The sequence below is a fragment of the Rousettus aegyptiacus genome, unplaced genomic scaffold (genome assembly GCF_014176215.1).
Source record: "Rousettus aegyptiacus isolate mRouAeg1 unplaced genomic scaffold, mRouAeg1.p scaffold_m13_p_15, whole genome shotgun sequence".
NCBI classification, from domain to species: domain Eukaryota; kingdom Metazoa; phylum Chordata; class Mammalia; order Chiroptera; family Pteropodidae; genus Rousettus; species Rousettus aegyptiacus.
In genome coordinates this window covers 47,502,684-47,563,631 of record NW_023416290.1, presented here as the reverse complement: position 1 = coordinate 47,563,631, position 60,948 = coordinate 47,502,684, and the positions used below count along the sequence as shown (strand labels likewise).

Here is a 60,948-nt window from a genome sequence, read left to right as displayed (position 1 = left end):
ACTGACTGGACTCAAATCCATTTACTAGCTATTGATCTTGGGCAAGTTACTTATTCTCTTTGAACCCCAGTTCTCTTTTTAGTAAAATGGGAAAAACAGTAGTTTCTAAATCATGGAGGTTAATAAATATAAGACACTTAGCACAGAAAAATGTTGTTATTGTTGTTGTTATTATTATCATCAATACTTTTAGAAACAATTAAACCTCAAGTATCTAGAAAAAATATGTAAAAACAAAAAAAATGTAAAAGTTCATGTACACTTAGCATAAATAGTGTTTTTTTTTTGGGGGGGGAGTATATTTTACCATTTATTTCTCTTGTATTCTTCTGACCTATTAAGGACTGACACCAAACTTAGAATCCAAGGAAATATCCCTTATTACATAGAACTTTAGGGCGAATGAACTCATCACATACATTATCTGATTCACCTAGTATGATGCATGTAAAGCTCCATTAGATAACTAGAATATTCCTTTTACAGACTATGAAACTCAGGAGGCTCAGAGAAATTAAGTGACTTAACCAAAGATGAAGCTGAGACTCATTCTTCTGCTTCTCAGGACCTAAAGGTATGACAATGATTGTCCTAGTGACAATGACCTTCCTGCTTGCTGTGATCTTCCTGTGTCTGCTGTAGCTACATCACCACCACCAAAAATGATCCTTTTGCATGAATGTCAAGCCACTTCATTCACATCTTAAGCCATGACAATGGCTTTCCATTGAACTTCACCTGAAGTGCCAAATCCTTACCCAGCCCTCTAGAACCTACATGGTCTGGCTTTGCCTACTTCTCTGACTATATATGGTTTAAATCTCCCCTTTGTTCCCTTAGCTCATGTCTCACTGACAGTTCTCACCTGGATTACCGCACTTACTCATCCCTCTAACTGGGAGGCTCTGACCGCACCTCGGGAATCAGCAATGTTCTCATTCTTCTATTATCTGATCAGAAGTCAGTTCTTCAGAGAGCCCTTCCCTAAGAAGCTCAGCTAACGTCGCCCCTTCTAAGACACATGCCATTACAGGTAACTTGTTTTATAGATTTCAACTTTCTTATCAGTCTCTGGAATTGGCTTATCACCATCCATAAAGTTTATTTCTAGGTTTACTTCATTACTCTCTCCCCAACCTGACTGTGAGCTTCAGAAGTATGGGGACTATTTTTTTCTCCTTTATGGATACCGTGTGTGTCACCTACTAGGTACCAAGTAAATATTCGTTGGAATAAATGAATGATAAATTACTTAGTTGTACTGAAACAGAGTTAAGCCTTTCCTGGTTTTGTTAATGGTGTCCCATCAGCTGAATATTAACTACCTTCACTCCCCTTTTTAGCTTAATATTCACCTAAAGATGCTCTCTTAAGCTAAGCCCTTTATAGGCAAAACTCTTGTTCCAGGAAGCACTTCTCTCTTGCCCCTAGTTCCTCTGAAAACTGTCTCATCAAAACCTTTGTTTCTAAGGGTTTGTTTTAGTTAAAGGAGGGGAGTTTCCCAGATAGAAGTACCTAATTAGCTATTAAGAGAATAGTTCTAAGGTTCTTATCTATCATATTTTCATTAACCAAGTGCAGACAAACTGCTTGGGGGTTGGGCGAAAAGAAGAACCTTTGAATTGACATTAGAGATACCAAATTACCTGAAGGATTTGTGACAAGTGACCAGGAGGGCAGGCAGCATTCCCTAAAGCTCTTCTGATGCAAACTTTTATTTGTTCAGGAGACTCCGGAGGAGTTGTTGTTTGGGAAATGCATCCCTGTTTAATTAGGGAGCCAATTTCTTGGGACTGAGTAGACACTAGATGGGTATCTGAGTTTCAGGAAATCCTGACTGAAGTGATTGGCACCAAGGTCAAAGTGTTTATAAGCAAGGAGTTGTGTCTCTTTCTCTGGCTTCAGAGAACAACAGAAAATCTGTTGGGATCTGTGGAAATTGTTGTTTCCTATTCTCAACTTTCCCACCCAGAGGTATCACAAATTTGGCACTGTCCTTGACAGGAATTTCTAAGAGAAAATCGTCGTGTGTGTTACATGTACAGAAAGGCTTGACCTACGTGTTCCTCTGCTCAGGTAGGCAGGGTGTACTGTGCTATTTAACATAACTGAACTCTTTTATTAAAAGACTTTATAAAAGAAGGAACAAGAATTCCTCCTTGCTAGTAGTGTGCCAACCTCACACAGAGAAGTTAGAATCTGTAAGTGGGTGAGACAATTTAGAAGGTGTCGTAGGTATAAATTGTAACTGAACTATGGAGACTACTATTTTATTAGATCAAAGAGAGGAAAGGGAGTCCAGAAAAGGATCAATGAGAAAATTTGGGGGAAATAGTGACATTACAATTATGTATACATGTTTATCGAGTATTATGTAGCAAGGATTTCAAAAGCCGTCATCCGTTTGAAAATAAAGCATAAGATTATGAGTCGTAAGGGAGGAGGGTAGAACCATGCTACTATGAATCGAGCTGTGCCCCACCCATGAATTCATATGTGGAAATCCTAACCCCCTAATACGACTGTATTTGAACGTAAGGCTTTTAGGATGGAATTAAGATTAAATGGGATCATAAGGGTAACGTCCATGTTCGGTAGGATTGGTCGCCTTATACAAAGAGGTAGAGAGAGATCTCCATACATACACAAGGAAGAGGTCATGGGAACGCTTGGCAAGATGGTGTCTTCCCACAAGCCAGAAAGAGAGGACTCACCAGAAGCTGGCGCCCCAATCTCAGACTTCCAGTCTCTAAAACTGTGAGAAAATAAATGTCTGTTGTTTAAGCCATCTAGCCAACAGTATTTTGATATGGCAGCCCTGAATCATGAATGAGGCAGCTGTCTTTATAGATCTCAGTTTGAAAGACCAGACCTCCCACCTAAAGAAAGCAGTGCTCTCTCTAATGTCATGTGACGTGGATTACAGGGAGTAGTGTTAACCTAGTTTCCCAAAAGTGGTAAGATTAATATTAGGACTATAAGGTATTTAGGCGACAATTTGACAATACCCATCAAGATGTAAAATACATGTACCTTTGTCCCAATTACATTTCAAAGAATTTATCCTTAAAAAGTCTGCTCACATAACTGTGCAGCTATATGCATGAAGCTGTTCGTCACCACATTGTTTGTAATAGAAAAAATACTGGAAGCAGTCAGATTATCCATCAGTAAAGCAGTAGTTAAATAAATTATGATACATTCATACATTAGAATATTGTGCTACAATGAAAAATATAAGAGACATTTCTATATATGTTTGTACCCACCCTTGGCCTGTCTGTCCCTACAAATCACCCCTTATTCTGCCTGTTCTCTGTATCACAGGAGAGTCCACCGCCAGATGCTGCATGACCAGGCCCCCATGCCTACTGGCCTCCTGTCCATGTTTGGCCAAAAGAAGGCTCCGGCAGGAGAGTCGAGGGGCAGTGTTTCTAACAGCAACTCTGTCTCCTCAAAGCTCAGATCCCACTGGACAGAACCTCTGCAGTTCCGGCTCCCTCCAGGTGAGCCTGGTCCCTAACTCTTCCCTGAACCCTCCAAGTTAAGGGAGGTCGTAGCTTTATGCTGCTGCTCATCCCTTGGTTGCCTCTGGCTTCTCAGCGATTCCCTAAGCCATGTAACCAATTCCATGTATTAAGTTCTCTGTTTCGAAAACCTTAGACACAATGCTGGTACGAGACAAACACTGTTAAGTGGCAAAATGACATTCGGAACACATGTATGCTCCTTTTCGCGTGAAACAACAGGATATCTATCCACAAACGCGTGTTCGTATAATATCTGAAAGATCTCACAACAGTCATTAGCAGTAGCAGCTTTTGTGAAGTGGCAGTGGAGGTATGGCAAGAAAGAGAGACTGACCCTCCATAATTATGTTAATACTATTTGTGTGTGTGTGTTTGTGTGCGTGTGTGTGTTTTTACCACATACAAGCATTAAAAAAAAATTTAAACCCAGTTAAGCTAATGAAAATACTTTTCAATTTTTGTTGTGATTCTTAGTTTAAGGGATTTCTCTAGTGTGTCTATGTTCAGACCTATGACCCTGAGAGGTTGGCAGGGTGAAGGTCAGAGAACTTCTACCCCACTGAAGCTAAAATGATCATGTCAATGTCATGCTTAAAACCTGCCAGTGCTTCCTACGCTATCTGCTCATCGCTAGTTTGATAGAGTTCTGGTTTAAAGTCACACTGGGTCAGGTAATCCTACTGTACCTTATTTCTTTCCATGTAGCATACGGTCCTGATCATAATTATACATTTGTGTGATTGTGTAATTAATGCCAGTAGTCAATGAAAGGCTTATTTTAATGGATAAGTGGCCGTGCTAGAGTCACACTCCCCACTGTGTGGTGAGCCATAGCTATCATCTACTGAGCCCCGGTCCCAAACTTTCAAGCAGAGCCTTAAGCTACTGGCGACTTAATCAGAAAGTGCCTTGCCTTTCTGTACATTATTATTTTTTTTAAAGCAAGTATACATTCATTCTGAACACAGTCCATAACACCCTAAAAGTCAAATAGCTTTTGTCTAGAATATTAATACACTCGAAATCATGTTTTTTAATAAAGAAATTGGCCAACATTAACACAACAAATGAAAATCAATAGGCTAGTTGCATGATATTTCTCCTCTTGTTCTGTTTCTTCCTTTATGAAATCAGTAAGAGCTTCATTTTAATAACAGTGTAGTAACTAGGAATATGTTCTTCTTCAAGTTAATAACCTTTCACATACATAACCTCAGAAGTTGTATTTCCAGTTTTCAGGCAAAGGAGCTTAGATGTGAGATGTTCTAGACATTTGATCAGTCACTTCAGAGTCCACTGCATCTTTGTCTCCCAAATGACCTAAATCAATTTCTGTCCTGAGTTTAAGGCATTTCTATGATGATGATGATTATAAGTGCCCTTATGTCATAGGTGCGTTGCCACGTGCTGAAGAGATGAAGTGTTTCCCTGTGGGAGTTCCCAATATTCAGGCATCATTTCTTCAAGCCTTAGGAGTGGCTGAAATGGGGGCTGGCATAGTCGGAAATACGAGCAGTGAATGTGTGTTCAACATGAGGTCGAACTCAAAAGAATTCGAAGAAGAGAAGATAAGGATTATCTGATGAGAAAGTCAGCATCACACATAGCTGGTGCCCAGAAACATAAGGTTACATTTACAAGACACTCTGTTTAATGTCTCTGATGGCCTCTGCCAATGAGAGATCTGCCACAGGAAGATGAATGTAGTCTGCCATATTAGTGTTCAAATGTTCCCTATGGGTTCAGCCCAAAGTCCCCGGGTCCATTTCAATTCAAGCTTAAGATGAACTCGAGCTTCAGAGTGCTCAGGGCCAGCTGCCCACAGCTGTGTGTCACATGGGAAGACCCAGGGGGATGGACCAGATTGCTCCAGGAATATAACAAATGAAATGACCGATAACTCATAGTATCTGTTTCCTGTCAGTGGGTGATTAATAACCCGCCCACAGTCAGGCCCTGAAATCAGAGTCGATACAGTCTGTTTTGCAACTCCAAATGAATGGTGGCTCAACTTTTCTCAAGGTTACACTAATTACCCTTACACACACGCACCAACCATCACTACTACAAGTAGTAGTATTTATGGAGTAGTTACAGGGAGCCAGATGCTGAACTAAAAGCTTCAGGGAATGCCAAAGAAAGATACCGATTCCTGCCCTCAGGAGCTCATATAGTCTAGACTCAGCTTGTGCTCATATAAATATCCCGAAGAAACTTCAGATAAGAACAATAATAACGGCTGGCAGGTAATGAGCACTTAGGATATAGTAGATACTCTTGCGAATGCTTTGCATATTTTCTCCAATTTAATCCTCATAATAACCTTCATAATCCTCTGAGGTAGGTATGATTTTTATTTTTATTACACAGATGAAGAAACCAAATGGAAACACAAATAGTTTTGATAAAACTTGCCTGAGGTCACGGAGCTAGACATAGTGTACCTGGGGTTCAAATTTATGTGTCTGGCTCCAAAGATCAGCAGTATTTTAGGTACTCCCCTACAACAATCAGCTGTAATTTAGTAAATATGTCCTATGGGTCGGCACTGTGCTCACTATCTTACACATTTTACTTTATTTAATGCTCACAATTAGTGAATCGCCTTATTTATAAATGTTTTCATTTGCTGTCTCCCTCATTTCTGTAATATCAGTATTATTTTTTACCTAACAGATGAGGAAACTGAGGCTCAATGTTTCCAAGTTTAGATGATTCAATCCTTGATCCGTTTTCTCCAAGCTTGATTCCTGCGCATTGGTATTATGATGTAGATGAAAAAGGGGTTCTTTACTAAACCTGACAAGCTCAGAGGAGGCCCGCATGGCAGCTCCAACAAATGTGGAGGCTGGAAGTAACCACGTGGGATGGTCTGAACAGGAAAAATCCTAAATAAAAGCGAGTCATGGGGATGGTCTGGTCATAGACCTTCAGCTTTCTTGACAAAGGTTAGTCTTTATCTTCAGCGAGTCTATGTCTTTTTGCATCTAAGATAATATACCTTTGAAATGTCAGCATGATCTTTTTCCTTCCAGATCCTTCAGGGCACAACCGCTGCACCAGAGCATGAGATCACAGAAGTTTTCTTTGGTATCTTGTTCCCAGCATGCCTCACATCACCTCTCTATCTGTAAATGTTTTTTTTTTATGTTAATTATTAACTATCCTGTACCCGCCACTATAAAAGAAGTAGTAGTCTCTCAGTTTAACTTTTTATCCGATCCCAGAGATTTTCCTGCTTTGCTCTCTTACGCTCCGCCAACAAATTTCATGTAACCCTATTTAAGTCTCCTTTTTTTTTTTATCCTAATGTATAAAATAAGCTGCAAAACTGTCACTCTCTAGAGAATTTCCTGGAACTGTGGAGATTTTTTCTTCCTGGTGACTGTCTCGGCTTGGCTCATAAAAATTCTCTACAAGTTTGGACGTTTCTTATGCCAACAATATTATATTTCAAGAAAAATGCCTTCAGATAAAATTCTAGACACACGTTACCCTCATTAAAACAATAATACTGCCGTTTATATGTTTCATTGCTAACATTTGAATTTACTCAAGTCTCGTGGTGAGTCTAAGTGTTAGTGGGACAGATTGCAGACATAGAAGTTGAAGGTCAAGATTAAGGGGCAGGTCTGGAGTCATACGACCTCGTTCTTCGTCACTGACCTTCATTTACTCACTAGCTCGCTTAAGCAACCAGCCGTGCTTATGTTCTGGTACTGGAGAGATAACAGTGACTAAGACCCTCTGTTTTTTTTCGTAATTCATGATCACGGCAGAGGAACCGAGATTCTTTTCCTCTTCATATTTTCTCCTTGGCCTATGGATCCACTTTGAACTCCTAGTGGACCCAGGTTGGCCACACCTGTGCCCTTTCTTGATTCTTCACCTTCTACCCTTACACTCACTGAGAAGTAGAACTTGCCCTTTTTAAGAGACGTGTAGCGACACTTGGCCCTGATGCGGCAGCCAGCTCTGCAGTGACATTTTCAGCATCTGTAAGTAGAGTTCTGGTGACAGTCTGAGAACTAACTGATGAACTGCACAGCTCTGGAATGGGGCTACAGTTTAGAAGTCACCGAGTCCAACTTTCAGGCAAGCAGCTTTGGGGAGTGGATGGGGAATGCAAGAACCCTTTATGAATGCACCAAGCTTCTCTAGACAGCTTGGGAGCAGTGGAACAACCTTGAAGAGGAAATTCCAGAAGTTCAGTCTGTAGGACACTAAGGTACCAATAGCCCTTTGATGATTATTCTGTTGGTGAATAAAATAGTGGCCAAGTTATGCCACAGCCTGTACGGGGTTTTACCTGCCCTAGATCGGAAGCTTTTCCTCTGCTGATTCTCTGCCTCTGACCACCCCAGACAACAAGAAGCGAACGGGAAAAGCACGGGCTTAAGAAGCAAACAGACAGAAGTTAGAGAAATTCCTTCTACACCGTCTATGAACCTTGGAGATTAATGATTGCGAAGTCCCCAAAAGTGCTCTGAGACAATGCACGGCTTAGATGAGGAGCCTTGTCATTCGAGCTCTCGGAACCCACAGAGAAGGGAGAAAGAGAGGGATAAAGTGTCCGGGACGCACCGCAGGCTGCGCCGGGTTCTTGGCTGTGTAGGACGCTCAGCTCAGCGTGGAGCAGCCGGCTCGCGGCGTGCGCCCGGCCCTCCCACCGCCGGTCCGGTCCGCTGCCAGGTGGCCGCCCGCTGGCGGGAAGGGGCCAGGAAACCTCAGAGCCTCTCCGAGACAGGAGTGCCTTGTTCCACAGCCCGAAGGGTTTTTTTTCCCTCCCAGGGGCCAGACATCCCCGCCCCACCCCCCACCGACCCGTCTCTCCAGGCGATTTTTTTCTGTCCTGGCTCTGAAAGTGTTAACCCCGGAGCATCCCCCACCGCTCCCGCCAAAGGATTCTAAAAAAAAAAAAAAAAAAAAAAAAAAAAAAAAAAAAAAAAAAAAAAAAAAGGTGCAAAGTTTGATCCAGATAGGGAATGAATGATCAAAGCCAAGCCGATACTTCCTGTCGCCCGGAGGCTATATATAACGTGATGACTGCGCCCGCAGCGGAGACGCACCGGAGCGCTCGCCCTGCCGCCGCCTCCGTGCGCCTGAGGTTTGCCGGGGACCACAATGAACAAGTTGCTGTGCTGCGCGCTCGTGGTAAGTCCCTGGCCCAGGGGACGGGGTGCGACCCGGGCGACCGGGAGGCCCCGGCCTCGGGCCTTCCTGCGGATTGACGGAGACGAAGCTCGAATGGCTCGCTCCCTGTCCCAGGAGAGATTTGGGGTCAAGTTGGAGACCTCTTTCAAGCTAACTGTGTTTCTCCAGGGGTGTCAGTTGGAAGCTCCTGCTGGTTATGCAGAAGAGAGAGGAGCCCTAGCTAGATCTTTAGTGTTCGAATGATTTTTATCCATTGTATGGACTTTCTCATTTCAGTCTATTAATGGCCTCATGTACTTCTTTGCTTAGTTAACTTGGACATTATTATTATTAACGATAAAGTAGTCCTTTAGGATCAGAGTAAGTTGGGAGGAGATGTCAAGTCTTTTTAAAACTGTTATAATTACAATGAACTTTGGATGCATTAAGATGATAGGATGCAGCTTTAAGCTCATTCCTCGCTTAAGCAAATATTATGAGAAATAATGAATAACTGGGACAAGAGAAAAGATCACACACGCCACACACACTTCTCAACTGCGCGAGTTAACATTTTAATAATATTTTATTATTAAAATGGCTTCACCTTCAATATAATGTGGAGAATATTGGTGGGCTAATGTAAATATATGTTCTAAAATATATTTAAATAACTGAAATTCAGCACTAAATTCAGGGCTAAAAGTTATTTTAACATATTATTTGAAAAGAGAAATCTCTGTGACTTGGTTTAACTTCCTTTTCTTCTTTAATTTAGATTTTTGACCAATCGACTCAATGAGATTTAAAGATTATTCTATGACCGTTCACTTATTTCCTTTATGTATGTCACTAAAGTGAGGAACAGATTGAGACTGAGAATAAGATTGAGAATCAGACATTCGCAAAGGATGTACAAACCCATATTTAAACTATATATTGTTTTGAACATGTTGTAGTAAATGCTTGAATTTCCATGTTCAAACCCCAGTGAATGGAAGGTTAGGAGGAAGTCTTCCAATTTATTTCTGGAATATACCAACATATGTAAGTAAGTAAATAAATAAATAAACAGACAGCAAAGTCCCTGAAGAAAAGGTAGATTGGACAGGAGTCCACGTGTAAGTAAGCTAATCTTTATCTAGTGATATATATATATATATGTACATATGTATATATATGTGTATATGTGTGTGTGTGCATGTGTGTATTCTACCAATATGGAAATTATGAAGAATTTTTAAAAACTAAACCTTTATTAAAATATAACACATAAAGAATCACACAATCATACTAATAGAGTTTTTCAAAGTGAATACTTGTGAGCTAGCACCCAGATTAAGCAGTACTACATTACCAGCACCCTAGAAGCTTCTTGGCTTTTTCTCTGTCACTACTGTGTTCAGAGTAATCAATATTCTTACTTATAATACCATAGATAAGTTTTGTTTCTATTTAAACATCATATAAATGGATTTTATGCACTTTTTTGTGTCTGGATAATTTCACTTTAAGTTTTTTGTAAGATCATTTCCATTGTTGGATGTAAAATAGTTCATCCATTTTCCTTGCTGTATAGTATTCCATTGTATAGGCACATCACAATTGGCTTAATCTAATTTCTGGCTAATATAAATAATCCTGCTATTAATATGGGGACATTTTCATTTTTCCTAGTCTTTAGTATTTTGTCAAAGATTTATTTAATATACATATTGTCAGTGACTTTTAAATTTCAGAATTTCCACTAAATAATATATGTACCTAAGAACAAGTGTTCTGAAATAACAAGTAGACAAATGTTTTGATACTTGTTCTATATAGGAAGATAGATATGTATGCAGATCTAGATCATACTAATTATAGATGGTATGACATTATCAAAAGAGAAAACTTTATGTCTTGAACATAGTAAATACTTTAGGAAAGATTTCCCTTGCTGTAGTTTCTGAGATTGACTTTATGTTATAAATGATTATGAACTGACACTTCGTACTTACACATAAAGAGCCTAAATGCCCTTTTGTAAATACTGAGGTTCAGTTCCAGGAACTGGAAGCATTACAGGTATTTAATACTTTGTACAGGGCATGCCCGCTGGGCATTAGGGATAGGGTGGAAAACAGGGTGGGAACCACACTTACCCTCCATGAATCTCACAGCCTAATGGAGAAGGCAGATATTGGAGATGTAATTGTATAGATGAGAGTAACAAAGGGGAAGTACTGGGCAACTCAGGGATATAAAAGACCTTGCCTTCTAAGACCTTATAAGGGAAGTTTCAGTGCAGTGGTTATTAGTTGGACCAAAATTCAAATATCAGTACCACCACATACTTGATAAATGATGGCAAGCAAGTTACATCCCTTTTGAGTTTTAGTTTTTTCTTCTATAGAGGTAATGATATGTATACACGCTAGATGATCACGTAAATTTCCTGCTTCATATTAACACCAGCAGATTCTAGCATTGTGCTCACAAATAACTGTAGGACCATCTAGAACCAAGTGGGTGATGTAAACAAAGTGTCGACGCTCTGAGGGGGAGAGAGAGGACCACAAACTATTACTTCATTGTTGGAGATAAAACCGAGGTGTCCTGAACCCAAGAAGTGGGGGGAAATGCAATTCTGTGGCAAAGCAAAATTCTAGAATCTTTAATGAGAGCAGAGGGTAGACAAGCATTGAGGGGGTGTGGTCATTAAGACTAATGCCATGGTCTTTGTCTTTCTGGAATGATCACGAATGGAATTAATCAGAGACCCGCTCTGCAAGGTGAGGTAGTGACATCACCAAGTCATTTTGTTCATGGTTGTCCAGAGGCCACCTGATACCCTGGGAACACCCTGGCCTAGGTCTTTAACTGTTGGCTGAAACTTCCCATCATAGAGTGCAAGAACCATCCACTGAGTTTCTCAATAGCAAACTCTGAATTGATGTTATGATGATAGGACTTTGGCGGGGAGAAGCGGGAAGAAGGGGTAGGGTGTAGTAGATGTTTACTGTCAGGACAACTGCCTGATTGATCTGTCCGTCCACCTTTAAGATAACGCTCTTTCAGATTTTTGGTTATTCTGTTGTTGTTTACTTTGGCTCCCTGCCCCACCCATAGTGGTTGCATGTGTGTATTTCTCTAGCCTATTTAATTTTTTATTCATTTATTTATTTAAAGAGAACGATCACCGTGAAGTTTCTAGGAGAATCTGACATATACTCTGTCCAAAACAGTCCTGCTCCCTGTCCCTAGCAACCTTCCTGGCCTCTGTCACCTAGCAACCTTCAATACACAATTCTTAATTTCAATCTGGTCTTTAATTTTACTTCTTACATTTCAACCACAGTTGTCAAATTCCATCGGCTGGGAAGAAGGCATTCTGTGCCAGATGTTTATCCACTTAGGTCTAGAAGGAGAGCTATGGCAGCATCCATCAAAGGAGCACTAAACACACACTCGAACATTCTAGCTCTCTTATCCATCCACTAACTTGCCTGTTGGGTTTTAATCTAAACAATGCTCACCTCCTCTGCCTGCACGGTCTGAAAGCTTTCTGTGAAAAGTATCATTCCCATTAGCACCTTTAGCACCAGTAGCATTTCCTTTAGCTCGAGTTTCTCCTTTGTAGCTTCCCCTCCCCTCCCCTCCAAAAAAAAAGAGAACTGAGAAGTAGACTGAAGAGAAACAGTAATCTTATAAAAATTTATGTTTGCATTATTCAAGGCCTTAACTAATGATGCTTGGCTGCCCCTTATGTTGCTCCTATAGAGCAGAGATTATCAGCGCATCTGTGTGTTTTACCCTGTAGGGCAGGAGTTCTCAATCATATCAAACTTCTTCCATGCACTTTTAAAGTAAATCCTTTGTAACAACTCCCTTGCTTTCCTGTGCATATATTTTACCTATATATGTACTTTTAAAAAGTCAACACATCAGCATAACTATACTATGAAAGAGAAATAAAAGGAAAGTAATTTATAGTGAAATAAGCTTCACTAGAAGACATAATGAAGTCGTGATACAGCTGCTTTACGTACAATAGCCATAAACAGACATTAGGAATAAAGCACCATTGGGGCTCAAAACCATGATCAGTGTTGGCTTTGGTGCTGAGCTTTTCTGAAATGGTGAGAGAATCTTATTAAAGTTTTAAACAAAACAAAGTACAACCTTCTATCGCATTTTATGTTGTCGAACTTTGAAAAATTAAGTATGTATAAAAAGCACGCGAAAAACGCTTGGCATCTACATAAAATGGAGTTAGAATCTAGGCTCAGATAATGAAAATTTTTTTACTTAGATCACTTATGTCAGTTGTCAATAGGACATATGAAACGTGTAAGAACCATGGGCTTATTCTTGATCATTCAGGACACCTGGCAGCTCACCGTCATCATGCCAGCAAAAATCCCCCACAAATTTCCAGAATTTCTAGAGGATAGCACCACCCCTATGGTAAACAATAAATGAGCTCTTTGTGAATATAGATTTCCATCATCTTCACATTTGTACCCCCCAGGCCTCCACAGTGCCTGACAGTAAATGTATGTTTGCCGAGTCAAAGGAGTTGTGGCGAGATTTGCTGGCATGTTGTGGAGTCTACCAGCAATTTCCATGGATGTTCTAACAGAACTTAACTTACTGCCAGAGATTTAACATTCTAATGTTGGCTTTGATCTCTTTCAAGAAGAAAGAGAAACATCCCCACCTGACGAATCTTTACACATTCTTTTGTATATTTTTGTTCCGAGGTTCATGATTCCATTCTTAAGCAAGCCACAACAATGAACTAGAGCCACGTACTGACCCTTAGAGGTGCTACCTAAGCCCAGCTGAGTGCACATCTGACCTTCCCATCTGGTTGGTTAGGGCATCAAGTGTTCGTTTTCGGTTCGATGCATTCTATGTGTAATATGTGTCAATGGAGATGTCCAGTTGGCATTGGATTCAAAAAAGTTTGGAGCTCAGGAGCCTGGGCTGGGTCATCAGCATAGAGCAGGTTTCTGAAGCCACAGGGAAGGATGATTTCACATGGCAAAGCACATTTCTGATACCGATAGTCTGGTAAACAAAATGCAAATATGAACAATAATAGCAGCCATGTTTAGAAAAGAAAACAAAAATCAAAATAAAACTTAGCAACCCACAATAGCAGGAACTAGTGAATCGGAAATCCTAGCAACATCTGTAAACTATCTATGCAAGAAGAAAGAGTGAGGTATGGCCAACTTGAAATAGATTCAAGGACAGTATTTTTGTGTGACATGTAATTAGTTTTTGGAGCTCACTACCACAGAATATTTTGGGGTAACTAACATAGAATGTCTAAAAAAAGAATTCTTTTAGACAGTCGTAAGGGATAAGAATAGTGTGACAACACATTAGGTAAGAAGCTGTGTGGTACCCGCTCCCTCTCACATCTACTTGGCTTCTCTAAATGAATGTTCCAGAGGCCAGAAGAGTCTACAGACACACTAAAATGGTTTCTACCAACTACAAGGTGATATAACTCCCCAGGTGCTTGGGTAGATTTTTTTTTTTCACCCCAATGTCACAGAAGCACCTGACTCAGTTTGTCCCTAAACAGACAGAGGATATAGGAGGAAATGCAACGTCATTCCTGAAGCAATTCTAGAAAAGTCACGTGCTTCTAATGGGCTTGATTTATTACTTTCTTACTGTGATTTAAAAAAATATCTGCCTAAAATTATGGTTTTAATACTGTGAAAACATTGTTTAATTTCCTTGAAGCATTCTCTATGGAAATAAACACGACAGCCTCAGGATTTTCACTTCAATTTAGTCTGTACTTAGGAAGAATTTTCTATAAGTGCCTCTTAAATAATCAACTCTAAAATAGGAGAATAGGTGTCAAGATGAATTTAGATTTAAAACAAGACAGTAATTCATCTAAGCTTCGTGACTGCCTTTGGTAAATTCGATTTTCTTCTCAGGTCTTTGATTCCCAAACCTCAATTCCCTTGCCACGTGGTGATGTTACTTTCTTGTTCTTAAGTGGGCAGGCCATGGCGGGTAGTCACGTCCCAGGTCTACGGCTTCCTTGGCAAAGGTCGGTCTTTACCTTAAGGGAGTCCTGTCCACTGTTCTTATGCATCTTGTAAAACTTTCTTTTATTCTGAGAAAATATAGATATCAGGACCCTGTTCTTTAGAAAGTTCACCCTACTATCAATTGGTGCTAATACCGCCAACAGAAGAAAATGTGATTCAGGAATTCAGTTGTGGAACGTAGGTTGTAACAATAAGACCCCTGCAACAGCAGATATGAGGCAAGAGATCTAGTTTGTCAGTTTTGCCATAGACTCTAACGCCTAGTCAGTGCCTCCAGCCATCTGGGTCTTAATTTACTCATCTCTAAAAGGTGGGCATTGGGCCAGGTGTCGTGTAGAAGGTCTGCTTCAGTTTTAAGCTTTTGTCATTACAAAATACAAAAAAAAAAAAAAAGACTTATCATACTGTATACTATTTAATATTCCAAACATGCAAAAAAAAAAAAAAAACTTAGACCTTTTAAATAAATATTTAAATGCTTAAATATTTATTTAAATTTAACATTAATATTAAATAATAGAATAAATATTTAAATCAAATCTACTTATGCCTAGAGAAATGCTTTTTTGTTTCAATCTATTTTGTGGGAGTTGTCAAAGTTTCTTCTGCCCAACTGGTTTCATGCAAAAGAAATTCAATTTAAACAAAAATCTGTTTAAGTCAATGACATCACAAGAGGAAGCAGCTTTCGAAATGTCACCTACTTTTAAGTAGTAAGAACTGTTTTAGGATCAGAGATTTTTTTCTAAACCCAAAACTATCTTCCCATTCTGAAACAAATTCTCGGCTTTAGTTAATATGCATAGATGCCATTACTGTGCCTATGTTTTATATTCCATTTCGTTAAAGGCCAGGTCTAAGACATTCCCTCAGGACTTCCTAAAGAGGTATAATCACAGTCACTTGCAATCTCCTTATTCTCGTTGAGCAGAATTTTCTTTGAATTTGTATTCACAAGGAAGCACTTGACAATTGGATACCTCTCTGTCAAATAAATGTCAAAGCTTCAGGCAGAATAAGCATGGTAATGAGTAGGTCGGCATGACCATTAAACACCTCACTTGAATGCTCTACTAGTGATAGACAGAACCCTCTGCTCCACACAGTGTTTCCTTTCTCTCTTTTTAATACCAAGTAAAAAGAGAAAAATCAACTAGACAGTGCTAAAAGAAATGTCAAACAAAAAGTATGGTGTTTATTGAGTGATGACGTAGTTGTGAAAGCTACTTGTAAACTGTTTTAAGTTCTCTTCTCTTTCAGAAACTTGGTAAGATTGGACTTCTTAGCCTGAGGAAGAGGCTTGAGGTGGTGAGAATAGTTCTGAACAATAAGTCACTTCCAAATGAGAGCACTTAATTGCCAATATATGACCCCCAACATAATATATGACCGCCAACATTTTTTTTTCTCTTTCCCTCCTGCATAACAAGCCATCTATGGTCCAGGTCATGGAGAGAGGACAATGCTAACAGCCTTCAGTGGACCCACTAGGAATGTAGCATGGGTAAAAATTAAACCTTTGTTATTTTTAAGCCACTGAGATTTTAAAGTCGTGGGTTAGTACAGCATAAAACCCAGCCAGTCCTGACTGATGCAGCAGCCAAACCCCATTTATCTCTGATCACTGAGAGAAAATAACTGCAAAGAACATGTAAAAATCACAAGTGACTAAAATCTTTGGCTTTAGAATACCGATCTAGACTCTTTTTTCATCAAAGGTATTGTTAGAAGGATTCATGAGCAAGGACCTCATCTGATGCTGAAAATTCAAAATTTAGGGAACTGAGATTACCTAAGAGATTAGCTGGGCTACAGATGAGGAGGTGAGCAGGGGCTGAACAGGAAACTCTAAATCAAACACCCTGTTCCCTGAGAGTGAGCAGACAGGAGCCATGCTTTTTCTTTCTGTCTCTTCCAACTGAACCTGTTGTGGAAGTTCACTCACCTTCACCTTTCATTGGAACAACTTCTAACTATTTAAGCTAAGCTAAAGGGAGGAAACCATAAAAGAGAGAGACACTATTCTTAGAATATGTGTCATATATGAAAGCCACACACAACATGTCACTTAATTTTCACAAAAATCTTAGCATGCAGAGATTAGTGTCTGTTTTACAGATGAGAATACGGAGATTCAGAGAAATTAAGTAATTTTCCCTAAGGTTACCTAGCTGAGAACTTTTTTCTGTCCTAGAGTTGCTTAGATCTAGTAACTGAGTCCTGTGAAAAATGCTCATAAATCAGAGCTAAGCCTGTGTGGGTGTCTTCAACCTAGAGTTCTCTGTGCTGCTAGGGTTAAAAATGCCCCAGTATGGAACTCAGGAATGCCAAATCCTTATACAAATCAAATGCTAATGTATTTTTAATCCTTTTTCAGTTCCAGGGGGTCACCATTTTTTGTTCCTTTGTTTTGTTTTGAAGTTAAATGCCTGAGCCCCATTATTGGTCATGAGTTCTAAGCCCAAATGCCTTAAGGAATGGATCAGCAGAGACAAACACTTATGTTTTAGTACCTTATTAGAAAGTGCAATCCTAGGGAAGCAAGAGTGAGGGAAAGAATAAGGCAGAAAAGAGAGGAAATCCAAGGGGGTGAGAAGCTGCTGCTTCATGTAAAGTGTGGCTGATTGTTCAATCTCACAGGATCTCTTCCAGAGAGGTTGTATGAACTAACTGCATTTTAGGACAGGAAAGGTAGGAGAATTTATTCATCAGGATAGATAGATAGATAGATAGATAGATAGATAGATAGATGATAGACAGACAGACAGACAATGAAAGAGTTTATTTGAGCCAAGATTTTGAGGACACAGTAGATGCAAAATCTCAAAAGACTGAGAAGATGCTCCAGAAAATGGCAATTTTGCATTTCCTTTTGTGCATTAAGAATCGAAGGAGAAAACATAAGAAAGATACATGAAATCCATTGGTGGGCGATTAAGGAGGGGGAGGCGGGAGAGAAAACGAAGTGGGGAAGGGTGATCTCTAGGACTGGATAAAAAGCAAAATGGAGAAACACATCTTTTACGTTGGTGGGTACAGGATAGCTAATTAACTTTTACGGCACATAGAGATTGTTTGTGGGGACCAAGATAACAATGAGGCGTTCTGTAGTCTTGTGCTATGGTATCTGTACTTATCTCTTTTCTAAACCCCTTGAAGGCACATTTCAAAAGTCTGTTATCCTAGATGCATAAGAACAGTGGACAGGGCTCACCTAAGGTAAAGACTGACTTTTGCTAAGGCCTGGGAGGTGACCACCTGCCATGGCCTGCCCACTTAGGAATTTATTATGATCAGACCACCCTGTGTGGTTACTTTTGGTCACTGGATTTGTCAGGCCTGCCATGTGACCCCTCCCCGAACTTATCAGGTTTATTGTTCAAGATAGATCAATGGATGGGTAGACAGACGAAAAAATAGATCCTATTGAATTTTACATGTACTGTGGTTGATCATTTATGTGTCTACCTCCTTCGAGAGACTGCAAGTCTCCAGAGGGAAGAGTCACATGTTAAAGGCTTAGATTCAAACAGGAGTGGACTTTAATCCCAGCTTGAATGTGTACTAGCCCTATAGCCTTTGACAAGCCGCTCAGCTCCCCTGAGAATCAGTACATTCTTCTATAAAATGGGGATTATCCTATCTCCTCAAAGGTGGTTGAAGGGGATGGACGATAATAGCATGTGAAGAAAGGGTTTGGTATACAGCCTACTGTATAATAATAATATAATCTACCAAGCTATCATTATTTACCATACCACCAGGGCTTCTAATATGGTGCTTCACATGTTGGAGGCCCACAGTAAATACCTACATGTTTAATTCAGATGCTGTTTTATTCCATTTCTACTCCTAGTTTCTATTCTACTTCATAACCACCACAGCTTTCCTTTTTTAACTTTCTCTCACCAGTTTCCCTTAACCATATATTCATTGGGCTTCAATCCAGGTAATTAGCAACCAAAAGAGATTCATAAGATGATACGAGCCATGTACTATCTTCAAAGGAAAAGAACTGTAGAAATAAAATGGAATTTTAAAATTGATGTTCAAAACTGTCAACATACTAAATGTGCTGCCAGTTCTGAGCCTAAAATGCCAGGGACTATAGATGGAAAAATTTGAAGTAATGACATCACCTCTGTGCTTGTCAAGTGGGCCCGAATGGACATAATTATAAGGAAAATAGCAACTGGCCCTGCTGTTGAGTTGGAAATTTTCAGAACTGGTGTTATATCTCAAATCTGTTGAATAACAGAAGCCTGAGAGAAGAAATATTAAGATCCAGAAGCCAAAATATATGAGATTTCAACATACCTTCCTTGGAAGGTCTTAAGTGTTTACCTGTATTACAAGTTCTTTTTCTGAGAGGTTTTTTCTCCCTTTATTTATTAATCTGTGAAGTGTTAATTGTCTGTAACACTCCTCTGAAGAACCAAAAGCATCATAAACAAATCTGTCCTGACAATTCTAGTTGATTCCAAACATAAACAAGCTACTGCTAATTAATTTGTAAGCCTTCGAACAACTAAAGGAAAATTCTGAAGCGGGGGCGGGGGGGGGAATCACATTTAAAGTTAAGTTTTACTTGGAGACAGTTCTTTAGCCGCAAGGGAAGCAAAATAGTGTAGAATTTGGCCCGGTGATTCATCTAATAAATCATAATTGCTTGTATTTTCTTTCCCGTTTGCCTCGCAAAAGCTACTGGCAACGAATCCGTTCTGTATAGATGAACAGATTTAATTCGTTTGCTCTCACTTCCTACCGAAAGACATAGTCTTCAGCCAAACAACTGGCTATTGTGCAAATTATTAAGCAGCAGTCGACACAGGTGGGGAACTGGAGGTGTCAGATAAATCTCTCAAGTGAGCCACCTGCTTTTTTCACACATTCACCTTTAAAATGGAAGCTATATACAAATGGAACAGTACATGTGAAATGAAAGACACTTAAAAAACTTCCTTCAGGCAGATTCTGTCTTCACTACCATTTTGCACATGAGAGAACTGCAGATTTTGTGCTTGTTCTTGCAAATTTATTCTTTACATGGTGGATATTTATCTGCATTTATATAACCATCAATAATCCCAATTACACACAGTAGTTATTTGCTATATGTATCTGAACTGAATAAAATTAAATTAGATGTAATGAATACTTGCTATGTGTAAGACACCATGCTGTCCATTTAAGGAGTATGGAGACTAATACTTTTTTTTTTTAATCTGGGACCTCTGAGCAAACCCATGCGACTGCCTTGACCTAGACCAAGAGACCAATACTAGTTGAGGAGACACTGAAACTGATTTTTAAAACATGCCAGAGACGTGTTTTCTGGAGACAATAAAGAATGTGGTAGATAATCAACTTACGGCACATTTTAGGTATGTTACATCCTACTGGACAAGAAACTTCAAAATATCTCCAGGAATAAATTTGATTCAAAGTGTCTCTCATTTCCCACGTGCCGTGTAATTAGCATATGTAACAATGCCTCATACTTGTCTGGAACCTCATTCTTTACCAAGTTTATTTGTATCCCTTTACTCATTTGAAGTTAACAATTGCACAAGGAAAAGTAAAAGAAGAATTATTCTCATTTTAGGAGTAAGATAGAGGCCCAGGATAACTAACCAGGTGATCTGAGCTGGCAGCCCTGGTGTGCATATTCTAAATGTAGGCTCCCAGCTGAAAGTGCTGCTGTTAATTTACATTGATCTCATTAATTGCCATGCTGTACACTTCTTAGAACTGATTATTCATTATCCGTTCAGCATGCATCTTGAAAGTCTCTGTGATATCTCTACTCTAACCTCTTTTTCATTCCATCGTATGGGTGCTTGAGTCTCAAGGGTTAATATTTGTGTCTTTTTTTACGAGTATACAGTATCCTTGGGTAATGCCATCTGATCTCTCTGCTTCTAGTCCCATTTATGTGTTCATAACCCTGAAGACTGTGTCCTTATCCGTATTTCTGTCCTGAATCCCCACTACATATATCCAGTTGTCTACTAGATATCATCGTTTGGTTCTCATGGATAGAAGATGTTCCAAACGAAATTCATTGCCTTTCTCCATAACTCTTTCTTCTTCTGTCAGTAATTAATGACAACACCATGTAACTAATTGTTAGAATTCATGGGCATGTTCTTCAATTGTTCTTTCTAGTACCCGCTTCCCATGCGATCAGCCAGAGTATCATATCCATCGCTCCCTGTCCTCCATTACGAGTGTCTCACTTCAGCACCTTCTCACTTCTGATCTGTGTCTCTGTCGAGTCTTTTCTTAATTCTCTTTCCCCTCTCTTTCTGCGACCAGTTGTTTTGCAGTGATTTATGAATATTTTCATCAGGCTGGGCTTTTAGATGAATGTTCCTATGAGACTTATTCAATTCCATCGCTTAGCGGTGTTTCCAGGGCATAGTAACTGTTTCAGTAATTGTTTGCTGAATGAATGAATAGATGAATTACTCAAGAACTGGAGGAAAATGAAAAGGAGCTACTACACTATAAGACTAAGAAAAGCAAACAAACTAACCTCCATAGGAAAATAGATTTTTTTAATTAGCTTTATAATTCATACTACAAGAGATCTTTCAAAAACTCACCATGATATATGTCCTGAATGTTCCTTTCTTGGCTAAGATGAACTATAAAATGGCATGGTTTCCAAACTGACCAGAAGTTTACCTAACTCTGGATAGTCCTCAAATAGTTCTCTGTGGCAAAGATCATGACAAAGGATGACAAAAGGAGCTCCCAAACAAAGTAGTTATTTCAAGCGTTGTGTGGGCTCTTTTTAATGAATTTTCCATAAACGGAAACCCAGAGGGTCACTCATCATTCTGCATACCAAAGAGCAAGCTCAGTAGAATGGGACTGGCTGCACTGCCTAATGCAAGAATAAACTCGCTGGAGGAGGTGTATTCTTCCTTTGTGTTCTAAGAAGAAGTTTGTGCCAATACAATGCTATGGTCAGATCACTTGTCATCTGAGAAATGTCCATCTCAGTAGCTTTGGACAAGAGCTAGTCTTAGCAAAAGAAGGAAAAGTCAGTGTCCATTCATCTGGACTGTGGGAAGGCTTTGGCTGATCTTTTAACTCTATGCTCTTGAGTCTGAATGAAAAATTAGCACTTTAGGGCTTACTTTCGTACAATGCATGAAGGCTATGGCATAAGTGAGAGCATTTGGTAAATGTTAAAGGATTTGGGCGAAAAACAGTATTCTATGGCACAGGCTTTGGGTCTGGATTCTGCTCCACTAATTATTGTGACTTGGGATGGTTAATTACTCATTCCAAGACTCGTTTTTGTAGCTGGTAGAGACTTGATGATGATAATAAAAGATCCTAAAGTATGTACAAGCCAATATAGAAAGATTAATTTTAGTCCATTGCCTTGTACAGTATAGAGATTTAATGTGTGTGTGTGTGTTACAATGAACTAGACGAAACAAAATTCCATCTTCGTATTGCCCATTTTTGCTGCCTGCACATAGCATTATCATGTCCTTCTACTTTGTAAATATGGAGAATTTTCATTAGAAATTTTAAGTGTTTGAGATTAAGAATTGGGTGATCAACTGAAAAATAAGTTCAAGTCTTTAATAATAAAAAAAATTATACACATAAATCTTAAATATTTTCTTTTGACTGAAAACATTTAAATAAGCATTTATTCACCTGTGTGTTGAGAACTGGTCCAGGCTTTTCTTGGAATCTGTGTTTGCTAACTAGTGTCCTAGGCTGCCTTTCTTACACAAGCCTAACCTGTAATGTATGACCCATTCATTTAGGTTTTGGCGCTTAAAGACATTTCTGAAACAAATTGATTATGTAATCATTCTAGATATTTATTCCATTTTGTTTTTATAATTGACTCAATATCCCAAATTCACAGTAGATTTTTTTTTTTTGTAGCGCATCCTTGCCAAGTCATCCCCAGAGCATTCCATTTACTTTTTATACAAAAATAATTCTTTTTTCACACTCATGCTTATTGGTTTACATACTAGTCAATTGAATTACCTAACACTAGAACTAAAGCATATATAGGTACATATATACAATGAGCATAAGCAGATTCAGCACCAGACAACTCACTTTTGTTAAGCGTGCAACTCCATTGGTAAAAGCAGACAGGAGATGGCATTACAGAGGAGAGGGCAGAGCGGAGAATTTAGGGTGCTGGCACATCCTCAGTTTTGCTGAGGATGCGGAAGGCATGGGTGAATCTGACAAGTGGAGAATGGTTAAGAGAGTTCTGCAGCAAAAAGGGGTTTCATAAATTAAGCAGTAGAGCAAGAAGTAGGAAGGGGGTTAGAACAAGGTATGTTTCCAAGTTCATTGACTAATTAAGCTCTGTCAAACCACAGAATGTGACAATACCAGAGCTAGAAAATGCTTTAGAGAACAACTGAATTCAACCTACCTACCACCTTCACCCACTGCCATCATCTGCTAACCTTCGATAGATGAGGAAAGATAGTTGGGTTTGAAACAGAAACTTCTTTAACATTGTCCAACATTAAAAACAGAAGGCGAGGAGAAGAACACAGCTATTGGAGATGGAGCCTTTCAAGATAAGAGGCATGATGGGTTTGGGACTACTTCCTGGACTGGTGAGAAGCACTAGATTGGAGGTCGTTCGGATTCCCTTTGGCACAAGTGGTCTACATCAAAGATGAACAGATAGGAAATGGGAAGAGGAAGAAAGAAAAAACAGAGAAAATTCCATCAAATTTTTTTAAAAGTCAAGCATGAAACACCAAAAAACAGTGGCTTCTTCTTCAAAAAGCACTTCATGCTTCTGCAAACACGCCTATGCACACATCTTAGCTTTTGCAGATGCTCTTGTTAGTTTTTAACTTGTCCACTGGCAAACGAAATGGAGCCAACGTTAAGATGACCTGTTTTCCCCTGGCATCTTCCTCATTGCTTTTCCAGGAAATGCAAAGGAAGTAAGAGAGGGGACTGATGAGGAGTTCTATTAATCTCGTCCATCCTCTGTACAATGACTAGTTTCAGAAATTCTATGTGGGAATTGGGGCTAACCAGAGATGGAGACCTAAACATCCACTTTTGGCCACATAGAGTTCTGTCTTCTACCAAAGTGGAAAATTTTCAAATAAAACAGAGAGGCCCAATGGAACTTGCTGAAAACAAGTTTGCAGTTCCTCAAGGCTTTCTGATTTTTAAAACTACATATGATAATTCCATGCAGTGGCCTTGGAGAAATTACCTTCACTAACAGAATTGCTCTGTAATCTTTAAGTCAGCCTTATTTGTTTTCCTCCATGGATTTCTTTCACCTCAACTTCTCTGTATTTTTGAAGAAATGGCAATAAATTTCTAAAGCATGGCCATGTCCAATTGCCTAGAAAAATACAAATCGATTCAGCATTCTCGGTCTGATCTTATATTTGAGTGGCTCCTTCCAGTCAGGAACATGGACACCATCTGCGGGGTTTCCCACCCCATCAGCATCACTTCTTGGTCAGGGAGGAGAGAGTCAGCACTGACAAATGAGAGAGCATAACTGGACCACGCCGAATGGGAAAGGGGGAATGACGGGAAGTCGGGAAGTTGGGCGGGGCGGGGCTCACTCAGCAGTAGCATGCAAGACAAAGGCCTCCCTCTGGACCTTTGGGCCAGGCCTCTTGAAGGTAACCAAACCTTCAAAGTTGAACAGCAAGAGAAAAAAGCATTTCTTATCGATTTCCTTGTCTTTTCAAGTCGCACCAGGAAAACGTCATTCCTAGCATTGAGGATTTTAGAAATGTCTAAATATTTCTAAATATTTAGATCCACCACACGGGGGGCTTTGAATGATGTAGCATAATATATTCAAATGACCAAGAAGTGACTTCGTGTTGCTTTGTTTCCTTCAAAACACCAATTGTTATTTGTGATCATTTGTTTCTTTGCTTCTCTGCCGTCTGCTGCCTCACTAGACTGTAAGCCCCTTGCAGGAAAGAACCATCTTTGTTTTGTGCACCACTCTATGTTACACCCCTTCTGTGACGCCTGGCCTACAGCAGGTACTCGATAAATGCATGTTGAGTGAATAGATTCATTTCTGAAAACTCTAGAGCAAACCAGAACTTTCACCTTATTCTGGCCCACTTCCTTCCCTAATGTCATCCGACTTTGACTGAGCCAATAAGAAACCCCAGGAAGACACAAGAACATATTTCCCCCAGAAATCCTCAGGTATGGGGGTGTCTTGAAAAGACCGCCAAAGCAGTCCTGGGTTTGCACTGTATTAGGATTCCTTTACATCATGGCACTCTGAAAATCGTTCTTGGTTGAAAGGTCCAGGGCCCTATGTGAACTATTTGGTTCATTTTCTTCTGGTTTATCCGGTCATATAGCAAGCCTTGACACTTGTTTTCCAATAAGAAGTGAATAAAATTACTTAAATTAAAATGTCCAAGTACTTATGAAAAAAGCCATTCTTTATTTTTGTCACTCCTAATTTCCAAGGCTTTGCTGTTTCCTTAGCTTGGTATGCATTTCTCAGGTCAAGGGGTTTCTGTGAAATTTCCTGAATTCTACAGACTTTGGAAACATTTCTTGTGTTTGGCTTGACACCTCTCTGAAGCCTGAAAATAGCCAGTGTTGATCCCTTTACCAAAAACAAATAATAAAAACCAAACAAACCATCCCCTACACACACACACACACACATACACACAACCACTGTTTCTTCTGACTGTGTCTTTCCTGTGATTAGTGTGAAGAGCTACTTCAGTGCTCCCTAGAAGACCCTTTGAGATCTAGAATATGAGAATGAATGCCCAGGTGGAGTTGCTCACCCAAATAGGACCCTTGCCTGCAAAAGATTCATTTTGCTTCATAGAATTCTTCCTGCAATGTGTGTGGAAACGCCCCAAACCCTGCCTGCTCCCTAAAGTTTTTCCCAGTTAACCTGAAGAGAGGTGGTCATTTAATATTCTAGACATTGTTGACCTATGAGAGTCAAGACTAGGTCATGTGATGTTCGGGAGGAAACATCGGTCCTAAAATTCTAGGACTCTATCCAGCAGATCGCAAGCTCATGGGGACAGGGACTGTGTCCTACTCACCAGCACATCCCTGGTATAGTCCTGGTGAGCATTCAACACATATCTGTGAAATGAAGGAAGGATCAGACGACTGCTGATGTAATCATACGATCTTCGCACATCACCAACTCTTTGCTTCACTGTGTGTTTGGAACCATTACGTCTCAGAATGGTTGAACTAACAGAGAGATATCGTCTAGTCCTAAGCTTGGTTCCTGTGTCCTCCCCATTCACCTCCATGTTTCCAATTTCTTTCTCTGCCTCATTTTTTTAAACAACACTTCTAACCTAATTTATCTGTAGTTTGTTACTTATTTTCTTACCCTCCCCCACCCCCAATTGGATTTAAATTCCACAAGAGCAGAGTTTCTTGCCTGTTTCAGTCACTGCTTTATCCCAATGACTCAGAACAGAGCTCGGCACCTATAAAGGCTCAATAACTACTCGTCAAGTGAATAAAAAAATAACTATTGAATATGGACTCCATACATCAGAATCACTACAAGAGTTTTTCTTAAATCCCAGCCCCGATTCCATACCTGTGAAATCAGAATGTTTAGAGATGTGGATACGAGGCATCTACATTTTTATCAAGGAATCTGAGAGAGCTGTTCTGAAAACCACTTGTTCACACAATTCAATCATCTAGAGATCAATGAAGTCCAGGGAGATCACGTGGGTCATTTAGTGGTGCATCTGACTGTAATAAGTTTCATTCTAACGGGCTTTTTACTCCTATCACCTAGGAGCTGAATCGACTTGGTAGGTGTGCTGCCATTATCATCTTGGTCTTTGAGTTTAAGCTAACAGAGGCGAGAATTATGGCTCCTGAACTTACTTAGTGGTGCAGCTCAGTAGGCAGGAAGGTCATGAGGCTTCAGATCGTAAAAGACTCTAAGCCTAATGATGCCTTTGCACAGAAGAACCACCCTATTTCCATGCTAACATGCCACTATTTCCCTTTCTTCTAGTTCTTGGACATCTCTATGAAATGGACCACCCAGGAAACATTTCCTCCAAAGTACCTACATTATGACCCAGAAACCTCTCGCCAGCTAACGTGTGACAAATGTCCTCCTGGCACCTACCTAAAACAACACTGTACGGCAAGGCGGAAGACCATGTGTGCCCCTTGTCCCGACATGCACTACACGGACACCTGGCACACCAGTGACGAGTGTCTGTACTGCAACTTAGTGTGCAAGGAGCTGCAGTACGTCAAGCAGGAGTGCAACCGCACCCAGAACCTCAAGTGCGAATGTGAGGAAGGGCGCTACCTCGAGGTGGAGTTCTGCCTGAAGCACAGGAGCTGTCCCCCTGGGGCCGGAGTGCTGCAGGCCGGTACGTGTCAGCTTTCCACTCGCGGCGAAATTAATTAGCATTGTACGAAGTCACACGGGAGGGAAAGTTTCAGGGAACACTTTTGTCTGATGACATTATAGGATAGCAAATTGCAAAGGTAACGGGACCTGCCAGGTATGTACTACGATTCTGGATTGCCGCCAAAGGACCGTTTCTCAGAGGAATACTCCGCCACCACAGGGCAATTTAGTGACAAATCTCAAATGCAACAAATTGCTCTCTAACGAGATACATGATGGATTGCTTTTTCAAAGAGACACACTCTAAGTTACACTGTTTATGGTTGATATGTACCTCCATGTTTCTCTTCAGCATGGACGGCTTCAAACTGCGATGCTTTTTGATAAACCTCAGAAATCTTAATTGATACCAAGAGAGTAATTATGCTCATATTAACGAGACTCTGGAGTGCTGACAATGAGTAGTTATAATTAATTATGCAAAAAATGAGAATGGTTAGGGGAAATGCACTTCATTATAAAAAATGAAGCTAGTTTTTCCCTGGGCATGGGGGTTGAGTGTCTGGGAGGATAAAGACTATAGCAGTATCTCATCAGTGAGCTTATTCTTTATCTTAGGCGAAACAGATTGTCAGGCCGACAGTAAGCACTTGTCTACGAACCAAGCACTTTTTCTTTCTAGGGTAAGGCCGCCGTGCATTGAATCTTTTAAAGCTGCAACCCACTTTTTTTTCTACCACATTCATGAAGCTTCAGTGTAGTCTGTATCTTCACATAGTCTCATAGCTTGGGAAAATTAAGAGTAATTCACTTACTTTTGAGGAGAAAGTAGTAGTTGCTATAGATTCTGATCACGGTTTGTAGCAGTGCTATTCAACTTCTGCGCCATTGACATTTCGGGTTGGATTTTCTTTTTCTGAGGCAGCTGTCCTGTGCGTTGTGGAGCGTTCAGCAGCATCCCTGGTCTCTAGCCACTAGATGCTAATAGCATTCCTCCCCCAGTTGCGACAACCAAAAATGTCTCCAGACATTACCAGTTGTCCCCTGATGGCAAAATCAACCCTGCAGACAACACCGGTTTAGCAAGTGCAAATTATTTGTAACTATTTTAACTTTCAGAAGTTATGATATACAGAGTCTAAATTATTAGATGATAAATTATAAAAGGAAACATTAAAAATCGAAATATATTATTTCCTAAGTTATGAACCTTATTATAAAATTAATCACAGAAGATCCAAATTGTATGAGTTCCTTAAAATGCCTCTAGCATGAGTATTTGAGGGAGCAATTGGTGATACTTCCCAGTTTTTTTGGATATTTTGGGACTCAAAAGCACAGCCAACTTGTGTGTGTGTGAGAGAGGGAAGCCCATCCAATAAAAACAAATTAATTTAATTCAATTCAGTAAGTTGTATATGTAGGAAAATTAATTAAGGGACTATGCAGCTTGGGAACTAGAAAGCTTTGAAAAATAATGAAAATAGCAAGGATTTTTCTCACATAAGCATGGAAATCTCTTTGTAGAATGTAGTAACCGGCAGCCAGAGGACTTAGGACAAAGATAAACATTTTATTTTGTGGCACCACGGTAGGGTTTATTTACCTCTTTCTCCCTAAAAACCCAGACAAGTTCCTCATGGAAGAGGTTTCTAGCGCAAAGAGAAGGAAGGACTATGCAAGGTTGTTTTAAAAATTATTTAATAACCATTCCTTTCCTTTGCTGTTTTGAAGTCAGATTGTCTCTTCTCCATATTTTATTTACTTCACTCTATTTGTTAGTCCTGTAACTCCTATGTAATTACTTATGGCTAGCATGGTGAAATTTTCAACTATAAAACAGAACTCCTCTCGTGATTATGATATTTTACCTTTTGCCTGCAAGATTATACTTTTTATGTTTCCACTGATATTAATAAAGGCAAAATCATCTACTTAGATGAATAAGTCTTTCTTTATAAAAAGTTATTTCGATTATAAAAGAAGAAGGTCCTCTTCAGGAAGGTCACTATTTAAAACCTCCAAAGTATTAAGAAACTTTAGTTCTATCATTTTTGGATTTCTTGTTAAAAGACTGGAAAGGCTAAACTACCTGAAAGAACGTCTCAGACCAATGACCTCATCAGAAAGCATGCAAGGACCCAAGCCATCAACATGTATCTGAAGAACAACAAGATTCTTCTCCGTGTACTTGGCTTTTCAGAACCCATGGCGCTTGGCAAAGGGAGGCTTGGATCCAGATGTCCAAGTCCACTTATTCCCAGAACATTAGCAATGAAAGAGCACCATGGACTCGCTTTGCTTATGATATTGTAGGAACTGGAGTGGAGTTGGATCCCGTTGAAGGAGAGGAGTATAATACAAAGTTCTTTTTAAAATAATAGACCTCTTTGTAAGTTGGTTCCTAAAATGCCACTGCAACCCTGGGCATGGTATTTAATACAGAAAGGTTTCCTCCTGTGGTTTCCCACGTCCTTTTTTTCCTGCCAGCCCTTCACCATTCATTGGTCGATGTATCGTTAATCCCTTTAATAGGAGATCAAACTAGTACTAAACCATTTCACTCTTTTTTTTTTTTCCTTCTGGTTTTGATACAGTGAGGTGGGAGGTTTGAATTCTTAATAATTGAAGTTTATTAACTTCTTGTAGCTTTCATTATTTGTCCCTTTTGTACTTGTTATCTTTCATTAGCCAGAATTGTCCTGTAAAAGCTACATTTGAATATTGATGTCTAAATCTGTTCAACTAGCTTACACTAGATGGAGGTATTTTCATATGCAAATACACTGTAATGTATGATTTATCCGTGAATAATAGAGTCAAGGCTTTGAAGGTATTTATTTTTAATAACATCTTTCGTTGTTGACTGGTTCAAGTTTGCCTACCAACGATTTCTCCAGATTCGTCAAGTATCTTTCCACCATGAAATAAAATGCCCTTGCAGGCACCCTTCCCTGAGATTTTAACGACTATACTCTGATAAAACTCAACCGTTTAAGTTAGCGGTATATCATCTTCCATTTACTGTGCAGCTTAACTGCAGGGTTACGGCAGCCAACTTTACTGCCACCTTCAAAAGTTTATTATAATGTTGTAAATTTTTACTTCTCAAGGTTAGCATACCTATGAGTGCTTCAAAATTAGGATTCAGGAAAGAAAGAACTTCGGTAGGCACCGAGTGGAAATTAATGACGCGCGTTCAGCAGGTACTGATTTTGAAGAGAAATATTATAGCAGTTACATAACAGTCATCTTCATGACATTCCAGGATAATTGCGTGAAGAATATGGTGGACAACAAGACCTGCTGACACTCTGGCAGAGACAGGACTAATGAATAGCCCACCCTTCTATCCTTTCCTCTCACATTTCACAAGTGTCTCGTAGGTAACAGACTCGTGTTTGTATTACGAGGAAGGGAGATCGCCTAAGGGACTAATTCTGGAAGTTTTCTTCTCTCTACTGAAGTGAGAAATAAGAATGCCTAAAGTTTTGTACAACATTAATAGTAAAACACCGGTAGTAGAAACCAAGGGAAAAGTCTTTCCAAAACTGTTAAAAGGGTATCTGCTGTGAAAGTATTTGAGAAGAATGCGCTAAGTTGTTTGATGTTTTCTGTAGGAACCCCAGAGCGAAACACGGTTTGCAAAAGATGTCCAGATGGGTTCTTCTCGAATGAAACGTCATCTAAAGCACCCTGTAGAAAACACACAAACTGCAGTGCCTTAGGTCTCCTTCTGAGTCAGAAAGGAAATGCAACACATGACAACATATGTTCTGGAAACAGTGAGCCGACTCACAAATGCGGAATAGGTAATTATAAATCAGCCTCTGCACCACCTCTGCATTGATTACAAGACCTTCTGGCCACCTTCTTAGTCAAACTTACATTTCCCTTTTCTTGAATTTTAACCAGCTAAGGATATCCTCTGTGCATCACTGCTAAAGCCACAACTCAAAAAAGTCTTCATCATCTCATGGATCATGCTCCAAACCCTGACTTTCTTCCTTTCACACTTGACTCAAATCTTAACTGTGGGGAAAAGGGTGTCGTAAAGGTTACGTCTGAGGTCAAATGATCAGTGTCCAAATTGCAGAATTTTTTGTTATGCATGTTTATCACTTTTAAGAATACCTGTATTATGACCCAAAGTATAAATTGGCATCTAAGAAGCACGGTGACATAAAATGATGACACATTAGAAATGTAACATTGGCTTCGTTACCTATGGTATTGCTGCACCTGTTACATGGAAGTTCAAGTTCCTTGCGTTGTCTTAAACTCTTTATTCAGAAAATCTCCAGCTCCAAGCGCAAGTTATCTGAATGCATACCATGTCGCTGATGATACTTCTCTGGTCAGTGTTCTTACTCTGTCATCCCTACCTCTAGACTAATCTCACACTTTCTACCAAGGACTCATTACACCAAGGATAATCTGTCTTTTAGCATTTAGCCAAACAATGTCATGAACTAGCTTGATTCTCCCCAACATCCGTTTATTTGACATGGAAGTGTATGAAGCATAGGAAAGTGGGTTGGGAGATTTAAGTTTTGATTCAGTTCCAACATTTTTTCACTGTGTCACTGAAATTTTAGACAAGTCATTTAGCCTTTCTGCTTTCTTATCTAAAAAAAAAAATGGAATAAGGGAAAGAATAGTAAGAAGAATGACTTCTACCTTTAACATTCTCTTTAATCCATTGAGCACGTACCATATGTCAGGTACTTCGCTATACGGGCAGAGCCAGGATTCCAACCCAGGCCTGATGAATCCAAAGACAAATTCTTAATCCATGGAATTACCTGGAAACTTAGGCCATTGTACCATTTGTTTTGTGTGACTATCTTTTCATTTAATATATGCTTCTACATATGTATATATATAGTCTTATTCCTAAAGGCAAACTATATGTTTGTGTATGTATAGAAATTAATACACAATTTCAGATTACTTTCAAGCTCCTTTGAAAGCAATGATTATATTTGTTTTGATACTTATTTTGAAGTATCTTGTAGGCACTAGGTAAACCTCAACAGAACATTAATATTTACATTACATCACAGACTTTTTTGCTGCAATTTTATAGCAATATTAATTCTTATTAGACATCTATTAAACTTTCTCCCCTAAAATGCCCTAAAAGAACATTAAAAAGGACATCAACCCAGTTAGGTTGATAATTTGTCACGAAAACCAGCCAATAGGTTGATTTTATTCAAACTTTACATTTTGGCATATCATGTTTTGGAAAATCCAATTGTGTGGGTTTTTTTTTTTTTTTTTTAAGTTTGATTTTTGGCCAATAGATTTCCAAGAATCCAATCATTGAATAAATTTTCTTGGTTTTCTCACCTTCCTTTAGATGTCACCCTGTGTGAGGAGGCGTTGTTCAGATTTGCCATTCCTACCAAATTTACCCCCAACTGGCTCAGTGTCCTGGTAGAAAACCTGCCTGGCACCAAAGTCAATGCAGAGAGCGTGGAGAGGATAAAACGGCGGCACAACTCGCAAGAACAGACTTTCCAGCTGCTGAAGTTATGGAAACATCAAAACAAAGACCAAGATATGGTCAAGAAGATTATCCAAGGTATGGTAGGTAACCTGAGATAAACGAGTCGATCAGAAATCAAAGACGCCCATTTCTCATGAAACAGGAACAGACTACCTGTGTGGTTGTGTGGGTAATGTTTCCCTTCTGGGATTATTGTTGGACTGAAAGAGTTTCCACAATGTGACGGGACAGACAATGTTCCAGAGCAGCTATGCGGGGTTCTGTTCTCAGCTCCTCCACATCCTACCTCCTTTACTTTTTAAAGAGTATGAAGAAGACACAATCCATGTCAAGCACAGGGCTAGACCTCAGGAAATCTGCCTCTATATCCCTTATCAGTTTTATTAGCATCCTCACTGACTTCCCTAGAAGTTCTTTAACTACTTTAAATCTTTCTCTGCATTTCTACAGCTATGCTGTATTTATTTGGTAATGCTCTCCAGAGAGCCTCTAAGTGTCTTAGAGATACTTCTCATTAATCCTCAGAACATAACCTATTTTAAAATTACCATTTTAATAGCATATGTTGTAAGGATTAATGAGATAGGGTTTGTAAAGTGTTTGAGCTTCTTGGAGGAAAGGGCTAGATAAAACAAAGTACTCTCAGGTTTTAGAGTTTTATAAAGATTCTCCTTTAGAAACTGTGTGCATGTGTTATGATGGGAGAGAATCCAAAGGGGAAAGTGAGTTCCTTAGAGTGTAGACCGTAAGCTTTAGGTTATATAGGGGAAAGAGTTCTGACTTCAGTTAGCAATAGGAGGACGTGTCAGAAAAAAAATAAGGGAGTTGTTTTCATAATACAGACAATGTCAATGAGAAATCCAGTCTTCTTGTCACTGTAGTTAAATGACTGAATCCTACACTACCGTAAAAGTCTCACACGTCTGAAGCTGAGGCAACAGATGTTAGGAGACTAACACATTTGACGGCTGAATGCTTTCACTTGTGCAAAAGCGTAAACTTTCTTCTGTTTTTGGCAAACAAAATGTATTCTTTGAAAGTATAATTAGCCTTGAAGCAAAAAGAAAAAGAAATAGAGGTTCAGAGACTGTTAGAATCGGAAGGGACCAAATTCCTATTTTATAAATGAGGACATTTCAGCTCAGAAAGATGAATTGACTTGCCTTAGGGCTCACAGATATTAAATGACTCATGTCGTTAATAGAAACATTAGTTACTTTCTCTTATGTTTATGTCCTAGCTCATTACCGAAATATTCTCTAGGCTGTATATATCATCCTATTCCTTGGCCTCAATTTATTGGGTTTTTAGATTTTCTCTGTGGTAGTAATCCTCTGGTGCCATTTATTAAAGACTATTTGAAGCAACTAACTCTTTTTAAATAGTGCATTTATCAGATATCAACTAGCGAAAGTTTATATTACAAAATAACTAACTTGAATACTTTGTTTTTCTAAAATGTTATCGCGTTTATTTCTCAAACTTTTTTTTTTTTTTTGAAAACTGAGAATGATGCGCCCATAGTTTTATACTGGTAATTTCAAAATTAGGGCTTCTCACAATGCTTTGTTGGATGCCTAGTATAGCATATTATCTTATGATAACACGAAGTAATATTTATCTCAGTTCTTAGAAATAACTAGCATCACTTAAGCCCTCATTTAAAAAAGGGAAAAGGAAAAAGATATCCTCAAAGTTATGAAGCTTAGAAAACCTTGGCCTCAGGGTAGTTTTGTGCTGGCATTAGAAGAATGTACGTGATGTGAACATGTCTGTGTTTTTGCTCTATGCAGATATTGACCTCTGTGAAAACAGCGTGCAGAGACACATCGGGCATACAAACCTCACCTTCGAACAGCTCCGCAGCTTGATGGAAAGCTTGCCAGGGAAGAAAGTTACAACAGAAGACATTGAGAAAACAACAAAGACATGCAAATCGAGTGAGCAGGTCCTGAAGCTGCTCAGCCTGTGGAGAATGAAAAACGGCGACCAGGACACTCTGAAGGGCCTAATGCACGCGCTGAAGCACCTGAAAACATACCACTTTCCCAAAACTGTCACTCAGAGTCTGAAGAAGACCATCAGGTTCCTTCACAGCTTCACGATGTACAGATTGTATCAGAAGCTATTTTTAGAAATGATAGGGAACCAGGTCCAATCAGTAAAAGTAAGCTGCTTATAACCAAAAATGGTCATCAAGCTGTTTCCTCATAATGGACCAGACCCAATGGATGAGTAAACTGTTTCTCAGGCACTTGAGGGGGTAAAATGATTTCTTTCTCATCACCAAAGACTGTATTTGGCCCCAGGGCATTAAAAAAAAAAAAAAAGCAAAAGGCTATGGTGTGGAGAAAGAACTAACTTCTCCCCCAAAAGTTCATTAAACCCCAAATAGTTTATTCAACCAACAGATCTGGTCCAACATCTACTGACTATATTTTCTCTTATTACTGTTTGCAGTAATTCAACTGGAAATAAGAAACTAGACTCTAGACTCCATTGTGCCTTACTAAATATGGGAATGTCTAACTTAAATAGCTTTGAGATTTCAGCTGTCTAGAGGCTTTTATTAGAAAGCCATTATTTTTCTGTAAAAGTACTAATATATCTGTAACACTATTACAGTTTTTGCTATTTATATTCCTTCAGATATAAGGTTTGTACATATTATCATCCTAAAGGGAAATTGTGTAAGACTTAATGTTAGAAAGAATATATATATGTTCTGTTTTATTATTATGACAAATGAAAGAGATAAAATATATTTTTAATGGAAAGTTTGTAGCATTTCCTAATCGGTACTGCCATTCTTCCTGTGTTTTTGTAATATAATTTTACCTATATAAGCTATCATACCATTTTATAGAAAATGCATTATTTAGTCAATTGTTTAATGTTGGAAACTGTATGAAATATAAATTATCTGAATATTAGATGTGCTGAGAAACTGAATGTACCTTATTTAAAAGATTTTATGTTTTTACTATATAAACAACATCATTAAAGTTTTCTAATTATTTTTCATCGCTTTTCCTCTTGCTGTTATCTGAGTGAAACATTAATGGGTATGAGCTTTTACAATTTTCTCTGTTCTTTTATCACTGGGGCCATCTGGGAACTGTTAAAAGTGCAGATTTCTGGGCCCATTTATTGACAGAGTCTGGAGAAAAGGGCAGAGACCTACACTTTAAACAAGTTCCAAAGTAATTCTTATTACATGAAAACGAGAGAACTTCTGAAGTCAAGTTTAGCATGCAAATGGTGCAAACCACTTATAACTGCTGATACTAACATCGAGAGACCAAACTATGTAAGTTATTTTTGTTGCAAGCTATAGAAACTGGCACTACTTAGTTTAAGAAAATGTTAATGGAAACAGAGACTCATGGTCATGGACAATAGACTAGTGGTTATCAGAGGGTAGAGGGTATGGGGAGGGTAGATGGGGTAAAGGAGGTCAAATATGTGGTGACAGAAAGAAATCTAATTATGGAAGGTGAACACACAGCGTAAACATGCATATGTCTTGTTAAAGTGTACAGCTGAAACACTGGGCTTCGTTAACCAGCGCCACCATAATTAATTAATGAATTAATTAATGATTTTTAAAAAGAAAATGTTCACTGGAAGGGTGGTGTATTGGGTTGAATGGTGCCCCTTCTCAAAATAGGTTCACGTTATAATCCCCAGACACTGTGAATGGACCTAGAAAAAGGGTCTTTGCAGGTGTAACTAAGGATCTTGAGATGAGAAAATCATTCTGGATTATCCAGGTGGGCCCTAGATCCAATGACAAGTGCTTTTTTCAGACACTCAGTAGGGACAGACAGAGGAGAAGATGATGTGAAGACAGAGACAGAGATCAGAGTGATGTAGGCCAAGGAAGCCAGAGGAGGCAATGGAAAGATTCTCCCCTAGCGCCTCTGCGGAGAGTACATTCTTGCTGATATCTTGATCTTGGACTTATGGCCTCCAGAACTATAGGAGATTTCACTTTTGTTGTTTTAAGCTAGATTGTGGTAATTTGCCACAACAGCCACAGGAAGCTAACACAGGTTGTTGTATCCAAGCCTCAGAAATTGGCAGAATTAAGATAGTTCTGGGCCCATCAAGGACAGAAGTTCCTATACTTTCTCCCAGTCTTACAATTCTACATCTTTCAGTTAAAAATTTCAAATTCCCAGGAAAGAGACTCTGACATCAGTGTAAAGACATGGCCCGTGAGAGTCTGTCTTTATCAGTTGCAATTCCCGAGAAGGGGATGTCATCATGAACGGGATCCGCTGGATCCTGCCCTTTTCCAGTCTGTGTTCCTCTTTTTCTCACTTCACTGTGACTTACGACCCTGTAACGTCAGCCCAGATCAACCCTACCTTTGTGACATTGGACCAGTGATAGCCACTTTGACAGAAGGGGAGATCCAGATAAATATTACACAAACTCACAAATCTGGGGAAATAAAAAGCAGAAGGGAAGTCAAGAGGCTCAAACCCGGAGAATCAGAGTCCCAGAGTTGCAACATTGAAGCAGAAAAAATGGTGGAACTAAGTGTTGTGTTTCTACATAGGGGGACAGGGATTAATCACCTGAGGTTTCCCTTCAGAAGCTCGGGTTCTTCCACCGAAATTCCTATTTACAGATAAACAAATGGCCTACACGCCTTGGCTAGTTTTAAGAAAAGTTCTTAAGTTAATGGCATCAAGTATAAATCATTCAAATGCTAATCTGATTGGCTTCCCTGGCTGTGCTTTTGGGCCAAGTCTACCTCAAGCTTCTCCTCCAAAGGAGATATCCACAAGTTCAAGTCAGTTTCCTTTTGTTTTTTTTTTTTTAACTTTTAATTTTGAAAAAAATTTAGATATATAAAATCATTGAAAAGATACTGTAAAGTACCTACAGGGAGCTATTTTGTAAACTATACCCCAATTTCAGTTTGTCTCATGGTTTTGCATGAACAGACTTATGTTATGGATTTGAGGGAAGAATATCCCACAGGTGATGGCTCTTCTCACACCATCATATCATGGGCAAATGACATCGGTATGGCCCATTACCATTGATTTTAACCTTGATGACTGACCTCATTTTTATAGAATATGTGAGATATGTATTGAAGTCCATTGTTTTTTAAATATGGTCATCTACTGGTTCCAGTAGGATTTGCCAAAAAGATCAGAATTTCTCCATTTAACTGCCTTTGCATCTTTGTCAAAAATCAGTTGGTCATATTTATGTGGGTATATTTTGGGATCTCTATTCTGTTACATTTCTTTATAAATTTATTCTTTCACCTATACCACACTCTCTTAATTACTGTCACTTTATAAGAAACCTTAAAATTATCTCTGATAATTACTCTGTCACTTGGGAGCATGCTGGGTTTTTTCTTGCTTTTTTTCTTGTATGCTTCCTAAGTTTTTGTTAAAAGCCAAATATATTGTATAGGCTAGCAGAAATAGAGCTATATAGTTTTTATACCTTGATATGGATATGCCTGTCCTTCTGTTAGAATCGTAATGGAGGGGTTTGCATTAATCCGGTTAGTAACTGAACTAGTTTTTTTTTTGTTTTTGTTTTTGCTATTGTAATAGTGCATCAGAGGTTTCGAATTCCTGTAGACAGCTTGTTTCTATGGTGGTAGATGTATATTAGATCAATGCCTGTTTGATTCCAAGTTTTAGGTCTTCCCTTTGAGCTATGCCTCAACAAGTTCTCTTTGCACATTTTTGTTCTTCTCCCAGCCCTCCTCCAGCAGTATTTGCTGTTACTTTTCATTTGAAGCTTCTTAGCTTCACGAGAAGGAGGTGCAGTTTCTGTTGTTCCGATTCAGACTCTTGGACATGCCTGTGCCCCTGGGGTGTGTGGCCCTCTCAGTTCTGCCTTTTCCATGGCTGAACTTGTGGGTTCAGCACTTAATATACTGTCCCTTGTTCCAAGAATAGACTTTTCACCTTCCTGTTCCTTTTCCTCAGCTGTAACGAATGTTCACCAATATCCAGCAGTTTTACATCCCCACCCCCAGATTAATGCTTTTGTTCTTTTGGGTGAGCTATCTCACCCTTCCTACAGGGCTCTGCTCTCCCTTCGATGTCTTATGGTTCCTTTTGACCTATTCGGTGAGCGCTTAATAGGGTTCATGGAGAAAGAACCTACAACAGTGGTGGAGGAAGTCATCAAGAGGATGTGAGCATTGGTTGACGCTCAAGCTGGACCCAGGCAATCAGGACCCCTCCCCTCCCTTGTCCTTGGAATGTATGTTCTGCCCACTGTTCCCGCTGTGGGAACTGTTTCAAGGACGCAGCCTTGAGAGAGTAAGGTGTCGCTGAGATCATTTGGACTGTGTATGTGACTAAATCTCATTAAAGCTTCTACATAAAATGTTAAGATTCTGACAAGCAGGTGCAGGGAACTAGACTTAGCTGCTAAGGAAAGCCTTGTATGTAAGTTCCCTTCCTTATTAAAACTGCCATATACCAAATGGAGTGGTCTGGCTCTTTCTTTGGTCTCTCCTTGGTCTTCATGTTTGAGAGCCAGTTTCAGATTTCACCTGGGAAGTATGCGAGATTGCAAACCTCTCTGCACCCTCCAGCTTTATACATTCCTCCAGGAAGAAGACAGAACTCTGTCAATGTTGTTGTTTAATAACCTGTTGTTTAATAAGAATGGATAGGAGTTAAAACTATCCTTATACATCCAGATCCACTGTCTCTTCTTGTCCATCCAGAAACCTACACAAGTTGTAAAGGATTTTTTGATGAATTAGTATTATGGACTAAAGAATTCAGACTAAAAAATTTTTTTTGAATACTGTTCTAGAACTGTCATAAAAAATAGTCTATAAAGTTTTTTTTTATATACAATCATGCTTTTATATTCCACCTATTTTAGTAAGCATCTTATTGAGTAGGCTATCTTCAGTATTTTATGTAGATATTTAAAATCTAATTTGTTAATTCATTGAAAAAAAATTCTTCTGAGTGCCCAACGAGAGTACTCAATTCGAAGAAGCACTTTATACCCAGTTCTAAGCAAGAGATACAGTGGCAGACCATTACTACTCTTAGCAGCATTATCTTAGGTTGTTTTAATTTTAATATTGTGTGTGTGTGTGTGAGAGAGTAAAATCATCCCTGTCGAACACAAAAGTTTTTACGTTCAGGTATAGAGATTAGTGTGAGAGAAAGGGAGAGCTCCAAGAACAGAGAATCCTATACTCTTCTTACCAATGCAGAGATCAATAACCCTGGAAGTAACTTATTTCCTATTACTTAGCACCTTTGGAGATATCGAACTCAATTTGAGGGATAAACTTTTACTATTCTCTTCCCTTAATCAAAATTCATCACAGTGGCTATAATTAGTGTAATTATAATTGCTGATATTGAATACAGCTCTATTCTAATTCTTTGACTTTCTTGCTAATGTTTTCCATGTTTCTCTCCTCAAATCTAGGAAGCTATAAAACAGGAATTTAATGGTAATAATAAGCTGCAATAATTATCACTATAACTGAGTTTAAATACATCTATTTTGAAGATGGTTATAATCTATTTGGGGATATACACATGAAGGAGTAATTGCTAATACCAGACGGTTTATACTTAGTGCCAATTGAATTGTATAAACAAGATACAGTCATCGAATGTCATCTCTGAATCCCAGGGCAGGCCAAGAAACAGTAACTTTAACTGTGTCTTGTAAACACATCTAGGCAGAGAGAAGTATGTGAAATATTTCAGACATAAGGAATTGCATTGGAAAAATCATAGAGGCTAAAATACACATAACATGTTGAGGAAACACTGTCTAGACTCATACAGTTTATATAAAAATTTGAAGAGCAGTATAAAATAAGCTTGAAGAAGCTTATTACTAAAACATTTGGGGTTGCGATAGAAAATAGAATTGCCTTATCTACCCAGAACTCTTCGTTTTAGTCTGGAGAGCAACTCCTTCATTTAGAAAATTGCTCTCTCACCCTACTCCAACTGAACGACGTAATTCCAATGGGGAATTATTACTAGCCTCTTTTTTTGTTCACCCCAATCCTTCTCCTTCTCTTCCCCAAGGCATTCATTGAGAGGTCTGCCTTAGGATCAGTGCATTTAGAATTAGTTAAGATTTTTTTTTTCCTGTCCAATGGAAAGCTATAAAAGTGTGCACGTAAAGCTGCCAGAGACCACAGAAAAAGGGAGCTAGAAAGAGACAGGCAAAGGATCCTGATGATGTTCAAGCCCCTGATTCTAGCCACATCTTTGCTTCCTGTTATGCCATTCTGTGAACCATTGACTTTGCCTTCCCACCCCAGCCGCTTTCTGTCATCCATAGGCAAGTGCCCTGACTAACATGTGGAATAAATAAGAGGTCCTAATGCCAGACAAAGATGTTTGGATTTGAGGAGCTAACCATGATGGTTGTGAGGTCCCTACCACCTGAGAATCTTTAATTTTCGTATTTACCTATAAACACAATAAGAGCCGTTGAGGTTTTAGAAAGGTATTGATGTTTGCAAAGCAATATTTCAAGAGGATTATTCTGGCAGGAGCATGGAGAAAGGAATGGAGCAGAAAGAGGCTAGAGATAATTAAAGTGGAAGAGCTGACTATTAAGAAGAGTTGACAGTTCAGCCGTGAGGTAAACAGACAACTCGGACTGGGGGTGGTAGCCCAGAGTGGAAAGGAAAGGTCTCACTGAAGAACCATTAATCCTTCCAGAAGAGCCGTTGGCAAAAGGGCACCATCACTGGGCATGAGTTATGACTAATGAATCAAGATTCCTGTCTTTTTCCAAATATTTAATACAAAGCAAATCTCTCATTTCCTTGGGTTTTCTTGAGTCTTTTCCCAGGGAAATCCACCTCATCTTTTGAGACACACAAGCTTAAGTCATATTTCCACAAAAAATTCTACTAAAACAAAGACGTCTTCCAAATTGACATTTCTATAGCAATTTTGGTTTTTTGTGACTCACTGACTTCAGACAAGAGGAGGTAAACAGGGCAAATCTTGCATAAAACCTGTGTCATTCTCATGAAATCATAGGTTTCTGAGAGACAACATGAGGTCATCTCTTCGTCTCTCCTGCTTTGGTCCAGCCATTCCTAAATCATCCTGAAGAGTGATGACCTTGGATTTAACTATTCAAAAAGCAGTTTATAGTGATTTTCCAATCCCTCTCCCCTGACACACACTACTGGGGGTGGTAGCCCAGAACCCAACTCCAGGACTTAAAAGCTTTCACACTGAAACATAGACTGGGCAAAATAGTTTCTTTAATATGAACTCCTACTTGTTAGAATTTTAGAGCAGGTGGGCCTTTATACATTTGCTAACCCAGTGTTTTTCACACTTACATAATCATAAGCATAGCTTGGGATGTTTATACAAAATGCACATTCCTAAACCTGTTGAGTCCATGGGTCAGGAGTGGGGTGCTAAGGTGCTAAAATTCTTATTGGGCAGTTTTGGAAAATATCGTATCTAATCCTTGAGGATACAAATGAGGCTGCAAGAAACTAAATTGCACAACTGGTAGAGGAACTCAGCTCAGAGATATGTCAACTTTGAGCTTCTCTTAATGAAGATGAGGAACAACCTGCTCACCCTCTTTGGGTGATTTAATCTTACTGTGCACGTATCTATTATTGTACTTATCACCTGTTTACCTGTCTCCTTTAACACTGATGCTAAGGGTAATAACAATAGCAGTAATAATAATCACTATCATTTATTGAATGCTTTCCTGTTAGCCCCAGATTCTGGGTCCATTTAGGTTCTGAGTAATGAATGTTCCATGAAGCCAAAAGCCAGGAGGTCACTGCGTCATTTATGATTGCTTCTACAGTGATCCTGGCACTCACAGAAAATGCCTTTTACTGTGAACTTGCTGGGAGCACAGCCCTACACTTAAGACCATGATAGACATCACCTTATCAGATCCCCAAAACCCAATTAGCTGACTCTCCCTGACCAACTCATTATATCATCATCATTTTGCTGAGTCCTAACAGTCCCCGCAGCTGGCTTCTGACACCCACCGTTCTTTTGTGGGGATCTCTACTATTACGTCCTGCTTGGACTGGGTGCAATTTTTGCCTGATCGAGTCACAGATATCCCAAGTCTTATACATCTTACAGTGATCTATCCTGATTATTACACCTTTGGATTTAAGCTTCAGATGCCAAACGTCACTCCTGAAATAGAATGACAGCAAGAGTCGAGAGAGAGAAAGTCACAATTCTGAAAAACGGAAAGCCACTAGCCAGGAATGCAAGAGTAATGATTCTGTATGGAAAGTTCCATCTGCTTTTCGTTGGGTCTGGATCAGACTTTTCTCTCCAGCCAGGAGAATATGCCACTCTAAAGAGTCTGCCTTGGATGGTGACAAGATGTACTCTGCCATTAAGCACTCGTGGCAAAGAAAGCATCCAGGATCTGCTTACTAAGAGGAGACGGTAAAAGAAACAAGCTTTGCTAAAGCCTCCAGAATAAATTTCTCTTTAAACTCAAACCATGAAGTTGGGACTGGGTATTAAAAAAAAAAAAAAAAAAAAAAAAATTAAAGCCAGCAGACTTACACTTGGATATAACTGGCACTATAGATCTTTTCCTAATTATTTGAAAATTGGCTCTGTTGACTAAGCCACATTTAAAGAACAGGAAATGTCATAATAAAGTTTCTAAAAAATATAAAATTTGATGGGCTCTGGGAATAAAAAGAAAATAAGGGCAGATTCCACCTAGAAATAAGTAGCTGTCTTCTTCAGAAGCAGGCCACGTGGGTTAATAAACCTTTACGGTAAAGGATTAAGGGCTTTGGAGTGAGACACACCTGATTTTCAGTCCTGTCTTTACTCCCAAATAGCGTGATTGCCTTGGGGCTCAGCCTCCCTGTCTGCACAATTGATTGACTGAAACCTCAAGCTTATTTGGATACCCCTTGTTTTTACCACAGTACTTGGCATGGTAATGTGTTGTTTTTTTAACTTAACCCTTCACAAGAGAAAAATTTACACAAGGGATGGTTCCTGGCCATTTTGTTCGATCATTTTGAGGGAAATGATAACGGGGCATTCCTCCAGAAAACTATGCAGATTATTTGGTTCAGACCTGTAACCACTTGATCGTAGAATAAAACAGCAGAGAGTCAGGAGAAGGCAATTAGAGAAAGAAGGAGGTTCTTGCTGGCCCGGCTTTCATTCTGGGCTCCAGACTTGCTGGGCCTCCCTGGGCAAGTCACTGAAGTTTATGATGTGCATATGACAATGGTGCTATGTAGGTTCTGGACATGGGTCACCCGCAGCTCAAATAGTTTGTGACAAATGTGGCACCAAGCAGTTGTAGACATCGTAGAGATGCTCTCCCTTTGCAAGCACAGCAGAGATCATGAATTTTCAATTGCAGTAAGACCCTCTCTAAGGCAGAACTCTAATAGCCACTGCCACGTGTGATGCTGAGTCACCATATCCCCCAAGAGTTATGGAGTTCGTTGAGTGTTCAGTGAAGCCACATCAATCACTTTGACTTCCTTTTGATGAATCTGGATAAAAGAAAATCTCTCAGAAAGAATCATTCCAGTTGGAAATAACCTTAAAGGACAGCAGAAAATAACATTCACTGAGCAGTTGTCATGTGCCAAGATCTTACCTTCTGAATGTTCGTTCTCTTAACAGCTTTACAAATTGGGCCTAACATTCCCATTTTAAAGATAAAAGGCTGTAGCCCAAAGAGAATAAGTCACATGCCTACCATTTCATAGCAAGTAAGTAACAGAGATGGAAATTGAACTCCACTTTGTCTTTAAAACTGCCATTTCATTCTATCGCATTGGCTCACAGGCACTGGAGAAGTCAAAAAGAGGTCAATTGAGGATCAAGAAGTGAGCATTTAAAAGTTGTATTTCATGTCCTCCGCATTTTCTTTTTGCCTTAGTGTTGAAAGGAAACTGGTTTCGCACAATTCTGAGTTTTGCCCACAGATATTTATGTTCTTCCAGCGTCTACCTGTTCTGTTTCTGCCCTAAGCAGATGCACAGAAATTCAAGTTCGACACTAATTAGCCAGAGTTAGTGCGGACTTCTCAGGTGAAGGGCAAAGTCCTCCACAAGACTGTCCTTTTTAGAGATCAGCCACCAGTTACAGTCTTAGGGGTCCCTAGGCCACCCACACTTTGACAGACTTCCTACAAGAAAGGGGGGGGTTCTCATAATACCTTCAGGTTTGATAACTTGGTAGAATGACTCTCAGAACTTGGAAAAGTACTATGCTTAAGATTACTCTATCATACAGGATACTTCTAAGGGCTAAAATGTGGGAGGGTCCTGGATATGGAGCTTCCATGCCCTTTCCACGTGGGATCAGATGCCACCCGCCCGGCACATCAATTATGTGTTGTTTATCCACCAGGAGCCTACACTGTCTGGAGTTTTTATTGGGGTTTCATTATGTAAGCACGATAGACCGAACTCAATTTCTAGCTCTCTTCCACATCCCAGAAGTCAAGACAGCTCAAATTTCCAACACTTTAATCAACATGGTTGGGCTTTCTTGTGACCAGCCCCCATGTTAACATTGTCTAGGAGCCTACCATGAGTCATTCCGTGAACTTAAAAAAGACATTTTTTATCACTTGGGAGAGACCAAGGATTTAGACTTCCCCTCCCAAGAACACAGACCAATCAGATTCTTTATTACATGCCACTGCTCTGTCCCATCCCACTCCCAAAACTTGTTCCCCTCTTCCAGTCTCCTTGATTCTGTCAGAGGCACCGGCAACCACCCCTTAAGCCTGCCACACCTGAAAACCTGGAGTCTTTGACTCAGCCTTTTTTTGCCCTTCTCCAGTAGGATACTTCCCCCTGGGTTGATTTTCTTCTCCAGGTTTCCTAGATTCATCCTCTCCTCTCCATTCCCACTACCACCGTTACCACTGCCCTTCAGAATTCAAACCCTCAGGAGCCTCAGTTGTTGGTCCAACTTCTTGACTGATCTGCCTGCCCCCAATTCCATTTATGTCGATCCTTCTCACATGCACCTATCAGATCAATCTTCATTAAACGTCTAAGTAACTAGCAGTAATTGTTTTTCTCTATGCAGCTTGTATGGGGATCCTTTCTCTTTGTTTCATAAGATCCCCTGCGACATCACGCTTCCTTGCCTTTTGGTCAAGGGAGAACAGAAAAACCACCAGAATTCCATACAGTTTTGAAGAAAAGCATACAGTATCCCACTTGGAATGAGCACTAATTCTAGAGTCCCAAAGGCTTGGGTTTGACTCCTGCCTCAACTTCGAGCTACAGATGTCTACACTGTAAAGGCATTACAGAGGGGCAGAGAGGTAAAGTACTCAGTACACAGATAACTATACACGGAAAATCTAATTTGCTGTTTAAATAGATATTTTCACTTGTACCATACATTTCTCTAAGCCCTTGCATTTGAAGGCACAAAATTAATTTTCCTATTGTTGCTAAAACAATAAACAGTGGTCGAAACAACACATTATTTTCTTACAGTTCTGGAGGTCAGAGTCCAAAATGAGCCTCACTGGCCCAAAATCAAGGTGTTGGCAAGGGCTGTGTTCTTTCTGGATGCTCTGGGCCGCTTGGATTCCTAAGTCCATTCTCCATCTTCAAAGCCAGCAAAATCGGGCCGAGTCCTCATGCCGCCATCTTTCTGTTTCTCTTTCTTCTGCCTCCTCCTTCCAGAATTAAGATGATGACATTAGGTCCATCCGGACCATCCAAGCTAATTCCCCATTTTAATGCCAGCTGATTTAACAGTCTTAATTCTATGTGCGCATCTACTTCCCCCTTGTCATACAATGCCATATACTCAGAGGTCCCAAAGATTGAGACACGGGCATCTTTGGCAGGGAGGGGACATTATTCTGTCTCATGTCAAGTTTGGGTAACATATTACCTATAAAGCTTTCCCTGATAATTCTCATCTGTGTTTTCTCTTTCCTCTAATCTAGCAGTCTTCAATCTTATCTGTACATTGGCATCACCTAGGGGACTTTAAAAACTATTGATGTCTGGGTCCCATTCTTGAGAGATGTAGATTAAATTGGCCTAAGGTGTGATCTGAGCAAAGAACATTTTACAAAGATGCCCCAATAATTTTAGTAAGTAGCCAAGGTTGAGAATCACTGGTCCAGTCAATTTCCATATTTTTATCTTATCTGTCAATGCAGAGAGATGTCATCTGATGATTAAAAGGAAGACTGCAGTCCAACCACCTGTATTCGAATCTCTTGGCTACACCTGTAACTAGTGGTCAGTTCTTAAGCTATTTAAGCAATCACTCGGTGCCTCTGTCTCTTCATTTGTAATTTAAGAATAATAATAATGTCTTGTAGAGTTGTTGAGAAGACTACGTGACATAATGTACATAAAAGTGTTTAGTGTAGCACATGGCTCAGAATATGCTCCCAAACAATACTAGCTCTAATGGTGTTTAGTGGTCATTCATCTTATCTTTAAAACTTACCTTAGAAGCTTTGCCTGGGCGTCACCAACCCCTTTCTGTGGTTCTCAAAAAAATGTTTGTTATTTGATGGGTAGAAAACAAGCAAGTGTGGCCAAACCACATGATTGCAGCTTTTTGAGCCATAAATCTAATTTTATTTTATTTTTAGAAGAGTTTTGTCATATCTTCACTCTCCAAGTATCTTCAGCTAGTGTACACTGGATGCACATCAGAATCATTTTAGAAACTTTTAGAAAGCATCAGGCCCAAGGCCCACCCCTCTCAGATATCAATTCCATTGGGGCCCAAGCATCAGTATCCTTTAACTCTCAGGTAATTACAATAAACAGTAAGGAATGAAAATCTCAGATCTGGACTACATGTCTACAACTAATACTTCTAATGACGTTAATAGCGTATGCATGGGAATGCCATTGCAGGTCTATTTATTGGAAGAGAGTATAGTAAAGGGAAAGTAAGAGAAAAAAGGCGAAAAAAGAGGAGAAACCAGAAACAGAGATAGTCATGTACATCTAAAAAGTATCCCCTGACCACCTGTTGGCACTCACTGTATATATTAACTATGTTCTTTCATCCCAACTAGGTCTTTAAGGAGACACAAGTACCCTCGAAGAGAGTCGGATTAGAAGGGTGGAGATATTGTGCCCTTTCCAGAGTGTCTGCTCAAAATACATTTCAGCAAACCCGAATCCGCAGCAGCACAGATTTGTTCTGTGGCTACTCAGGTAGGTAGTATTGGAAGGGGTGTAAAAAAAGACTAAGCTGAATGTTTGGGGTTATTCCTTAAACAACCTCCGAGAGGAAATTCCTTGCTCACCCTGGGTAGTGCACAGGTCATTATGGGGACTGCAAGGCACATGAGTCAGAGGAGACAATTACTCAAGGAAGCTGCCCAACCTCCTGACATCCGGTGGTGGAAAGAGGCTCTCAGCAGCCTCAAGGTGACTCCCAGGCATCAAACACCAGCCAGTCAATAGCGTGAGGCAGGCGGTCATGGCACAAAGAACTTTCCTAACTACTGCTAAAGGATCTACAGCAAAAGTCATGTATATACCTTGCACGTACATATCTTTTATAATTTATACAATCCTTTCCCACTTATGATCTTACCTGATTTTTTTGGGGGGGGGGGCGGAATTATAAGGTACATCGGTCCAACGTTATCCCCATACTTGGGATGAAGAGTCAGTGACTGAGTGATGGGGAAAAAGGCTTCTGATCTTATCAATTTTCCAAATCACTCCTTCCTTTAGAAAAGTAGAATTAATCGCTGCATAGGTGATTACAAAAGAAACTATATGTGTTTAAAAACAACAAATTGTCTAGGTGATGAAAATCAGCATCTGTAGGGCACTGTTAAGGCCCCATTTAAGAAACCTTCCTAGGAAAGGTGAGCTTAGGGAGGTATTTTCATACCAAGTCATGGCAAGTTCCACTGGAAAATGGAAATTTAATATAAACAGTAGCTTTTACAAGCAAAAGGAAAATATATGACGTATATATGTATATAGGCATATACATATAAACATACCAGTATACACACACAACTTCTGGAGTGAAAACGAAATCTCATTTGCCAAATATTATGTAATAGAGCCAGACACTTAATTAATACTAGCTACTGATTATTAAATATCTGCATAGAAGAACGATGCAAGATTTGTGAAGTGAACTAACAATCTAACCCTAACAACTACCTTACACTAGAGGTAAATGTTACAGGGTAATTCTCGGTTCACAGAGGCCGCCGGGGCCGTGCCCCGCCGCTGGGGGTGGGGGCAGAGCCATGATTCAGACCCCGGTCTCTCTGACTCCGAGCTCAAGCTTTTTCCGCCGCTGTGTGCCATCCCCTCAGAGCCCATAATTAAGCAAAATAATACACCCTTCACGAACGAAAAGCTCTCATGCGTGAAAGTGACGAGACGACTTCTGGTTGATGGGCTTCCAAATATGCGACAGATCCTTTTTCTGGAAACCGCATTTGGCATACGGGGCTGAAAGTCCAGACAGTTTCGATGACGGAACTCAAGGTCTCCGTGGATGTTGGCCTTGAGTCTGAAATAGCTCTGAGCCCTCCCAACCTGGCATCTCCCGGCACACACCCCGCCTCCTGCCAAGCTCAGACCGCCCACGGGACTTGCAAGTGGGCGAGGCGACAACACTCGTGGGGTTTGAAACAAGGCACATCGTGATCTCCCATCTCCATCTCAGAACTCTTTCCGCGGCTCTCACCCTCTCCGGAGCTTATTCTCAGCTCTGTAAAACTTCATGGCGTGTTTGTTTTGCTTTCGGCTTCAACAAGGACTCTTAGCAGCTGTTCAAGACTTTTATGAAATTATCCATCGCCACTTAGAGCGATCCAGAGGGCTGCTGAAAAGGAATGACACTTTGCAAGGTGGTGCTTGAGACCAGATTTTAAGTGGAATCTGTTTTATTTCCCTCCCCACCCCCATTCCCATCCACCTCATTTTAGTGGACGAACTTCTTCCTCAAGTGTAAGGCAGTCAACAGAAAGCCCCAGGTTCCCCTCATGCCCAGCGGCTTTCTCTGTGAGTCCTGGAGATGGGGCGGCTGAGCTTTCTCTGTGGGTCACCATCTCCTCTCGGCCCTTCTTCACCTCACGTCTTGTCTTCCTGTCTTCCTTGAGATCTTACCCTTTTCCTACCAGGGTTTAGTTTCTGTCGAAAGGAAGCAATAAAGAGCAGTGAAAGGGGGTATTGGAATTAAAGTCCAAAGAACTCAGTCTGAGTTTTACTTCCCTCTTCTCTTACCTCAGCTGATGGGGTGACTATGGACTGGTCACCTAGCTGTCGAACGTCCTTGCTCATAGGTAAAGCAGCGAGCATGTAATACTTGCCCTATTTAACTCAAAGGCCTATAGGAAGGATCAGAAAAAAAAAAAGCAGATGGAAACAACTAGGGAAAATGCAAGGTACACATTCGTCTATTCACTGGCCACTGCTGTGACCGCTGCTCTCGTGGAGATCCCTGTCGCGGCGGGAGGCAGAACTAGAAGCAAATCGCTGTGCACTGCAGTGTGAGGGAGTGACACTCAGAGTCGTGGGGCCTGCAGGAGTGGGGCCTGGCTGATGCACGGGAACACGGGGTGCCAGCCGGGCCCTAGAAAGGATCCATAGGAGAAGTCAGATTGGAGCTAGATCATGAAGGTTGCATGGGCGTTTCTGAAAAAAAAAAAAAAAAAAGAAAGAAAGAAAGAAAGAAAAAAGGAGGAAAGGGTGTCTGAGGAAGAAGGACCAGCACATATAAAGAGCCTCGCAGGCTAATAAAAAGTTTGTTTCCAAAGTACCGATGGGGGTGGGGGTTGGGGGTGGGGGTAAGGGTGGGAGGCAACATGGCTTTAAGGAGGAAGCAAAATAACAAAAAGCATATTTCAGAAAGACTATTTTGGAGGAGTGAGCCTGAGTAGAGAGTGTGAATTGAGCCAAGAGTTCAGTTATCTTCTACACAAAGAAAAGCGAGTGAATCCTGGAGCAAGATTGGGAAGGAGACAGAGACACAGGCTTACATTCCACGTAAGGTGACACCTCTGAGTAGGATAAAGGCTCTTTAAAGAAAGCGGAGACTCCTACTGTCGGCAACCCTAACGAGGGGTTGATACTGGAAGACAAAATGGACCCCAGGATGACGAAACTTGTCTCTGAGCCTGGTCTTGCAGGAGTCTAGATGAGTTCAAGGACATTCTTTTAATGTGTGAGTAAATTGGCTTCTGACATAGAAAGACAGACCTACAGGCACGCCAGGAAGTCCCTTCAAGGGACCCCAGAAGAATACCCTCGAGTCTATTACGTCTTAGAGGCTTCATATTATTAAATAGCGGTTTTAATTCCCTTCTCATCTCCTGAGCCATCAGCCATGTCATGGAAACCTCATTAGCTAACTGGTCTCAGCTGTGCTGCAGTGAAATGAAGCTAGCCCAGGCTGGGACCAGGACAATAAAAAAGTAGTGAGAATAACGGTTTACCTTTACTGAGTATTTTCTTGACCAGAAATGACGTGTTAGAAGCTTAAGTGGATTATCTTAATTTCTCAAGAATTTTGAGAATATCAAACTCTAGTTAATCCCATTTTCCAGATAAGGAATCTGAGGTGTAGAGTGGTTAAATAACTGTCCCAATCCACACAGCTGACAGGTGGCAGCCTGTCTCCGGACACAATTCTCTTAGCTGCTACCCTGGACTACCTCCCAGCTTAGGCTCACAAGGGGATAGCTTCAGTCCAGGTAAGCGGTAGTCACGCCCATGCAGGGAGTAGATGCTAAGGAGGCTGGCAGTGTCCTGGGTTGCTGTCTGAGATGGAGAAGCCACTGTGGGTCCATTGCTGAATGATGGAAGAAACGAAAGCAAAAAACCACATTAACATGGAGGACAATGGGAGACGTGGCCTGGGGCCTCTCTGAGAGACACTAGAGAAGTCAGGGGACCTGAGAATGAAGATCAAGCTCCTGCTGATAGTAATGAGCGGCATCATGCCGGCAGACTGACTTCCGCCTCACCCACGTGGCTGTCTTCATGCCTACAAACTGGTGAGGCCCTCAGGATATTCAGATTGCCATTATGTGACAATGAGTATGTAAAAGAGAACAGAGACAAAGAGGAAAGTATCGAGAAATTACAAACTGGCCTAGCATCAAATTTCAAACTTGAAAATTCCTGAGAAAAGGCTCTATTTTATATAGGCCTAAAGAAATTGCATGCTGATAGCATGCTGTTTTTAGAGCCCTCTGACTTTACATGCTGTTCTATTATCAATTGCACTGTTACTAATGGATTTTCTTGTGGGATTCAGTCCTTGGCAGTGCAAGAAAGAAACTGGCAACAGCATCAGAAATTCCCTTAAAGGCAAATAACATCCATGTTTACCCAAGGGGCCTCAGAGACATGCTCTTGCCTTTAAAACCAGTCCCTAAGGAGCTGTATCGCATCTTTACCAAGGAATCTAGTGTCTAGACTCCCCATTTCCATAGTCCTTGTAGTAAGTCTCACAGTTCACAGATGATCTCATCACCAGAAGTTTTCCAAATAACGCAACTGAATGTTAAGATTCCTGCCACTCAAAATGCGGGAATCTATATCATCATCAGCAGCAGAAGCATCTGGATGCTTATTAAAATGCGGAATCTCAGTTCCAACCCAAGTCATAATGAATCAGAATCACCATTTAATAAGATCCCCAGGTGATCTGTGTTCATGTTAAAATTAAGGATAGCTTAAGACTTCTTGAGATCTCTCAATATTAGGCAGAACATAAGATACAGCAGCCATATTACAACAGTACCTCAAGTATGGGTTTGTGTCCCTCAGTTAATTAATGAATCCATTAGCTACTGTCCTCTCAATATGTGTTCTTTACTCTGCTAAGCATTATCGATGATACATGGAAAAAAAAGTCAAGATACGACCCCACCAAGGGCATGCTTACAGTTCTATTGGAGAAAGGAAATACACATATGCTCAGAATGACCTCTCAGAGAGGTAAATCAAACCCCGTCCCTGCCCTGCATAAAATAACCAGCGTCCACCAATGCCGGCCAAAGTCTAGACTCCATGGAGCATACGGACCCTTTTAACAGCTGGGTGCCTTCCCCACAGCCACCCTCTCTCCCATGATGCTTTGCTCCAGCTACCCTACACTTGAAAGTCCTTGACTGTGCAGAGCTCACTGTCATCCCCATGCCTTGCACTGGCAGAATGACTCTTTCTGCCCCTTTCTGACCTTCTTCCTTTTCAGGATATCCCCACTTAATTCTTTAGACTTACTTCAGCATCATCTTTCTCAGGAAACTTTTCTTTGGTTTCGTGTTCAAGAGAATTGTTGCCTCTCTAGTGTTTTTTATTGTAAATTCTGTTTATGAGTGTCTCCTAGGGACACAGGCACCCACTATATATCCAGATAAAGGCAATAAAAATGGTAGAAGGAGCAGCTACAAATCAGTGATGCAATCGATAAGCATCATAGTCTCTCCCTGAGACCTAAGAGCCTCGTTCCTAATCCTCCTCTCTCAGGCTTCTCTCACAGATCATCTGATGTGCAGACTAAGCCCTGTGCCGTTTGGAGGCTCGGTCCTATGCTTGGGATGTCCTTTCTCACTTACGAGATGCCTATGCATCCTTCATATTTCATCTTAAGTGCAACATCCTCTGAAAAGCTTCCTTCCATTTCCAAGAGCAAGTTGGACCTTTCCATCTCTGTGTTCCAGTGTCACTTTGCACCTATCTCCATCAGAGATCTCGGCCAGGTGATTGTGTATCTTTGGTTCCCTGTCTCTCACACCTGACTATCAGTGTTTCTACAATACGGACTTGTCTTCTAAGGCAGGAATGGGACCGGTTGTGTTTTACTCATGTCTATCTGAGTGTTCCGCAAATGTCTGGCAAAAAGAGGCAAGCACTTCCCAGCCCCTGCTAATTAATTATCAAAATCAACCATATGTCGCTTAAAGTCCATATGCCTGTGGTACGTCCCCAAACATCCTGCTTCCCTAAGTCTAGGATTGAGTCCAAGCATTTGTTGGTTGCAAATGCTCCCCAGACAATGCTGATGTGCAACCAAGACTTCGACACACTGCATGCAGTTGGCCCTTTGTAAAGTATGTTAGTGAAGGAATTATCCATCCTCACCTCTGCACATGACTCATTGCCTTTCGAAGTAAGCATGAGGTACCTCCTTGACATATTGTACTTGATTGGATGGCCTTGATCCTTTTTGGCTGGATACACCTTTTATCTGCTCACATCCTATCATTACTACAATGATACGAAGCAGTATAAACACTTACAGGCTCAATAGTATGTGGCATCTTTTAGATAATAATATGGGTATGATGGATGTGTAATTAAGGTAGAGACCTTTCAGGTGGACCTAATCTTCCCTTGCTCACTGTTCCCAAGATATCATGCCTATACCTCTACAACACCTAACCTTAACTTTCTTGGAGAGCACATCTGTGCTCCAACTAGACTGCGCCCCAGCTGGACTCCTTGAAGGCAGAGCTATGCTGTAATCTCAAATCCTCTTGCAGGGCCTGCCACATAATAAGTGTTCAATAAATGTTTAATAACTGACTGACACCATTTGGACTGACTGAATGCACAAATGAGGGAATGAAAGGACTTAGATGGAAAGGAAGAAGAATGATATTCCTACAGGTGTGGTGATTAGGAATCAAGGTGCTCACAGGTCTGGAGAAGAGAATGAGCTTGGTACATGCACAGGACAACAAGATAAGAATCTGTGATGACCTGCTCCATTTGGGAGAAAGTTGGGGACCTCTGTGGTCCATTCTCAAGGAATTACTCATGGTCCAGTGCCAGCACTGCTGTACCTTGAAGGAGGAAGCTCTCTTGGGAATCAAGGCAGAGTAATTCCTAACGCTGCCACAGAATTACTATGTTACTATAAATAAAGGGAAGAAAGGAAACGACGGGGAATATTCATTTAGTATTTGTTTCGTGCCTGGTGCTGGCCTCTTGTGCCATAACTGCCACTCTTCCCATGATGAAAATTTAAGAGTTTACATGACTGTTAGCACTCGTACCTTTCCCTGCATGCTTTGCTGCTTTCATTCACAAACCATCTGGGCCTCAGTTTCTATACTTGAAAATACATAGATTGTGCTAGATTACATTTTAGGCCTTTTTAGTTCTAAAATCAATGGTTTTATCTTGGCAGTGGGGTTTCTCAAACTTAAAGCAGCTTCCTTTTGAAACCTGTCTCTTACTTGGTACAGGACTCTGCACTGCTCAGTAATTGCTTACTACATGTAAGAATGGAGTTCAACCACCTGGGCAGCTCTGGGAGATAAAAACAATGTAACATTTCACTCTAGTTAAAAAAGGTATGTGTACAGTTCCTGAAAACAACTTGCATATTTCTGTTTCAAAAGCGAAGGACACTTTTGCCCATGATTTGCTCTACACTTACCAAAATTCTACTCTGTGTTTAAAGTCCAGCTCAATCTTCCTCCTCTATGTAGACCTCTCTGGCTGCCAGTGAAGCAGTCAATATGGTAAGAATGAGAGTTTTTCAGTTAATATGGAGGAAGAAGAGTACAACGGAAGATGGAGGTAACCTCAGTATCCAACGTATTTCCTCATATGGATTTAAAGAGAATGGATGAAGTTGTTCTTCCTTAGAATCTCTGAGGTTCAAAGGACCCCATTATCGCCTCGGAGATAAAATGACTAAGTCTACATCACCTCACACTTTTACCTCCTTTTCAACTCACCTTTGTCCATTCTTAGCAAAACAAGATGGAATTAGTGTTACCTAGCCAAAACCACAAAGTTAAGGTGCTCACTCCTATATGTACACACATATCATGATCTCTGACATTCAATACAGATAGCTAAGAAATATGTTATACATTCTGGATCATGTGCTATATAAAGCATAATGAACTCCTGTTCCTGGGAGTTTTAAAATAAGACAACAATTTTTTGCTCTTTTAAGGTTATCATTTAACACTTGCTCACTTTCGTATCCCCGACACCGGGCACAGCGACAAAACAAGTCACTCAGTAAATATTTGTTGACTGAATCCAACCATCAGTGGATTCATCTCTATTTTTTTCTTTCTCTCTGAATATGACTCCGAAAATGTGTCACTATTATAATAAACACATTAATTTAACACTGGAAAATCTGAGTCATGAAATGGAAGAAACCTGTGTCCTCTGCGCTTTGCTAATGTTTCTGTAGTTACACTTGTAATTCGTTTGTTTTTATGTGCCTCTCTCCTCCCCTGCACATGTTTTTTTTTGTTTGTTTGTTTCTTTTGTTTTGTTTCACGGGAACATCTTTGTATCATTGACATTTTTATTGTGCACGCAATAAATTTAGATGTTTATTAAATGAGTGAGTAAATATATTTCTGAAATGATGGCTGTGCCTACATTGACTTCCTGCTGCCGCCTCCCCCCGTCCTAGTTCGCTTTGGAATTTTTAGCTACTTCTCTGTTGTATTTAAACAGGCAGCTTCTGGGAAAATTAAAAGTAGATTTCTCTTAGAAAAAGTAGAGACCCCTGGTATAAATAACCTTTTTAAAACTGTTTTTTAAATCACAAAATTATAATGTTTGAAGGAACCCCACAGATCTTTCAAATGTAAATAACATATTGAGAATCCTGCCTAGCGATAATGTGAAATTGGTATATTTTTTACAAATAATATGCAACTATATATTTTTATAAGTAATATGATGGATTAAAAATGAAGACAGAAAAAATATAGGAAGAATTAAAACACGAGGAATCAGCATGTAGAAAATTTCTGTACAAGGATCGGTAGAGACTTCGGGGTGTAAGTGCTCTCATGCTGTGTTGACAGGAGTGTGGACTGGTGAACTGTTCTGAAGAGCCATCTGGCATTACTGGCTGTGTGTGCAAACATCATGGAACCCAAACCGTGTCTACGTACTCCCTCTACGGACACATTGCACAAGTACATTCACTGCTGCCCTATTTGTAAGGGCAAAGGTTATAAACAACACTGTTTTCAATTTTCCACTGAATTTTTTTTCTTTTCTTTATTGCCTTGAGCATTTTTGAGTTGGTTTCTGAATTTCTGGGACTGCTATGTATCTGCATCTATTTTCCATTGTTTCTATTAATTTTTCTTAAGATTAACATGCCTCCTCATGTGCCAGTTGTTTTGTTTGATTGGTTTTGGCAACTGAGACTTTGCATGTGTAAAATTGTTTCTAAAAATAATGTGAAGCCAAGCGTATTGCGATCTTTTCCAGAAGAGATTTCTCTTTGCTTCTACCGAGAGCTATTAGCAACACTGGACCGTCTCAATGCAATTTCAGGAAGAGAATGTGACCAGTCCCTTTTGAGGACCTATTGTGTGGGATTCATTTTTACTCCTAGGGTACATCCCTTTGGAGTCCCAGCCCAAAGTTAAGGGGATCACCAGGGCTTCCCTTCCTTGAAGGGCCCATGACATAGCCCAATGAGGCTGTCACAAAGTCCTCAGTCTTCTCATTGCCCAGGTAAAAAGCAGCCTCAAATGCTGGGCTCATAGGTCCAGGTTTCCAGTCCCCTCAGCTCCTGACCAAGTAATTCATCACTCTCTTTTTAGCCCTCTACAACCTTCAGGCAGGCATAAAAAAAAAAAAACTCCATTTATCAAGTTTTCCTGATTGTCCTAATCGGAATTTGTTCCCTATTATTTTGTCCATCATGACCAGGGACCAAATTCCGAAAAACTGTACATGCCCATCAATCAATAAATCATGGTACATTTACATAATAAAACATTATTCAACCATAGAGAAAATATTATTTAAGTGCTGATGTAGAACAATCTTTAAGGCATATTGTTTAGTGAAAAAGCAAGATACAGAACAGTGAACATACCATCTCTAGAAGAATTCAAATTAAGTTTATACTTCGATTGAGAAAATGTATAACCAAGGCATAGAAGAAAATTCTTTGCTGTTAATCATTTTGTACATATGGATTTTGAAAATATATTACCTGTTCGATATAAAAGCAAATGAAATAAACAATAAATTATTTTTAAAAATGGGTAAAGTTATGAGCGCGAATACGTTCACCACTTCAGTATTCATAATAATATACAATTAAAAGTAACCTAAATGTTCAAATATAAGGAAATGGTTAAGTCAGGTGCAAATGATGGCAATAGTCTCTGATGATATTAAAAATAAAAATGAAAGTTATGTAGAAACATAAACTCAGTACTTTTCTATGTCTCTGCAATAAATTACCATAAACTTAGCAGTTTAAAACATCATTTATTCCCTCATAGTTCTGTAGATCAGAATTCCCACATGGCGTAGCTGGGTTCCCTATTCAAGCTCTCACAAGGCTGAAATAAAGTTGTCAGCTGGGCCGAATTCTCACCTTAGAATTTTGCCTCAGCAAAAAATATGTATTATTAAAGAAAGAAAATAGCAATGACCCTTAAACATATGCATAAATATTCAATTGGTAGCAAAAGAAATTACACTAAGGTACCCTTTTCATCCGTCAGACCAAAAAAGTTTTAAAAATTGTATAATATACTAGTTTGCCAAAAGTGTATAGAAACAGACTCCTTACATTTTTGAAACTTAACATCAAGTTGTTACATACAGCAATTTATATATGTTATGATAATCACCAGGTAAAAGTATGTATATGTGAAAAAGATTAGAAGGGAGGATACAAAAATCTTAATCGCCACATAAAAAAATGTATGTGATTTAATTTTTCCTTAATTTTGAGATTGTTAAGTAACGTTACTATTTTCTTGTATCATTGAAATTATGTTTATTTAATGAGGAAGAACAGTCACTTTTTCTATCTCTTCTACAATATCACCAAAAAAAAAAAAAAAAAAGGGTAGCTATTGCAGTGCCCCAAACCGTTGTTATTTGCCGGTATTGCTGAGATTAGGATATAGGTCCCTAATTCCTGGTCTTTTATGTACTATGCTGTCCAGTCTCTTGTTGGAAGACTCCAGGCATATGAGAGCATGACAATTATGTAATACTTGTTATCTGCTGAGTTCTCATTACTTGCTAGAAACAGTCCTATAGGACAAGTGCTGTTCCATAGTTCCATTGGACTATGAAAAGTATTGTTTTTAATTTCAGCTCTGCTCCAGACAGATGAGAGACTTGGCAAGGATTCCACAACTCCTTGCTCAGTTTCCTCTCTGGCAAAATAGAATAAAACTCATACCTAAGACGTGACAGATACCATTAACAGCACGTAACCACATTCTCGCTCACACAGCCCAACTTCCAGCTACCAGCACCTTTGACTTATTGCCTGAGATTTTCCTCTGACCAAGAAACCCTTTCTGTTTATGTGAGGAAGACATCAAATCTTCCCTTTTAACACATTTTTAAATGTACAATATAGCATTGTTAACAATGGGCCCTGGATTGTACAACAGATCTCTAGAACTTGCTCGTTTTGTATTGCTGAAACTTTATACTCATTGATCAACACTGTGTTTCTCCCTCCCATCAGCGCTGGCAACCATTATTCTACTCTCTGCTTCTATGAGCTTGGCTATTTTAGAGACCTCATATTAAGTAGAATCAACAAGTATTTGTCTTCTATGTCAGGCATATTGCACTTAATGTAACATCCTCTAGGTTCATCTACGTTGTCACATGTTGCAGACTTTTCTTTTTCAAGGCTGAATAATATTTCATTTAATGAACAATTTATATATTCTTTATGCTTTCATTTGTCAATGGACATTTAGGTTGTTTCCACATCTTGACAATTATGACTAGTGTGGCAATAAACATGAGAGCGCAAATATCCCTTTAAGATCTTGATTCAATTCCTCTGGATAAATAACCAGAAGTGGGAGTGTCCTATCATATGGTAGTTGTATATTTAACTTTTTGGGGAACCTCCACAGTGACTGTACCAAATTACATTTCTGCCGACAGTGCACTAGGGTTCCCTTTTCCCTTCATCCTCGCCAACTTACTATCTCTTGACTTTTTGATAAAAGTCATTTTAACGAGTGTGAGGTGATATCTTACTGTGGCTTTGGTTTGCATTTCCCCAGTGATTGGTGGTGTTGAGCATCTTTTCATGTAGCTGTTGGCTATTTGCATGTCCTCTTCGGGAAAAAAAAAATCTATTTAGGCCTTCTGCTCAGTTTTAATCAGATTATTTGGATTTTTGCTGAGTTGTACAAGGTCCTTGTATATTTTGGATGTTAACTCCTTATCATGTACATAGTTTTCAAATATTTTCTCTGATTCCATAGGTTGGTGTCCCATTTAGTTGACTTTTGTTTGCTGTGCAGACGCTGTGTGGTTTGACACAGCCTTGCATGTTAATCTGTGTTTCTGTTGCTTGTACTTTTAGCATAATACCCAAAAATCATTGTGAAGACCAATGTCAAGGGCTTATCCCCTATGTTTTCTTCTTCTTTTATGGTCCCAGGTCTTACATTTAAGTCCTTAATCCATCTTGAGTTAATTTTTGTGAATGATGTAAGACAGGGGCCCAATTTCATTCTTTAGCACGTGACTATTTAGTTTTCGCAATACCATTTGTTGAAGACTTATCCTTCCCTTATCATCCTTGTTAAAAATTAATTGACTGTATATGTGTGGGTTTATTTATGGATTCTCCATCCTATTCCATTGGTCTATATGTTTATCTTTATAGTAGTACCATACTGTTTTAATTACTGTGGCTTTTAATATATTTTGAAATCAGCAAGTACAAAGGCTCCAGCTTTGTTTTTCTTTCTCAAGATCGTTTTGGCTATTTGGGGTCTTTTCTGGTTCCATATGAATTCTAGAATTGTTTATTTTTTAATTTCTGTAAAAATGTGATTGGAATTTTGATAGGAATTGCACTGATCTGTTGATTGCTTTGGGTAATATGGACATTTTAACAGTATCAAGACTTTCGATCCATAAACATGGGATATCTTCATTTGTGTCTCCTTTAATTTCTGTCATCAATATTTTATAGTTTTCAGTATACAAGTCTTTCACTTCCTTAATTAAGTATTCCTCAATATTTTTTTGATGCTATTGTAAATAGAATTGCCCTCTTAGTTTTCTTTTCAAATAGTTTATTGTTAGTGTTAGAAATGTAATTAATTTTTGTATGTTAATTTTTTATCCATCGACGTTATTAAATCTGTTCATTGGTTTATTGGTAACAGATTTTTACTAAGTCTCTAGAGTTTCCTAATAATAATAGAGATCATTTTACTTCTTAACTAATTTGAGCACATTTATTTATTTTTCTTTCCTAATTGCTCTGGTTAGCACTTCTAGTACTATGTTGAATAAAAGTGGCAAAAAAAAAAAAG

General features: G+C 39.7%; 1 protein-coding gene across 2 annotated transcripts; it reads left to right on the top strand.

Annotated features, from left to right (window-relative positions):
- The first annotated feature begins 257 nt into the window (after positions 1-257).
- On the top strand, positions 258-34,961 carry TNFRSF11B (TNF receptor superfamily member 11b). 2 transcript variants are annotated; one of them, XM_016147505.2, is made up of 7 exons: positions 258-574; positions 841-1,033; positions 3,328-3,506; positions 26,766-27,135; positions 30,737-30,928; positions 32,482-32,706; positions 34,425-34,961. In XM_016147505.2, the coding sequence occupies exons 3-7, from the start codon at positions 3,351-3,353 to the stop codon at positions 34,811-34,813; spliced, it is 1,332 nt and encodes a 443-aa protein (XP_016002991.2). In that variant the 5' UTR covers positions 258-574; positions 841-1,033; positions 3,328-3,350; the 3' UTR covers positions 34,814-34,961. The 2 variants fall into 2 exon arrangements, with proteins under 2 accessions (XP_016002991.2, XP_016002982.2); XM_016147496.2 differs by lacking the exons at positions 258-574; positions 841-1,033; positions 3,328-3,506 and adding an exon at positions 8,480-8,684.
- Positions 34,962-60,948: the final 25,987 nt, after the last annotated feature.

Coding starts and splice junctions, on each gene's coding strand:
- TNFRSF11B (XM_016147505.2), top strand. CDS start 3,351: ATGACCAGGCCCCCATGCCTACTGGCCTCCTGTCCATGTTTGGCCAAA. Junction 27,136..30,736: donor GGCCGGAGTGCTGCAGGCCG/GTACGTGTCAGC, acceptor TGTTTTCTGTAG/GAACCCCAGAGCGAAACACG. Junction 30,929..32,481: donor GACTCACAAATGCGGAATAG/GTAATTATAAAT, acceptor ACCTTCCTTTAG/ATGTCACCCTGTGTGAGGAG.